The sequence below is a fragment of the Panicum virgatum genome, chromosome 8N (assembly GCF_016808335.1).
Source record: "Panicum virgatum strain AP13 chromosome 8N, P.virgatum_v5, whole genome shotgun sequence".
Classification (NCBI taxonomy): domain Eukaryota; kingdom Viridiplantae; phylum Streptophyta; class Magnoliopsida; order Poales; family Poaceae; genus Panicum; species Panicum virgatum.
The window spans coordinates 196,588-256,756 of record NC_053152.1 but is presented as its reverse complement, the minus strand read 5'-3'; the positions used below and the strand labels follow the sequence as shown (position 1 = coordinate 256,756).

General features: G+C 46.5%; 3 protein-coding genes and 1 long non-coding RNA gene across 6 annotated transcripts; all 4 read right to left on the bottom strand.

Moving 5' to 3' along the window:
- Positions 1 to 4,008: 4,008 nt before the first annotated feature.
- Positions 4,009 to 7,630, bottom strand: LOC120685662 (protein TONNEAU 1b-like). The gene is made up of 8 exons (XM_039967711.1): positions 7,383 to 7,630; positions 6,503 to 6,635; positions 5,908 to 5,996; positions 5,698 to 5,820; positions 4,777 to 4,907; positions 4,652 to 4,677; positions 4,406 to 4,562; positions 4,009 to 4,250 (listed from the first exon to the last, which is right to left on the bottom strand). The coding sequence occupies exons 1-8, from the start codon at positions 7,467 to 7,469 to the stop codon at positions 4,226 to 4,228; spliced, it is 771 nt and encodes a 256-aa protein (XP_039823645.1). The 5' UTR covers positions 7,470 to 7,630; the 3' UTR covers positions 4,009 to 4,225.
- Positions 7,631 to 16,068: 8,438 nt separating this feature from the next.
- On the bottom strand, positions 16,069 to 25,765 carry LOC120686343 (phototropin-1A-like). Of its 3 annotated transcripts, none has more exons than XM_039968543.1 (20): positions 25,214 to 25,765; positions 23,022 to 23,771; positions 22,662 to 22,914; positions 22,328 to 22,541; positions 22,139 to 22,209; positions 21,662 to 21,768; positions 21,410 to 21,459; positions 21,234 to 21,317; positions 19,107 to 19,166; positions 18,937 to 19,026; positions 18,635 to 18,711; positions 18,455 to 18,539; positions 18,288 to 18,368; positions 18,040 to 18,143; positions 17,721 to 17,770; positions 17,265 to 17,371; positions 17,016 to 17,141; positions 16,860 to 16,911; positions 16,649 to 16,761; positions 16,069 to 16,564 (listed from the first exon to the last, which is right to left on the bottom strand). In XM_039968543.1, the coding sequence occupies exons 1-20, from the start codon at positions 25,224 to 25,226 to the stop codon at positions 16,358 to 16,360; spliced, it is 2,694 nt and encodes an 897-aa protein (XP_039824477.1). In that variant the 5' UTR covers positions 25,227 to 25,765; the 3' UTR covers positions 16,069 to 16,357. The 3 variants fall into 3 exon arrangements, 2 of the variants coding, with proteins under 2 accessions (XP_039824477.1, XP_039824475.1); XM_039968541.1 differs by having other exon boundaries at positions 16,649 to 16,785; positions 25,214 to 25,678; XR_005680143.1 differs by lacking the exon at positions 17,265 to 17,371 and having other exon boundaries at positions 25,214 to 25,673.
- Positions 25,766 to 31,114: 5,349 nt separating this feature from the next.
- LOC120685433 lies at positions 31,115 to 33,688 on the bottom strand. The gene is made up of 2 exons (XR_005679556.1): positions 32,906 to 33,688; positions 31,115 to 32,645 (listed from the first exon to the last, which is right to left on the bottom strand). It is a non-coding gene; the product is annotated as an uncharacterized LOC120685433 (long non-coding RNA).
- A 23,182-nt stretch (positions 33,689 to 56,870) lies between these two features.
- On the bottom strand, positions 56,871 to 57,647 carry LOC120686487. The gene has a single exon (XM_039968710.1). It carries the CDS (start codon positions 57,645 to 57,647, stop codon positions 56,871 to 56,873), a length of 777 nt encoding a protein of 258 aa, XP_039824644.1.
- Positions 57,648 to 60,169: the final 2,522 nt, after the last annotated feature.

Here is a 60,169-nt window from a genome sequence, read left to right as displayed (position 1 = left end):
AGAAGACTCCCGTTCCGTCAGCCGTGCATGCCCAGGAACCGAAAACGAGGTTTGTGCCTTTCGGCACCTTGTTGGCATCGCTTGATCCGGCCATCGAATTCGCCGATGAACTTGCCGAATCCCCTACCTGGCGCGCCAGCTGTTGGCGTTTACTACCAAGCCTGCTCAGGGATACCCTTAGCAGTAAGGTTTGTAGGTAGGGATCGGCGGCTCTGGAACTCGATGGTGCAAGGAACACAAAGATTTAGACAGGTTCGGGCCGTGAGTTGCGTAATACCCTACGTCCTGTGTGGTGGTTTATATTGCCTTAGGTGTTGATTGTCTGGAGAGGGTCCCTGCCCGCCCTTATATATCCAAGGGAACAAGGTTACATGGAAAGTCCTAGCCGAGTACAGTTGGAGTCCTACTACAACATAATCGGGTAGTTTCCTTTGTACTGCAGCTAGTTCTACGCCTATTCGGGTAGTTACAAAAGAGGTAAGGTACATACATGAGCTATCCCTTACTCTAGAATATTCTATGCCTATAAGCAGTCCCGCTGCCCCGGGTCTGACAGATGCTTGCACCGGCCGGCCTTCATGTTAAAACGACACAACATCAGTCCAACCGCCGGTGCAACAACGACAGCGTCATAAGCATGTCAGAAGTCCAATGGCTACTTGTTGGGTTAGGGTGACCGGTTGAACCAACACCCCTCATGCATAGCCATCGGTTCAACCAACACCTATGCTGTTTTTGCTAGTCGTTGGAGAAAACGCTCTCTTGAGAGTTGGTATGCCTTACCCCAGGTCATTTGAGCTGGCTGGGATCTTAAGAACCCCATACACACCAGCGAACATCTCCAAGCTCCCCTTGAGCTTAGTGATCACATCTATAGGTTTTAGCACAAGCTTGTAAGTGTGTTGCCTTGTGAACTGGTTCTTGAGTGAACCACACTTGTACTTGATGTGCCAGCCCCTTGGAGCTATTGTGGCTCGTCGGCAAGTCTTCGACCCTACGGCTTGGTGTGGGGCCGCGTCGATATCTTTGTGCAGGGGACGTGGAGAACCTTACCCTTCATGGAAAAGCTCCTTACGGGAAAGAGGGGTCAAAGTGACCTGGAAATGGTTCGAGCCTTAGTGTCCTAGCCTTAGTGGCAAGTCAAGGGTTCCCAGAAGAGACTTAGTGGCTAAGAAGTGATACTCTTGATTGAATGCTTCAACAACGTGGACTAGGGGTGGCTTAGTGGCTACCGGTACCACGGGATAAATCTTCGTGTTGAGAGTTTACTCCATCTCATTGCCTCTTAGAATAGCATCAAGTTAGGATTGACTATAGATTGCAAAACTTATTTTGGGATGAGGATTTCACACTATATAAACCATAGTTGCACATTTAGACAGGATATCTTAGTTTAAGTTTTGTGCAAACTAGTTAGTCATAGATTAAGATTTTAAGTTGCCTAGTTTACCCCCTCTCCCTCTTAGGCTACGAGCATCCGATTCCTTTTAAATTATTTGAACTTATCAAAGGTTTGCATGCATAGTGTGGAGCATACATATAAATGACCATGACTAGAGTGCACATATCTTTTTTTAGTCATTCGCTTGCGGGTGATCAAGGTCGGAACTTTTCCATAATTTTAAAAAACTAATTTTATTTACATTACCTTTTTGTTTGGTAGTATCTTTCGTTTAGGCGTCGCACGCCCGCGCCTCAGCCACATATTAGGGAGGCATTGTGAGGGACCGAAACTGGCAACCGGAGGTGGGGGTGAATGGGAGCCGATCAAAATTTCTCTCGAAATCGATCCGTCGGCCTATATCCCGAAAATCACCACAAACCCTCAAACCTAAGATATGAGAGAGTAGCTATGGACTAGCTATCTCTAAGTAAAACGCCCTAGGAAGCGAAACGGAAGCAATAGCGAGAAACCCTCCAAATAGCAGTTTCACTGGATCAGACCGGTCTGACCGCTCGCTCCGACCGGTCGGGCTGGAGTGGACGTTTTCAGACCGGTTTCACCGACCGGTCAGACTGGTTGCACCCAGACAGCCCGCAAACAAAGCTTCAAATGTTGAATCTCGAGCAAACGAAGTCCAAATCCAACGAAACTTGGAGGATACCTTCACATCTGTCCCGTGAACATATCCCCAAGAGATCTCTCCCAAAAGATTAAAGGATCTTGAGAATTCAAGGGAAGATCAAAGTGGATTGTGGTTTTCTCAAGAACGTAAAGAACTCCAATTCGTGAGAACTCGCGATTCCAGGGGATTTGACACTAGGCTAGATGGATTAGAATCGTCACAAAGAGTTCATCAAAACACGAATTCAAAGGATTGTCTCTTCCAAACACAAAACACACCAAAAGAGGAGAATTCAAACCCAAAACGTAAGGAAGGGGAGGACGAGAACTCGGCACACAAAAGTGAATCTCAAACGTATTTCATTCATGAATCTCAGAGGAATTCACCTATACAAGGCTAGAGCCTACAGCACCATCATCCACCCTCTAGATTTGAGAGATTAGCTATAATCTAACCCTCCTTTGCATTGGAGACCTTGGCCGTAACCTGGAGCACGGGGAAGGGGAAGGAGAAAACAGAAAAGGACTCAAGAGACTCAACCCCCACGACCAGGTGAGGGGGGACTTAAATACGCCTGGCTGTGGCCAGACTGGTCAGACCGGTCGGGTCTGCAGCAACCCTGTACACGATCTCAATCGACGGCGGAGTTTATTTCTTCGACTAGTAGTCTTCACTGCAATGCCGCCACGTCGATGAAGATCCGGTCCGCGGTTTTGGAGGGTCCGCGAAACCCGAGTAGTTGGCCGGTTTTGAGAGAACTGCCAAAACTCCACGCGCGGGAAGATTCCGGCCTCCATGCCATGGTCCTAGACGCCGTTCCCGCCTCAGCCTTCTGACGGCCCTAGACGCCGCCCGACGCCCGTCACCTCCTCGCCCGCAGCGAGGCCCTAGACGCCGTCGACGCCCGTTGCCTCCGTCAGTCCCAAGACCGACGCCCGTGCCTCTACGACTTGGCGTCTTCAACCGCCGTCCGCCTCCTTGGTTTTGTGGCGCAAACCAAGAAACCTACCTTCCATCGCCGCTTGCGCCCTCGATTCAGGAATGGACGCCTCAGCTGTCACCCGGCACGAGCTCCGGTCCCGGCTGCCCTTCACCGCCGTCCACCGCACGGTCCATCGGCCACAGCACCTCCACGGCAGCTCTCCGTCGACACTTGACGCCCATGTACCTGCAATCCAAAGACCAAGCGCACGATCACACCGCACGGTTGACAATTCACTCATCACAGGCAGGATAGAGTACTCAACATTCCTCACATTGGGGGGGTGACAGATTGTATTGAGATAACGAATCAACATCGTTATTTTACTTGCGAATACAATAACGAATCAAACAATTATTTTTTAACAATTTGTAATGAATCAAACCATGGACACATAGAAAGAAGTCCATATCACAACCGTACGTGTTGATTTAAAGCTGTTGAATGGAACCATAGAATTATTGAAGTAATTGCATGCTGACTTGATCAAGGTCCTTATCCATAGGTAAAGAAGTGTAAAAGCACGTAAATTGTACTTGAAGGTTCAATTCCGGGTTCGCACGAGTCTAAAAAAGCGGTACAAGAAATGGTAACACCCAAGGATACAAGCTGCAACTCGAAATGGAAACACCCCAGGACACAAGCTGCAACTCCCATCTTGATTACCACAAAGAAAGTTTTCACAGATGTGGCGATACTGTGATGTTAAATGTTGCTGTGTTTGATGTCTCTCATACAGTACGTATAAAGAAAAGTGTGGAAAACTTTGCATGACTGCATTAATTTTGCTGGTGTTTTGAACCGAAGGAGATGCAATCTGTTGTGTGCAGTCAGGCGCGCTAAGATATCTATAACAATCTAGTAGAGATGGCGATGCAAGGTGAGCGCAAGTCTCCTTCACCTATCATATCAAATAACATTGTATTCTTAAAAGTTCAAAGCTTCACCACCATCTCCAAATTAAAGGCAGGCTCAATAAATAATAATATAATCACTTAACCTTAATTACGCAGCAACATCTGTTTTGTTTGTTACAAGAAAATCATAACCAGTCGAGCAATCATCTCTCTAACGGTAGCAATCTCACTCACACTCAAAGCAATATAGCACTGAAAATGAATGGTACAAATTACACGATACAGGGTCAGCCAAACAACTCCGAAGCCTTTGTTGTTTGTTACTCGGCACCATCCCCTGAATGCCTGTGAAAAGCACACAGTACAATCATCACATGGTGTTCTCAATCAAAAGTAATTGGTTAATTGCATTGCCTCCAAGCTGTCGCACCTAAACACTATGCCTACCTCCAAGATGCCGCACCTAAACACACGAGGGATGATCAATCAATTGCACCTACCTCCAAGATGTCGGCAGATTCCTAGATTTTCGGTCTAACTGGATGTTTTCTAGAGCAGTTGATGCCCGCAGCACCTCTTCAGATATATCATCTGTATCATATCTCCAGTTGTACTCATCTTTCCTTGTGTTGGAAGCTGAAGATCCCCCTCTGCGATCTGAACATAGGTAAAGAGGGCACTTGTTTCAGAATTTACAACAGCACAACTACATATGAAAACTGAACGAATTTCATATCAGGACACACCTGATGTATGTGATGATGAGATTGACCTGGCAAAAACCAAAGTAAAATATGTTAGCCTCACACCTAATGCTAAAAACAAATAGCTGACGCACAAGTACAGTGGCAAATAGTAGCATCATGCTTACCTTCCCATAGGAGGCAGGCTCCCAACTGATGATGATGGTGGCCTCCTCATGTTCCGATTTTCAGCATTTAGTGATGGTTCAGATTCTGAACTCATCATCCTCCTACCACCCATCCTTGTTTGAGATAAATTCTGGCCAACACAACATAGTTAAACAACCAAAGCACGCAGTGGAAAACCATAAATTTAAGCTAAAGTTTTGTCGACTATATTTGGAGGTCAATGACAAAAACCTTGGTATTAATACAAGTGAAAGTATGTAAAACAGCTTTAATTGCTAAGGACGGTGAAAACCATGCTGAATTTTTTTCAAAATTCTTATATGCAATGAACTGAAGTTCGTACAAAGAAAGCAGAATAAATGCAGCTCATACCACAAGCAACACAGATCATCAAAAGAAGACCTTGACCACAGATCTTTACATCAAAATGTTGAGATCAACAAATCATATGTAAACAGATCTCAGTATGATGATAATAATAAAGCATTGCAAATATAAACAAATGCCATGCATTTTAAGACAACTGACCAAACTCAAAACCAGTATATCAATTTCCATCAATTCTGATTATGCTAAGAATCATTATCTACATTCCCTCAATGTTTCATCTTTCTAGCAAACTTAAAAACAATGAAGATGTGCTTGACCTTGATTATAACTATCTCATTAAGCTGAGAATCCAGAATTACAGCCCCTCTTTTGTTTAAGGCAACACTTTCATGGGTATCACAACTGTCTCAAAACTTTCCTTGGTACCAAACATAATGCACAAGAGGATCCATAAAGAACCATATGGTTTTCCAGGAAAAAAATACTGGGTAAACTGCCCAAATTTTTTTCGCTTTCTTTTATTTACTGGGAAACTTGAATTAATAAAAAGACGATTCTTTCTTATGTTAATAATCATGCGAGAGATGAACCTCATATTTCAGGTAACCTTCGAGAACATCTAAAAGCATGGGACCACTTTCAGCACTCCTGCTCCCTTCAGCTCCACTTCTGTTAGAAAAGTCCTTCAGTTCATTCTTCCAGAAGTCCTTGGGCTGATTTGCAAATGAAACAGGAAACATTGGTGGATTTTGATTTTCAAAATGCACAAACAAAATATGACAAGAATGACCACCACTTACCAGGTTACACTCTGGCAAGTAAACTTTCATTGTATGACTTAGTTGTGCCCACTCCAGGTATTCGCATACAAGTGCAGTTAATAACCTACCTGAAAGCCACAGAAATTATAGAATGTAAAACCATTCCATCTTATGGGCAGCTTGCAAAACACATGGCTAAACTTTATCCATTAAGTACCGAAGATCATCCTGTGACGAGACTTAAAATAACATAAATATTTACAAAAAAAAAGCATGGACATGCTTCTTTGAACTAACACCAATGCAGGAAAATTTAAACCCAAAGACCCACATGAACCATCAACCAAGAGAAACTAATACGTATCTTTCAGGTGTAGTCCTAACTTTTTAGCTAAAAATATAATATGTAAAAAAGGTCACAACTTCCAGAGGGGAAAAAGATTATCATGCAACAGAATATCAACCTTTATCCTCGTGGAATATTTGAGAACTAGTAGTAAAAATTTCTAGAGGTATGTATATGATAGAAAAAAAAAGGCTGCATAGGCATAGGAGCATCAGAGATAAGATATAGCTTCTAGATAACAGATGATTTTGAAACAACTAGTGTAACCGGCGCATTTGAAGTGCAAACCTGAAGGTGAAGCATGCAGTTGCTTAGCCCTGTCGTTGCAGCTACCAAGCAAAGCAGGATTCCCACCATCTTCATTATCTACCACCCGATCCTCCTCTTCTATGGCCTCAAACACACTAGCTCTCAGCTCAGCCTAGTCATGCAGCGAGGAACACCATGAGGAAACTAGTGAAAAATATGTGAATTGATTGTGCATAACATCTTCAATAGATAACTACAGGAAAAAGACGGCTAGCCACTGTTTTCATCAGGAACTATATTTCTCTATGCATAACACACATTTAACTGAATAAACACCAAATAATAAGTTTCCACGAGAAAACCAGATAAGATTTTTCTTTCCAAACTTCCTGAGAAACTGTTGTTGACTACAGGCCAAACCATGATTTGCTGACACCACACCATTAGGATGAAACCTACCAAGGAGAAATGTAGGCCCAGGAGGCACAACAGAGGACCCAGAAAAAATAAGTTTCCGAGTACCATGGGTGGCACATTTCCTTCTAACTGAGTTTGCCAAGGATGAGCACATCATATCGATTGAAAAGTAGAGCACCAAACTAACGAATTCGCCAAGAATGAGCACACCAGTTCGTGATGGCAACTAGACCAACAAAATCATACAAGGTGTTTTTTTCCCTCTTCAGCAATGTGTGAGCATTCTCATATCCTAAGTAAGGGGCAACCAACGGCGCCAGGGCACTCAAAATGTGCACGTTAAAATTTTTTTTGGGGGGGGGGGGGGGAATGATATGCGGATAGAAATCGCGGAAGCGGAGGCGTAGATCCCCAAAGCTGAGCGACAGGGAAAGATAGATCAGTGGGGCTTCCGGGAGGCAGCGGATCAAGGAAGGGACGGGAGAAATGGGGAAGTACGAACCCTAATCTTGGCGAGGACGCCCTTCTTCTCGAGGGTGCGGGTGACGAGCGTCTTGAGCTCCATCATCTCTCGGGCGTAGTCGTCCATCACTGCGGGGTCTGGGGGTGGGGTGGCGGAGCTGGAGCAGGAGCACCAGAGGTTGGGGATTCAGGCCAACTATGGAAGGAAGGAAAGGGAAGGGGAGATCCAAGATGAACACAGCAGCAGCAGCAACACAGGTTGGGGTGGGGATACAGGCCAAAGGATGACGATGACAGTGGGCCTTCGTTTTTTAAGACAGGTGGGCCATATAGGATTTACAAAAACAAGTAAACGGGACCATTAAGCACATTTTTACCTGATGTATACAGAGAGTATTTAGCGGATTTAGACACCGAAAATTTTTATTTCATATGATTACTATGATGGACAATGGACATCCTTTTCTTGTTTATTGGTTAGAATAGTAGACTGCAAAGTGCAAGGTTTGGTTTTTGTTTCATAAAAAAGCATAAAATACAAACTATAGACTCCGATATACATATGCCCATGCTTATGAAGTATGAACAGCTGCGCTTCTACTTGATTCCTTCAGCAAACAGGGGTACAAACAAGGGTTTTTTTGATTCTTGCCATTACAATTTTCCAGCTTTAGAAGAATGTCATTACTATTCACTTTATTGGAAAATTGCCATTACAATTCTACATACCTCTCACCATGCCCTCATCTACGCTTGCTACCACTTGGGCCCATTGTCAGGGGCCGTATTTGTGTATTGGCCCGTATTGCCCCTCTTCCATCTCTTAAGACAGAGAAGAGAGGCTGCGCCGACCTGACTCGTCTACTCCTTCGTTCTCCCGCACCAAACCCTAACCCCGCATCTGTCTCCACGGCGGCGACGTGATTGGCGGCGGCGATTGCAGACCTCGTCGACAAGGAGTGGCGAGAACTCTGGCGAACCCTAACCTCGCGTCTACCAGCGCAGATGGAGGCACCCTGATGGTGGGAAGCGTAGCCTTCATGCCTCAGTGCGCATTTTCTATGGTGGCCACAGGGGATAGCGGTACCAGGTACCCAAACTCCATCCTTTGTGTCATTGTTGACCACATAGTTGGCGATTAGGCGTCAGATTTGATTTGTGCATACATACATTTTGATTTGGGGATGATTTTTACTATTGTTAGGGATGTGATGTTTGCGCTAGAGCTTAAATTTGAAGGTTTCATGCGTAAAGACTCGAGTGGTAGGAAATCATACACAAAAGGTCAAGTGTTCAAGTGGGATGTGGAGTATGGGTCACGGACACTAGACTTGGTATTGATACATCTGGCAACTGAATTGAATATATGCACTAACCAGAGAGCTACTGTTTGATTCTTTGACAAAAGAATGAATGAGGATGACAGACTACACTACTACAAAAATGATTTGTAGGAACACCTCGATTTTTTTCCAGAGACGGACCAAAATTCCACCCGTTGCTACAAATAGTGGAGAGTTACTGTAGCAACCAACCCGCCCCTAAAAATATATTTTTAGGGGCGGGTCACCCCCTCACCTGCCCTTAAAAATGAACCATTTTTAGGGGCGGGTGAGGAGATGACCCGCCCCTACAAAGGTATTTGTAGGGGCGGGTCATCCCCTCACCCGCCCCTAAAAAAATTTAAATCCAGTGAGTGGGGCATCCAAATGTTCACATGCGTGCTGTGCCCATCCTTATCTTTGCGGAAGTCTCTTGACCACACATTCCTATCTCTCTCACTTCCTCACTCATCTCTCTCCCCCTTCCTCTTCTTCCTGGTGCCCCCTTCCTTGCTTCTCCTTGGTGCCCCTCCATGGTTTCTCTGTCCCTTGGGCGCGGGGCTGGCAGCAGCCACGCGCGCGGCCAGGCCCACGGCGAGGCCTGATGGCGGCGCAGGTAGCGGCCTGCGCACAGGGGCGCGCGTGGCCAGGCGGCCACCGGCACGTAGCCAAGAGCTGCGCAGGCCGACGGCTGGAGGGCGGCCATCGGCGCACACGGCCCGTCATCCAGGGGCGCTCGGCGCGCGCGGCCACCGACACACGGCAGGCCGGCTTCCTCCTCTCCTTGGCGCAGGGCGACGATGCCGCGGCGGCAATGGCCTCCAAGATGCAGCAGCACGCGCGGCCTCCAAGATCCAACGGGCAGCGGCTTCCAAGATGCAGCGGCGCGTGCGGCCTCCAAGATCCAGCAGGCGGCGGAGCGTGCGGCAGGCCGACGGCGGCCTCCAACGGCGGGCTGAGGCACGCGGGCGAGGGCGCGGCAGCAGCCGCAGCGGCCCCGGCGGCGCGGGCCATGGCGGTGTGGGGCAGCGGCCACAGGTGCGGTCCGGGCGGCGCGGCGAGGGCCACCGGCGGCGGGGGCGGCACAGCGCCGGCGGCGGTGGCGGCACAGCGCCGGCGGCGGTGGCATGGGCGTGGGTGGCGGGGCACCCGAAGCGGCGTCGGCAGGGTAGGGCGGGGGCTTTTTTGTGTTTTTTTATTCGGTTTGTAGGGGCGGGTGACCCCTCACCCGTCCCTATAAATCCATTTCTAGGGACGGGTAGGGGCATCACCCGCCCCTGGAAATGGGTTTGCAGGGGCGGGTGAGGGGGTGACCCGCCCATGTAAATGCATTTTCAGGGGCGGGTATGTCACCCGCCCTTGATTATTTTTAGCTGTGAAAAGCAGGGGCGGGTGCGACATCCGCCCCAAAAAATGCTTTTTTACCCGCCCCTACAAATCGTTTTTTGTAGTAGTGCTAGTTGATGAGATACAGATCCTTGATTTGTTTGAAATTTATAAGGAGGAGATGACTTGCCAGGTTGTAGTGGGGGTATTTGATAGTTCAACGTGTGTGGAGCATGAGTTTGATGAACTGGATCCTATCTGTGTGGTTCCACTAGATGATGTAGCAAAATTAGGCACTCATGATGCTTGTTGGGTTCCTACGCTTCTTTACGACCCAAGCAAAATGCATACACGAAGGTAGAATTAAGCGGGGTGGCAGAGTTTCGCCCTCATATATGCACGTGTCGAGTACAGGTTGGATAGGGGGTATATATACCCCCAACTTTTATTACATAATGACCTCAATGCCCTACCTGCCCAGAATATTCTACGAATATTCCGGGCCGTAGGTCATTTTACAGGTTGGAATGTACAAATTGTCTACTCTGTCCGATTCGTGCTCGGGACGCTATCTCGAAGGTTCTCTGCAACCTTTGGGTTAGTGCCGGACCTTCGGGAGCCTTCTTGATTCTTTGGAGAGTCTCTAAGGCTTCGGGTCCTCAGGGTGACCTTCAGGCTCTGAGAATCTTCGGTTTCATCCGAAGACTTTCGGCCGCATCACTTAACCTTCGGCCGGAAGGGTGACCTCCGAGCTATGGCGACCTTCGGTACCTTCGGCTTCGGGTCCTGCAGTCTAGGGCAACCTCCGGTATGTGCGGTGGTGATCCCCAACAATGCTAACATTCCGAGAGAACCCACTAGTGTTGGTACTCAGCCAAGAACTAAGCCAAGTGCTGCTCTTGAGAATCCAAAGGCAGCTGATGAGCTAGAGCTTGATAGAGAGCCAGATTTGTTTGATAACGAAGAAGAATATGTGGTAGTTGATGATGAGGCCATGTACGATGAAGTTCCACACCCATCTGAGTTTGCACAATCACAACCATTTGAAAATGCTAACTCTAATACCACTGCTGATCGAAGTAGATGATGCTGATCCTCTAGAAGTCAATGTCTTGCATGACCCTGAGAATCCAAAAGGGAGTTGTTTAATAATATCATTGCATTCAAGAAAGAAACAAAACATTTTGAAGGTTAAAGTTAGTGATGATGACTTTGCAGAGGTGACACTGCTAGATGACTAGAATAACCAGAGAAGGCACACATTTGATCTGCAAAACAAAAAGTGTGGTTGCAGGGAATGGCAGGTAACTGGCAAGCCATGCAAGCATGCCTTGGCAAGGATACTGTTCAACAGAGGTATGCAAATAGTTAATTTTGTGCATGATTATTACTCAGTTGCAAGGTTCAGAGCTGCTTATGAAGGTAGAATTGAGGCAATGCCAGACAGATCCCAATGGCCAAAAGTTGATCTTTGCTTCAAGGTTTACCCACTTTTGCTTGGAAGAGCTCCAGGAAGGCTGTTGACGGTCATTATTCCACATTCTGACCATCAACTTCTCGGGAATAATTGAGTTCTTGCACCATGTTCCATGCATATTTTGTTTAATTCTAATAAGAGCCACAAGTTTTGGATTAGTTGTGCTTGCAGGAATTCACTGACCAAAGATCGTCGAAATCGGAGAAGATTCAGGCCGCCCGGCATATTCCGTGCCGGCCGGCCTGACATGTCCACATACATGGGTGCAATATTTTTATAGGAGCAATGTGACACGTTCATAATGCTCCAGAGCGAGGCGAACATCTCAGATTCAGTCGGTGGACTCGGAAGGCACAAGGATCAAGCCAAAGACCCACAAGCCAGTAGGCACGTCAAATGGGGAAACCACCCATCTCAGAGGCATTGTGGAGTGTTGATCTGCAACGCCGGCGAAACGGAAGGCCACTGGGCTCCGGTGGCAGGCCGCCCGGCCTAGGTGTCCACGTGTCAGAGTTAAGCAACCGTTAAACTGACCTCCAAGAGCAATTAGGGACGTCCAAAAGAAGGCGGTGGCCAGATGGCCACACTCCTAGGCCGGCCGGCCTAGGATGGGCCGCCCGGCCCCACCTTGCAGCCTCTCAGCTCCCGGCTTCATGTGGAAGTTAAGCACCGCCTCTACAGTTGTGTGTACCCAGCGCTACCTGAATTACCGGCCATCTACCGACCTTGGAAGGCTATAAATAGGATCCTCTCCATCACTTGTAAACACACACTTAAAGGAGCAATTCTCTCCTCTCATTTCTAGAGTAGGTTAGTAGTTGGGAGTTAGAGTCGAGTCGAGCTTGTCTCGGGGATCCGGAGTCCTCATCGGAGCTCGGTATAAGCTCTTGAATCTTTTCCTTTGACTATTTTAATATAAGTAATCTTCTTTATTTACTTGAGTCAGCTTTACTTCCCGCAAGTTATTTATTTTCTCAAGTACTAGTACTTATCTGCGGGAGTAGTTTACCTTTAGTTCAGTTTAAGTTATCTTTCTTTCTTGTCGGAGCTTGTCTTACGAGTTTTCTCGCCTGGACTAGTGTAACTCAAGTTAGTTCACTAGGTTGAGGGGGATTTCTCTTGAAGGCCTCAAGAGAAATCCCAGTATCTAGAGCAGACGTGGTGTCTGACTTAGTACTAGCTAGAAAGTGTATTCCACCCCACGACACCGCAGTGGTAGGCGACAAGTGGTGACAGCCTTGTCCGTCCCTCGTAGTCCACCATGTTCGGGTGTTTTCATAGCAGTAGTTGCCGAAGGACGTCAGACTCCCTTCTCACCTCTTTCTGAGTCTTTCTCTTAGGCCGCCGAAGTAAGCTCCTGGTATCGACATCAAGACGAAAGCTTAGATTAGTTCTAGTGAGGCTAGATCAGTAGTTCTAGTGAGGCTAGCTCCGTAGTTTAGAAGAAAAAAAACACCTGTGAAGAAGAAGCTAAAAAAGGATGCTTCTGCTCCCCAACCAAAGGTATTGAGAAGCTTGAAGTACCTAATTACTGGTGAAGGACAGTGAACAGGTGAAGTACCTTTTGTCAATCTGAACTGTGAACTGGACCTAGGGTGACTATCATGGCCTGTAATGCTTGAAAAATTGAACAAGCTTGTGAAGCTATTGTGTGTGCCTATAATGGGCTTGTGCTGCTTGTAAACTTGAGCAAGCTATTTTCATGAATTTTTGGATGCTTTTATACTTGAATTTTAGTGTCAATTTGAATTCTGGTATTGTCAATTTCAATTTCAATGTCAGTTTGAATTATGGTATTGTCAGTGTCCATTTAATTGCAAGTCAAACTCAAACTTGTCTGGACAACGTCTATGGACAAATTCAAAAACTGACCAGCGGACCGTCCACACCCTAGTGGCAGACCGTCTGCCGTTCAACCTTGCTGCGCACACATAACCAACCTTGGTTGTGTCCAAAACTCAAAGTTAGCTGACGGATAAACAAGATGTTCGGACATCCGAACCAATCGGTGACTGTGGCTCAAACCAGTTCCTATAAGGTGGCGGACTGTCCGCGCAGCCTGGGCGGACCGTCCACCTGTGAAAATGTTCGGACATTAGAACCTTCTGCAGGTTCGGACATCCGATCTCGCGGACCATCCGCCCCTCTAGGCCAGACCGTCCGCTCTTCCATTTCTAGCAAACTGATCATCGGTAAAAACTCTCGTAACTTTCAACTCCGTCAACCAAATTAGGTGATCTTGGACTTTATGGAATGTTTATTCAAAGGACTCTATGAAAATTGCAGAAACATTGCTTGCATGAACTAAGGCAGTTTACTATTAGCATTAAAAAATTTAAGATGGCATAACGGTACTATATAGTACAAAACTGGGAAGCACAATTTCACAAGCACGGTCTGGTGCACAGACCTTAAAAATGAAATATGACAGGTCGGCTTGGACATTCCACCATATGTCACCATGGTGCCTTCTTGCCTAAAGAACAAGGGAACATATCAGGTGCAAACAAATCTCTCCGTGCAAATCGTGCAAACTTCGATTTGGGCCACCGGATCAACATCCAAGGGGTATGGGGAGTGGGTAATTTTACAATTAACCGCCCGCCTGTAATCACACTTTTGCAAATCCCCCTACCACCTTCCCTGCACACCCCCTTAGATTTTGATCCGGTGGCCCAGATTGAAGTTTGCACGGTTTGCACGGAGAGGTTGGTTTGCACTTGATATATTCCCAAAGAACAAAGGTTATGGTTATGCATGAAATTAACATTCTAACTTTGTCACATTCAACACGCGATCTCAGAAACTTGAGTAGCAGAGAAGCAGCATTTCCTCCAACGCAGTTAAATCCCAATGCAGGTTCCAGTAAAGTACCCTAACATCACACAAAATAAAATGTTGAATAGATAATGGATTGGTTCACTTGAAACAAGCCTACTTCTTATACATAAACAAACTGTAAGTTGTATGCCAGTATAAGGCAGTAAAAGCACAAGTAGAAAAAAAAAGACACACACACACACAAAAATTGAGTTCATTGTTCATTACTGCATTATTAGTAAAACTAGTCTAAACTGTGTTTGCCAACCTCAGATAGTAACCTTCCTAAGTTGGGCAAAAGGTCCATTATATTTTCAGTTGTCTCAACCAAAGAATTTCAATTTTTACCAGACAACACATGGATTTTGTGAAGAATTGGCAAGCTAACAAAATATTAGTTGACAAGGTCAAGGATGATCAGTAATTTGATAAAGCTGGTAGTGAAGCAGTACTAGCAAGCTCTTGGCATTCTTCATGTTTAGCTGAGATTCCATGAGCACCTCATCTGCACCAAGTTGTTTGAGTTTATCTTTTGCTTCCTCTGAGCCCGGCCTAAATCAATTCAGGTACAGAGTACTTAATAAACAAAGTAACAAGGTGAGCCCCGAAGATAGGTAAATTATTTCAGAGGGAAACATAAGAAACCTTCCACAATCGTGTAGAAAGCCAAGACAGCAACAGGATCCCTGATATCTATTGTTTTGAGAAAGAGGAGTTACATGTCCCTTATAATGTTAATTGTGCAAATTCCCACCTTGGCGAGCTGAATGACGCACTGACCGACAATGCTGGTAGCGCCATTCTGGACAATGGCATCACCTGAGAGTGGAGATTGAAGGCCATGAGTATTCTGGGGAGTGGCAGGGGGAGGGGAGAACTAGTAGCTAGCTACTACTCCCTCGGGGGGAGTAGCAAGCATGGATGAAGCAAGTGAAAAGAGCTTAGCACCAGGACTGAGTTTTAAAAAGTCTTGGAGCATCCTGAGCGCGGTCAAGGGGTTAACGGTGACGGTGGCGGCGTATTCCATGGGCACATCGTTATGGACCTTGTGCCACACACTCTCATGCTTGACGATGTAGGACTCCCATGTCCCTGCAGGCGGCCAAAATCAGTGGCCTCGTCCCTGATTGGAACTCCAGCTTCCACAAGAGGGGTTACTGAAAGAGGGCGGGGATGGTATGCCCCAATCGCCGGGGGAGAGTGGGGCGCGGTGACGGCGGGGCCGAGGGCGTGGATCTAGCCCACCCCCTCGTACCCCTCAACGGTTGATGTCGGAGGGGTCGATGGGGGTGGCTAGCATCCGGACGCAGACATCATGGTCCCCGAGATGGATGGGTGGCACATCCACCACCCGGAGCACCTGGTCGGGGGCACCGTGCTCATCGAAGAGCACGTCCTTGGACAGCGGCGAGACAGGGGACGGGGCGGTGGAGAAGTGGCAGCCGGAGGTGTGGCGGTGGCTGAGAATCTGCAACGTCAGCGGCAACAACTGGGACTGTGGCGCCATTATTGCTCGGAGTCGCTTGGCTTCGCGTTGCGTCGCTTCTCTCCTGTCCTCTTCCTTCCTCCTCTCCAGAAGAGAAAAGAAAACGATGGAGGAAGCCCAGCCCAAGATAATATGCAAATATGACCCATAAAGATTATGCAGTTGTGTTTTGCTTTGTGGATCTTAATTAACTTAGAGAAAATCAAAATCCTACGTGCTAGGATATATAGGGTTAGAGTATGTATTAGCATTATATTACATTGGCACCACACATTCTGACCAGGTATCCCAACACTTTTGGCCACCAATTATATTGATTTCTTTTATTTCCAACTTTATCAAGTTCTTAATATGCAGTGTTACCCTAAATGTTTAAATGGATTAAACAATCACCTACTGGCTCAACGGCCATTTAAATGGACTAAATGATGATTAAAGGGGATAAACACATAACTAAACGGACACAGTAAGCCACTATAGTGTGTACACGGCGTGTACACGAGCTAAACGACCGTGTACACGAACAATGCTTATATGACATAATACTAACACACTACTATATATTTCAACATTATATATCTACTTTAGAACATATCCATGTGACTAACAGTAGCCGCAGTTGCATCCTCCACCTCTAGCTTGGGCGGCACGACAGTTCGAACAAGAGCCCAATTGATGCCACGGAAGAAGGTGTGTTGCTTGATCTCCGAAGCACCCTCGTAGGACCCCAGCCTGTTTGCAGGGTCACGATGCAGCAGCCGATACATCAGCTGCCTTGCCGCCAAGCTGACCTGCATTCCGTGCATCCCATCCTCACACCATGCATATCCATAAAAAAAATAAGGGAATCAAATGCTTACTGAATATATACTCACCTCTATACTCGTAGGAAATCTGATGTCCTTGTGCAGAATATTTGCAAAGGTCCTTTGTCTTGTTTTTCCTCTAAATGGTGTGTAACCATACAACATTTCATATAGAAGAATTCCTAATCCAACAAATTTACATGAATCTTCAATCATTATTATATAGAATGTACTGTATATTTATTTTTTGTTTTGTTTTGTTTAGAGCAACATTAGGTACCTAGAGCCCACCAATCTACAGCACTTGTATGCCCAGCACCAGTAATGATCTCCTACAACATGTATGACAGGATCCATGAAACAACACATCATGACTGACTTGAACACATGAAAAATATAGACAAGAAATTATTTTAAATTAAGAAAATACACATACAGGCGCAATGTACTCCTCTGTACCAACAAATGAATTTGATGCTCGCATTGGTTCAGCAAAGAATATGGGAGAACCCCTACTCTTCCTCCTTCCGTTCTTCTTATCATTGTCTTCTGGAAGAAACACCTATCATATCAAATGATAAGACTAATTATCAATTTCTACTAAGAACGAAAAATGAGATTAAGAAGTTGAAATAATAGCCATCAACTATCAAGTTAGATATATTAATTAATCAAGTTATATTACCTGTGGTACACAAGATGTCAAGCAAGACAAATCAAAGTCTGTTAGGGAAATGTGCCCATCTCTATGAAGTAAAATGTTTTCTGGCTTCAAGTCTCGGTAGATTATACCTGATGGGAGGAACGAATAAGAAGAGGGAGCCATAGACACTGGTAAATATCTCAACCTTGTCTAGTACAGGTGATGAACGATTGCAAGGAGCTTCCTTTTTCCCCTTTTGTCGACTAAGGAAGATTATCGCTTTAGTTAATGGTTTAATCTTTACTGAAAACATGCATTTGAGGTGGCCAAATGATTATTATTAGTCAAGCAAGACACAAGTGGATGCAAGTATGTCACCGAATATTGACACAAGTGGATACAAGTGGATATCCATGCTCATGGACATGCATGCTATTATCCACCACCACTCCAAGAGAATTTCATGTATACAACAAGTAATGCAGTGTGCATGGCTACCTTGGCAATGCAAGTATTCAAGCGCTGTGACCACTTCTGCAGCATAAAACCTGTAACAAACATGAAGCAATATATCAAAGAATGTTTCTTGTCTCCTAATATAACCAGCACCAAATTAAGGACCAGTGTAACATGTCTATGACAATTAAGAATATATTTATTAAATATTTTATTCTTATAAGTTCTAAAAATCATGTCTCCAAACAGCTTATATTGCTAACAGCTTCTTGAGCCATATAAAACAATGGAGTATGGAGCATAATGCAAATATTTCTATAACATCTAACCAAAAGAAAAGAGCTTCAAAGTCAATGTACACCTTACTGCATCTTCCTTTAGAACCTTCATAGGTTGCCTATCGAGGAGCATAAAAAGTTCCCCACCAGAGCAGTAGTCCGTAATAAGACATATATGGGTCTTGGTCTGTGACATGTATGGAAATACTGAGATGCTAGAAATTAAATCAGAATATCATTAACAAAGGAAGAATAAAAATAAGGAGAATAAATATTAACCAGTCAAGTATCATCATAGCATGTTAGAATAATATTTATTTATGCAGCAAACCTGAAATGATGCATATAACGTGGGAAGGAATGGGTGGTCCAACATATCAAGGATTTGTCGTTCAACCGTCACTCTATGGACCTAGAGGTATTAGAAAGATATATAAAGAAACAATTAAAGACGGTAATGTCTAAAATTTCATATGTGACAAAGTTTGTAACTCCTACCTTGTTTCGGTTAAGCATGACGCTTTTATCCATAGCTTTCATTGCAAAGTATTCACCTGTACCAAGCAACTCGACCAAATGGACACTGTGATTCAACAATAATGCACATGTTTATTGTCTAAAACTGCAATTGGTAAATTAATCTAATACTACTTCCAACCAAAATAAAGAAGTACTTACCTGCCAGTGTCACCAGATCCTAAAGGTTTTACTGGCTTGAAATGTTTTAAATCAATGCTTTCACCATTCTCAAGAACCTAAAAAAACTTGCATGATCAATCTGGGAGATTTCAAAATGTTATATGTAGCTTTCTATCTCCTGATTAGGTATATTTACTGCAAAAACTACTAAATTCTACATAAGAGTGTATGTGAATCGCTCTCTCAAGTGGGTCCATGATTGTTCCCTTCATCCAGTAGCTTCACAAATGGCATGCTAGTAGTAGATATTTGGTGAAATTTCATATAGACGTATAACATACTTTTTGGATGGCTCTCCATGATGCAGTATCCTTCATATGTGGCTTTGGTAGGACTGGTTTTGAGTGATTAGCCCATAGATCCTCCAGACTCTAATATGACCAAAAATTTCTGTTAGAAGTACCCAACCATACTTAGTTGTATTAGCAAAATGAGTATTTATTTATCTGACCAAATTAGCATCTGGTAGTTCCTTTGCAGCCTCATCAATGTTGTCTGCAGTTTTCTTAACCTGGTAAAAGAACAATTAAAGGTTGATGTATGACATTTTCTGGAAATAAAATTTAGAAATTAAGGTACCTAAAATTTAGTGGTGAAAATTATTTTATACAAACTAAGACAAAAGTCAAACCAATTAAGGATGGAAGCCACCAGAACATGAATTAAGCTAAAGGATGCCAACTATGGAGATTTTATATTAGGATCTCATAATACCAACAAGTCTACTAGTATCAGTGTTGACCACCAGGGTTTAAGAGAGCTAAATATTCAATAAAATCTTGATGTTGCTAAATGCTAATAAATATTGCAAGCACCCACAACAGAAGGCTTCCTTTGATAACATATTAGCTGCCAAACATATATCTGGCATTTTAATTTGTTCTTCTTCGACAAGTTGTTTAATGGGGAGAGTGAGGGCCCTACCCTTGAGTTAGATGACTCTTTTGATGATACCAACAGACATTTTGTGAGGAGAATTCAGGAGGTAGAGATCGGGGAGGCTTTGAAGAGGATGAAGGGAGGTAAATCGATGGGCCCTGATGGTATCCCCATTGAGGTGTGGAGATGCCTAGGAGATAGAGCAATAGTATGGTTAACTAAGCTTTTTAATCTCATTTTTCGGTCAAACAAGATGCCGGAAGAATGGAGGAGAAGTATATTAGTACCTATCTTCAAAAACAAGGGTGATGTTCAAAGTTGTACTAACTACCGTGGGATTAAGCTGATGAGCCATACGATGAAGCTTTGGGAGAGGGTTATCGAGCATCGCCTAAGAAGAGTGACAAGTGTGACCCAAAACCAATTTAGGTTCATGCCTGGAAGGTCAACCATGGAGGCGATTTTCTTAATACGACAATTGATGGAGAGATATAGGGAACAGAAGGACTTGCACATGGTCTTCATTGACCTTGAGAAGGCATATGACAAAGTACAGAGAAATGTCATGTGGTGGGCCTTGAAGAAGCACAAAGTCCCAACTAAGTACATTACCCTCATTAAGGATATGTACAAGGATGCGACGACGTTTGTCCGGACATGTGATGGCAACACCACTGACTTTCCTAACATAGGCCTACACCAGGGGTCAGCATTGAGCCCTTATTTATTTGCTTTAGTGATGGATGAGGTCACAAGAGATATACAAGGTGAGATTCCTTGGTGTATGCTCTTTGTTGATGATGTGGTGCTAGTTGACGAGAGTAGGGCAGTGGTTAATAGGAAGTTAGAGCTGTGGAGACGCACATTAGAGTCGAAAGGTTCAGACTTAGTAGGACCAAGACCGAGTACATGATGTGCGATTTCAGTGCGACTAGGCATGAGGGGGGAGACGTTAGTCTAGATGGACAAGTGGTAGTCCAGAAGGATACTTTTCGGTATTTAGGATCGGTGCTACAAAAGGATGGCGATATTGATGAAGATGTTAGGCATAGAATTTCAGCTGGCTGGTTGAAATGGCGGCAAGCTTCTGGCATCCTTTGTGACAAGAGAGTGCCACAAAAGCTAAAAGGCAAATTCTATAGGACAGCAATTCGTCCGGCGATGCTATACGGTGCTGAATGTTGGCCTACAAAAAGGTGATATGTCCAGCAACTGAGTGTAGCAGAGATGCGGATGTTGCGGTGGTTTTGCAGGCACACAAGGAGGGATAGAGTCCGGAACGAAGTTATTCGGGATAGGGTCGGAGTGGCACCAATTGAGGAGAAACTTACCCAGCATCGGCTGAGATGGTTTGGACATGTCCAACGAATGCCTCCTGAGGCGCCGGTGCGTAATGGGATTCTTGAGCGGGTCGATAATGTAAAGAGGGGTAGAGGTAGACCTAAACTGACGTGGGATGAGTCGGTTAAGAGAGACCTTAAGGATTGGAATATCTCTAAAGAGATAGCTTTGGATAGGAGCGCTTGGAGGCTAGCTATCAATGTGCCTGAACCTTGAACTTATTTCTTTCGGGTTTCATCTCTAGCCTACCCCAACTGCTTGGGAAAAAAAGGCTATGTTGTTGTTGTTGTTTACTTTCCTGGTACTTGATGAGATAGCGAGCACAGACATGCAAGTTTTTAGTAAAGTAGGCACAAACCAGCATGGCACCATCTTTTGCAGCAGCATTTTGAACACGTTCAGTTCCATCTAACTGAACCCCAATGAAGTATTGAACATCACCCTGATCAACAACAAGTAAGATACATCTCAAATCACATGCAAAACATTGCAAACCAAATATATGGAGTAAAATATAATTACCATGACCCATACCTTTTGATCACGCATTGGTTGCAGGTGAAAGAGGTTCCAGAATTTTTTACCTAGTCAAGTGATAAACAACCATATGCAACTTTATTGAGCTCATAATCATAGAAAAAAGATATTTACACGTTATCATCCTCGATATGCCAGAAATTTGTAGTTTACTACTCATGTATTAGTAAAACCGTGGATCTCACTACGTTCAGGATATTTGGGGCATAATTAAATAATGAAAAGAAATTGCATCATGATCTTACATACCACTTTTTGTGTAATTTATCAGCTGAACAGTGACCTCTATTTGGTTATCTATGGCATCTCTTATTTTCTTTACTGTCCCACGGTCAGTTTCAGGTCCTTGAAGAAACCTGCAAGAGAAGTAAAGGCCAGTGTTCATTAGCCACTACAACATAAAGAACAAATAGGTTCTGTTTTAAGATTTTGCCACTGTACCTAACTATGATTAAACAGTGCATGAAAATTACATGGGGTAGGCAGGTTACATACATGCCTCCATTTTCTTTTCTAATATCTTGTTTATGATTGGGGTGTCAATTGGTGATCCTTAGGTGCCCCTCTCAAAACTCTTTTTAGTTCAAAATTTTGTACTAATTCTTCAAAACCAGATCTCATTTTGGAAAATTAGTACAAAATTTTAAACTAAAGAGGGTTGGAGGTGCACCGGTCACCAATTTGCACCCCTATTTATGATCGAGCAATTAAAAGGTTATCATTTACCTGCAGTTTCTTCCCAATATTTTTTCACGGCTATACTCTGTCAGTCGCAGAAAGCTATCCGATGCAAATATCTGTAACAACGACCAAGCAATGGATGGGTGCAGTTCGATGGAAATTTGGTATCCATGTCAATAGAAAGAATTAATATGATGTCAGAGGCTGAAGAGATCTGAGTTATTGGTGTCTTACAATCGGATTATCAGGTAACCTCGGATCGGTGATGACAAAATTCTTTTCAATACGTTCAAGTGTGGTAGCCAAGTCTATACCCCTTCTCATTTCTTTCCTCCTGAAATCATCATCAAAACTTTCGGGTCTTTCATCATCACTGTCAATTAGCGGTTCTTCTCTTGGTTTCAGCATGTTCTTCTCTACATTATTTCCATGGCCCATACCAAGAAAACTGCAAAGAGGAATTAATTAAATGTGGCAGCAAATGCAAGGAATAGGGGCTCAGCAAGGAAATTATGAAAGCAAATGCTGTGAACCTTGTATCATACATATGATTTATTTGTTACCGTACCCTATAAGTGAACGCAAGCCGGATTTTCTACTAATTCTATTCCCTCCTTGGGGTACTTCACTGATTTTCTGCAGAGAGCTTCTCATTCGACTTTCGGAGGTTCTCTTGCCAGGAACTTGAGTCGAAAACACACAGTCCGCTTCCTGTGATTTTCTTTTGAAGGTGCAGTTTCTTGATTCAGATAGTGATCTAGGATTCTTGAGGGCAAGCAGAAGCTCAGAGACTGAGCTACGGGCCTGATCCTTCTGTCTTGCTGCATTCAGTTTCATATATAGCAACATTGTATTACTGTACTGCTGGTAGTAAATTAAAAGAAGTTGGATTTGGAAAATAAATGTCAACCAAATTAACTATTAGTACCATCGTATTTGATAAGTGATTCTGGCAATCCATTCGGGCGCACGGCCGTATCCTTGCTCCCTTCCGTGTACTTGCTGACTTCTACCTGCATCCCAATGAACTTGAGGACCCTGCCATCCTCATCCTTGATGGGGGCAACCGTCAAGAGATTCCAGAATGGTGTGCCGTCCTTCTTGTAGTTGAGAAGACGGCCGCAGTAGTTTGAGCCAGCTGAGAGCGCCTGCCTGATCTTGGCGATCTCGGCAGGGTCCGTCCCGGAGCCCTGGAGGAAGCGGCAGTTCCTTCCGATGACCTCATTGGAGGAGTAGCCGGTCATATTGAAGAATCCAGCGCTAGCGTAGAGGATGGGGTGATCGGGGCGGGTGGCGTCGGACACCACGAAGGTCTGCTGGAACGCGGAGAGCGCGGCGCGGAGCTCCTCCGACACCCGAGGTAGCACCCTGGCGGTCTCGTCGAGGGAGTTTCCACTCTCGCTAGCGTGGCCGGAGCCAGAGGGGCGGGCGGTGACCCCCTGCGGCCGGCCGGTGTGCTCGTCGGTCTGGAGGATGAGGCCCCACTCCGCGGCCCTTTGCGCGGCGCGGCCCACGGCAGCATCCTTGTCTTCCTCCGCCTGCACCTCATCGTCATCCGTGGTGATGGTGAAGCTCGGGAGGAACGGGGAGGTGGGCTGATCCCGCCTCGGTGGGCGGATCAAGGTGGGCGCGTCTGGATTGAAGACTTCCAAAGATCCACGGGAGTCGCGTGGAAGTCCTGCATGCACGCACTCAGCCACGTCATCACTCATTTCACTCCACTCACAGGTCACAGCATAACTAACTTAGCTTCCTATATGTAATATCAAGTTGTACGAACAATACACACACAATAAAGCATTTAAGAAAAGCGGCATCTGTTACGTGTATTGTTCATAAACTAAGGATGAGAGGATCATAAACTTTTAGAAATGAAGCTGACAGAAAAAAAATACAAAAATCATTTCTCTGACAATGTGAACCCACTGGACTAGAGTGTGACAGAGAAAATAGAACAAAGTAAAGGTGAATGATAGTAGGTATATTTGTAAAGATTGAAAAAGGATGCATGCATGTGAGACGATGACGATAAAGGATCATGTGTATACATCAATATCAGAAAAAAAAAACTAAATATGCATGGAATTGGATTCGGCCAGCTTTTATTAGTAGTACATGTCTATCTGCTTTAATTTGTCATAGCTATGCTTTTACTTTAGGCCTCATTTATTTAGAACATAAAATGGAATAGGAAGAAAGTAGAGTGGAACCCCAGTTTGCATCGTAAATGACTAGAACATGCAGAAAATTTGTGTAGATCATATTATTTTTCTCCTAAATTTCTTTACAATAGCTGCAGGTTTCCTAGGAATTTCAAAGGAATTGTTGGTAAATATATATTCGTTTGATCCAAAGGGTCTAGCTCATTGGAATCCTTTTTATATATAGAAAAGGCTTAGGCATTTATACCTGGTTATTTGTATTGAAAAACGAAGCTTAATTAATTATTAGAACATGAGAAACTTTCCTTCACGAGTTAAATTCTCTAATATGTTTATATTATTTTGTCCATCTCATAGGAGCACTAACTAACTTGTTGATTTGGAGGAGACATATGGGCCATGAAATTAAGTACATGAGGTTGACGGCCTGCGATATATATCAAATAAATGTTTGTTTAAAGGATTTCAGATAGATAGATTTTTATTCTGGATGACTATTGGTATTTATTTAATGCGATATATATATATATAGGTAATTAGCTGGCAAAAAAGGACAAGAGATGAGATGCAAAGCGAGCAAGCGCTGAGATGGGGATGCGTGCATGGGACCGCTGTCCACATCGATCACACATATCGGATAAGGAAGAATTTGCTGGACTAATCAGAATAAAGTGTTCATGCACTTATTTTTATTTACTTAATAATTACTAACTCTGGGAAAAGAAATTAAAGCCGCAAATTAAATGATTGTTTGAGCTAATAGTAAGGCAGCAGGCATCGGGACTATAACTAGCTTAGGCAAATAAAAACTATATTATATATAGCTGATATCCATTCTATCTGATCTGATCTCCATTGCATATGCTTGCATGCTGCGCAGCAAGATCTATCGAACAAGCAAGCTAGCAATTAATCAATAATCCATGGATGGATCGGAGAAATATATACAGATACATACCTTTGAAAGCCATCGATCCAACTGACTGACGAGATGGTGTGTGTCTAATATATATAATTAATTATCCAAGCAAGCAAAGATAGCTAGCTAGCTATAGGTAGCTGCTCGATCGATCTGATGCAACAATCCAACAATACAATTATTGCTAGGAGCGGCTTTCTTCAGTGGCAACTGAGAGGCGGCTTGCTGCTGCTACTGGGATATATAGTGGTGGTGAGGTATATATAGCGGATCAGATCCACACCCATCCATGCATCCTCCGATCCATGGAGATGGAGATGGAGATGCAGCTAGCTAGTATGGCTATGGCATGGTGGCCGGCTAGGCTAGCAAGCAGCTTATTGAGGACCATGGAGATGGAGAAAATTCGGACGCATCGAACACGACAGATGCAAGTGGCCGGCTAGGTAGGCACCGTCGTCCATGCCCATGACCACGACGGGCCAGCAGATCTCCATCAGCTTCGCTTAGATCCGAGTGCAGATGCATATCTATCCGTGAATAGTACCCTCCATGCAAGCATGTCCACACTTTCATCTATAATATATTCTCTCTTTCTTTCTTCTTTTAGAGGATCTATATATGTGTATGATCTATATTCTTTGAATATTACTAGCAGCTATCTAGTATATAAAGTAGTACATCACCACGTGTTTCAACCCACTTCACTTGTTCACTCCATCTCAAATATGCACAATGTTCATGCATGATGATTTCTTTTTAAAAGAAACAGAGCGCTGAAGGGAGGGGACAGCTGCAAAGACAAGCAAATTAAACAGCATGGGGGCTTTTGATTCTCGGAGGGGCATCAGGGCCTGGTGGTACTATACATGCGTGAGTCTGTATATGCAAGTGCTTGTGTATGTCATTAGTCTATTTCGCAAAAACAATGACATAAAGATACAGTAGCCGTACGTGACGGAGCCGTGGCATCCTATACCCAAGTACCATAGTTTATTTATGGACGCGGCTAACTTACGGCCGCCTCTGTCAGTGGTGTCACTAAAAAAATCTGTTGATACATGACGATTAAAGTTCGTCACAGATTACTAAAAAAATTGTCATAAAACAATATCTATGACGATCTCAAATTACGTCATGTATTGAGCGTCATAGATCACACCTCTTGACGTTCCTTGAAATTTCGTCATGGATTGCTTGATCCATGACATTTTAAAATCATCATAGAATGCCCTCGGGCCCCCAAAGCTCAACCCAAACCCGTTTTCTATGACGAAAATATCATAAACAATATAATTTTCGTCGCAGATTAAATTGCCATGTCACACATTGATGACACGGAGAATGACGTGGCTGTTGACTTGGGGATGACGTGGATAGCAATGATGACATGTAAATTGATGTGGTCAATAACATGGCTGCTGGCATAGCAATGACATGGAAAGTAATGCTGACATGTCAATCAACATGGCGAGTGACATCAGCAACACAACACATGAGAGGGCCACCAAAATGGGCCTGATTTTCAACCCTTTTATTAGAATAGTCATTACAGCCCAGAATACATAATAAAATTGCCAAACCATTTACCACAACATCAAATCAAATACAATATCTCGTATTTACATTGAGAAGCACCTCAAAATTTACATGCAAGTCTTGCATCAAAAGCAACACTAGAAACAAAAATGGCAAAAATTCCAGTACTTGCCTTCAAATTTCCAATCTCTTCTCACTATTTGTTTCCATTTCATCCTAACATGAAAAGAGCACATTGCCAAATATTAATCAAAGGACAATATTTGTGATGAAAACTACTTAAACTAGCAGAAATTCATATTGACAAATATTAGAGGGATATTTGTGATGGAAATTACTGATACTAGCACAAACTGGTTCAACTATAACAGTGGAGTTGGGAGGACTACTGGGGGATGGAGCACCAACGCTCTCTAGCCACGCCGCCGCCGCCGCCGCCACCACCACCACCGCAAACGCCACTCGGTGACCCACCGGCGGCGAAACTCACCCCTGCCCACACCCCTTCACCCCGTTCGCTGACGGAGGACGCGCTGGATCTCCAGTACTGCTCTGGCTCGGAGGCGGAGGAGAGCCCGGAGAGGGCATTGAAGGCCGAGGGATTCCCGGAGGAAGGAAAGCAGGCGAGGCAAAAGGAGGAAAGGAGAGTTATTGCACCGCTTCGCTCAGTGGTCGTCAAGTCGGCGTCGCATCGGGTGTCCTACAAGGATGCTCTCACCGGTGTCAGGACTTTCAAGCCACGCTTCAATGCTGATGCGGAAGAGACAGGTGATGGAGGATGGAGTGTTGAGCGGAGAACGACGAGGGGGCGCCGTCACACGGTATGGGCAAGACTAGGAGCTACGACGGGAAGCATTCATGACCGAGGGGGTGGGAGGGCGAGCATTCATGGCGGACCGGGCGGGAGAGTGCCTGTCAAAGACCGCTTAGGTCCTTGCTCCCCCCTGCGGGTGCTCTAGCACAGCTGCTTCGGGCGAAGGCAGCGAACCGCTACTTTAACTGCTTCGCTAGAGATCACCGGATTGCCCAATGCCGAGACCCTCCACGGTGTGTTTTGTGCTCCAAGTCGGGGCACATGGCTCGCTACTGCAATTCGGCCTCAGGAGTTCGACCCGTGGGGCGGGAAGACACTTTTGCAAGCGGAAGCCAGCGGAGGACGGAGCACCCGTCGGAGAAGCCAATGGAATTCATGGTCGGTGAACCAGATCGTCGGCTGGTGCGGGTGACTGCCTGTGCGGGGCGCACGGTGGCCATTCGGGATGCGAAGCGCGACGCCTCGCTCCATGCGCTCATCGGAGTGCAGCTTGACGCGCGGGTGCCGATGACCAGTGCGCCGGGATGCTCTATAGCAACTTCGCATCCCGGAACACCTGATGTTGGCGACGAAGATGAAGGACGCCACCTTTCTCCTTCGTTTCGAGCAGCCTGCTATGCGGAGCGCATCGTTGGCTCGGGGAATGCTGGCAGCTGGGCCTACTCAGCTGCATCTCCTGCCATGGACGCGGCAGTTCGGTGCGACGGCGGCGAGCAAGCTCCTGTACCGGGTACGTCTTTGCATCGAGGGGATTCCCGACCATGCTGCGCACATTGAGGTTATCAACAAGCTGCTCCCACCAACCGCCATAGTTGATGAGATTGACACTGAGAAGAAGTCTGAGGATGAGATAGCTTGTGTGTGCGTTTGGATTTTCATTGATGATCCTGATAGCATAGCAGTAGAAGGAACACTTAAGTTAGAAGAACCAGTTGAGTCCACAGAGGTGCAGCACAACGAGTTCTTCACAAGGCTTGGGAACATGGAGTTGCCGGAGGTGCCCTCTGGCCCTGCGGCGATGATAGACTATGCCATCATTCTACATGTTGATCAGGTGGTGGGTTTCACTCCGCCACCAAGTCCGCTATCGTCGGAAAGTTTTCACAATGACACCTGTGGCCTCCCAGTTGTTTCTGTGGAGGAGGAATGGCCGGTCAAGCACTGTTTCTCCTGGCGACTTGGGGTCCCTGACAGGCAGCGTTCTCCTCGGCGAGTTCCAATACATGAGAGGTTGGGGGATAGGCGCAGGGATAGATCCCCACCGCCGAGCGATGGTGCCGGAGGACAGAGCCAGTTGCAGTTCCCGCCTTCGAGCTCCGGGGCGTGGAATGCACAGGCTCGGAACAGGGGAGGAGGAGGCAGGGATGCAAGTGCAAGTCAGCACATTAGTGGAGGTGGTGGTCATCACAGTGGCCGCACCACCGCCAGAGAAGGCAAGGAGGAGGTGCTGGAGATGACCGGCGCCGAGGAAGGAGGTAACCTCACCGGGCAGCATGGGTGCATGGGCAGCCAGGAAAGGAAGGAAGCAGAGCTCAGTCCGAGGAGGCAGAGCCTTTTTGCCATTCTCATGAAAGAACCGGCTCAGAGGGCTCAGGGTGGGACCTAATGCTTGACGAAGCCAATGCAAAGAGCTGTTCGGCTTCAGCGGGCAGCACACAGACAACACGGTGGGCAGAGAAGGACCTGTTAGGCCAGGGTGAGCAGGTGTCCGGCTTTTTGCTGGTGGGTGACCCGATGAGAGATGAAGCCAGTGGAAGACCAGGGCGACAGTGGTCAACTGACGCTGTTGTGGTGGGACCGGTGCAGCTGCCAGATGCGCGCAGCACTGCGCCGGTTGCATTAGACACTGATTTGCTGTTTGAAGCTATGGAGCTGACCACCCAATTTTCTTCGGGAGCTGATGGGCCGGGCCTCCGTGGTACCCCGGACCCCAGGGAACTTTTCCCGCCTGAGGAGGTTTCTGATGGTCTGGACCAGGCTGCTGTAGGGCCGAGGGATGCTGCTGCTGGGCCGAGGGAGGCCTCGGAGCAGCAGGGGGACGTTGTTTATACTGATGGAGATGAGCAGCAGGGGAAACTCATCTATACGAAGAAGATAAGCTAGTCCCTCCTGGAAACGCCGGTACAGAAGGTGAAGGAGACACAGGAGAGCACGCAGAAAGAACGAAGCACTCGTCTGGCCAACAAGCCCAAGTCTGCCTTGAACATGGAACAGCAAGCCACGGCATTGCTCATGAAGAAATGTGGGCTCTTGCAAGAAAAGGAGGCACTAAACCAAGCTGAGGAGGAGTTCAAAGCAAAGTTTGTTCAGCCGATGGAAGACAACATGGTCACCAACTACAGGGAAACCTTTGGACTTCAGGTGGTTGAGGGCACCGATTGCCTCGGTGCCATGGCTATCCATGCGGAGGCTTAGGCGGGGGATGCCCGCGGTGCGTGCGGGCGAGCGGGCGCGCGCGTGTGTGTGTGTCCCTATGTGGAGTGCGTGTGTGTGTTTGTGTTGGCGTTCATGTCCCCGGTGGACATGTCCTGTACGCGTGCCTTGGTCAATCATCTTGTTTTGGGATCGTCTTCCATGGGGCCTCCTCCGCTGTGCTAGGAGGTCACGGGGTGTGTGTGTTCACTTGTTTCTTTAATGAGTGAACAGAAGTGTCTGTTGTTTGACTGGAACGTCCGAGGTTTGAACAGTAAAGCCAGGAGGAAGGTTGTGAGGGACCTGGTGCAGGATTACTGTTGCACTATTGTAACTTCTGGTTTAATCACCAACAATGCAAAAAGCATAGTGTATCCAATTTGTTGTGACGGTTTGGACTTGCAACATGTAATGGAAGCTTTTCAGTGCGCACAGAGCTCCTTTCCTTGCAAATATTTGGGACTACCGCTGCATGTGCGGGCAATCAGAAGAGTCGACATACAGCCACTCATAGACAAAATGGGGGGTAAACTAGCTGCTTGGAAAGGAAGATTGTTGAACAAGGCCGGTATACTGAGGCTCGTCAACTCGTTCTATCCTCACTACCTACCTACTTCTTGACTGTGTTCAAGCTGGCGAAATGGGCAATTAAGAAAATTGACAGAATAAGGAGGAGCTTCCTCTGGAAAGGGGCTGCAGAGGCAAATGGTGGTCATTGCTTGGTACAGTGGAGTAAAACCTTGAGGCCAAAAAAGTTTGGAGGTTTAGGCATTCTTGACCTCGCCCTCTTTAGCAAGGCCTTGCGTTTACGTTGGCTGTGGTTTCAGTGGACAGAACCGGAACGGCCTTGGGTAGGCACTGAACCACCGGTTGATGCAGTCTGATGCAGTCGACAAGCAATTATTCCGAGCAAGTACTGTTGTAACTTTAGGCAATGGAGAGAAAGCTAGCTTTTGGCAATCCACTTGGCTGTGTGGGCAAGCACCGATGGATCGGTCCCCCGATCTTTACAAGTTGGCGTGGAGAAAGAACAAAACCGTCAAGGAAGAATTGCTAAATCAAAACTAGACAAGGGGTTTATGGAGGATGCAGTCAGTTGATCAAATGGCCAGCTTCGTGGAGCTCCGGGATCTTGTGCAGGCGGTGCAACTATCTGATGGACAAGATACAATCTCTTGGAGATGGACATCGGATGGGGCCTATACGGCCAAGTCAGCTTACAATGCACAGTTCTTGGGATCTTATAGTAACTTTCGAGGGCTTAGTGTTTGGCAAGCAGAAGCGGAAGGAAAGCATAAGTTTTTTGCTTGACTTCTACTTCAGTGCAAGATTCACACAGCAGATAAATTGTTGGCAAGACGGTGGCCTTGTAGTCCAACCAGCACCCTTTGCACTCAAGAACCCGAGACAGCACCTCACCTCATCCTACACTGCGCATTCGCCAGACAAGTGTGGGCGAAGCTGGAAACTTGGTCGCAAAATCTGATTACGATTCCGGCTCAGGGGATTGACATCATGGAGTGGTGGGAGAAGGAATTGGCAAACCTACCCAAGAAGATTCGACGACTCAAAGCAACGTTGCTGATCTACGGTGCTTGGAACATCTGGAAGGCACGAAACAAATGGGTGTTCGAGCATCAGATCTTGACACCAACGGAGGTACTGCAGGAAATCAAAGCTGAGCTGAATTGTAGGGTTCTGGCCTGCGGGAAACCAGAGTTGTCTTTGTTCAATGTTTAGTTCAGTACTTTTAGAGCTTGAGTTCCTCCCTTTTATGTAATAGCACTTCTATGTAAACTTGAACTACTTCTTTCTCCTTAAATAACAAAGCGGAGCTCCCGCAATCTTTTCAAAAAAAAATAACAGTTCAGTTAATGTTGTAGACTCAATTAAAATACTATGCTCGACAATTGACAATAGTGATAAAAAATAATCCATTAGGACATGCAAACCAAATGTTCTAGCACCAAATGAGACCTGCTACACACTAGAGTACTGCTAAATCATAAATAATCAGAGCTCTGTTCAATCAAGAAGCATGCGTGACAGGATGAGCATCACAATTAAATTAACCAAAATCAGTAGCAGTGTAATCTTTTCTTTGTGGAACTAGGAAATAAGTATTCGCTCTAGAGTTCTAGAGTTGCAGTTCCGACGAGCTCATGAAAAAATATAGTGTTTCACACTTGGATCCACTAATGCCTTACTGTATTTGTTGAGAAAAAAATTATTAGCACTAGAGAAAAACAAGATAAGAAAAGAGCTACAGAGAAATACTAGGAAATAAGACCTTAGTTGTTGTCCCTACACAAATAGACTAAAAGTGTATCATTGCTTGTGATGAAACACAATCAGAACTAATGATGCTACTTGTGCACAGAAAAACACCAACGAAGCCAAGTTCTCGCTACATTACTGACCAATAGAAACTGAGCTCCTACTGCACAGGAAGCACAGGAGAAAAGCATGCTGCCTGCTAAATTACATGCATAGAAGGGCATATGCTCCTACAAGCATTGAACTAATTGCCCAAAACATGACCTATATAGTTATCTGAAGCTATATCCCATGCATAAGCTCCAATACTACAAGCATTGGACTGAATCCAATAACTGCAACATGGATTTTTTTTCTGTAATTATCTGAAATTACGCTCCAGGCATTTATATATGCCTCCTACAAGCAGTAGAACATTGTAGACATGTACTGCATTTCAGAATACTACCAGTGTCAGAATACTGCATTTTAGATCCATATATAATTCAAAAAAATAGAGCAGTGTAGCATATAGACACACTGACGCATATAGGCAAATAGGGATAATATTGGAAACCAGATTGAACTAGGCATATAGACACACTCACGCATATAGGCAAATAGATGCATATATAGAAAATCAAAACTCTTATTGTAAAGCAGGAGCAAGCAACTGTTTCTCCTTCAGAGACATCCATCGAACAGATTACCTGCATGGCCATGACAGCCTGGAGAACGGACGTCGTTGCCTTGCTTCACCACGGGGCTCCAACTCGATGTCGTTGCCATGCTTCACGCGAGGGCGCGTGCAGCCGCACCGCCACCGGCTGCCAGCCCACGGAGAGAGAGCTCGAGTGGCCCACGCACCGCCACACCTTGCGGCCTCCTGCAGGAGCCGGTGGCCACAACCTCGGAGCCTAGGCACCTCAAGGATGGCCATGGCGCGGCGTCATATGGACAACCTTGCCTCCCTACGGTCAGAGTCCCACCTCGGAGGGAGACCTCGACGCGCCGCCGCCGCCAGCTCACCGAGCCCGGAGCTGGGTGCCCCACGACCGTCGCCTCACCAGAGTTTAGGGGGGGCGGCGCTCAGATCTGAGGATGGGGTGGGAGACGGAGAAGTGGAGGCGAGAGGGATGCGCAGGCAAGAACTTTGGTGGCCATAGTGCCGGGGAGAGGAGCCACGGGTGAATCTGAGGAGGAGGATTTGTAGTTAGGGGAAGCAGATAGAGTTGAAGGGAATGAGAGGGTGCCTCGCCGCTCGCATCTGGGCCATGGGGTCGCGGCGGCTGCTCGGCGCTCGGCATCTTGGCTCCCTTCTCTCCAGATGCGGCGACCGGGAGACAGAGGAGCAAGACACGGGGAGGGAAGACGGAGACGAGCTCTTGCCTGGCCAGTGCGGAGCTCGCGCTGCACTCACCTGGCGGGCGGAGTTCGCCCCGAGCAGATCTGAGGGCAGACGCGAGTAACCGACAGTCTGAGGAGAGGACTGAGTGACAGAGGATAATCAGGGTTTCAACTCATTTTATACTATGGAGATGTGATGCTAACTGTCGGATTGGCGATGGATAGTCAGGAGTAATTGGACCGAGTGGGCCGAGCTAAAAACAGCCCATATTTATCTCAAATTGATATTTTTCATTTTTTTTTCTTTCAATTTAAAATACACTTGTGAAATAACTTGTAAAAAACTATCTTAAATAGGCAATACACTTTTAAAATGTACTGGACAACGTCGAAATTGTCATGTAGAAGTTTCAAATTTTTTTGAATATATTTGATATTTTCCATCAATTAAATAAATTTCTACATGCTTATAGTAAGTAATTCCAAGTTGAACTATATGTACCTCTAGTAAAATTAAAATAATTAAAGAGAATTATATTTAGGCTCACATGTTTTATTCTACCCCATGTCTTGGAGATAGATGAAATATTCAAAAGTTTACTAGGGATAATTCAAACTCCTTTCTCCGAATTACGACATAATAATTACAGTAACATCTTAATTTGGCCAAAAAAATTCTACAAATTGGTATGGAAACATATTTTGGATCCATAATCTTTCCATAAAAAAATCAAATTGTTTTAGTAAAGTGGGAGCATGCATTGTTCAAAAAAGGATATGTCTCGCACATAGTTTCTAATAACTCAAGTCAAACTTTGAGATCTGAATACCTCATAATATTTTTGAACTTGTATGAACTTCAAATTTAGATATGACCTTACTCTAATCATAACATTATAAAATATGAAGTCACATTACCAGTTGTTATGCAAAAATATATGTTTCTATTCTCTTCGTAAATGGGAGAAATGAAGTCATATCAATCCGATTCATAAATTCGCAATAAACACATAATACAATAATATTAAATATAAGATCATGATTTTACAAAATGTTAGAAAAAAGAATCGGCAAATTTGAAGTTAATATGACCAAGAAATACAAGTTTCAACTATATACTACGAATTAAAAAAGAAAATATGAAGCATGCAGCAACATCGCCGCGCGGCACGTCTTAAGTTCATCACGCGACCATCCCGGTGCTGCCGCGTGGTCGGGTTGCCCATCAGGCACACTATCAATATAAAAAAATCAAACATTCCTATCGCGCAACGACTGTATAAGGAGTCTACTGGTAAAGCATACGCATGGTGTATTGTGAGGTCGCCGGTTCGATTCCTACTGCCCCTTATTTTTGTCGGCGACGTGGACTTGAGTGCTCGGTCTTAGGCTCAAAGCCCCGCATAGACAGCCCATTTTTTTTGGTAAATACCGGTGGCTGATGACCTGGTTGTAAAGTGGCCTTGGCAACCGTGACTCAGGTTGGAAGTCCCGTTTCTCCATCGTTTTTCCTCCAAATTAATACCGTGTACATGTCTATAAAAATATTAGTACCAGACTTTAAAAAATTATGTTCGAGCAGTGCGGTGGCAATTGGCAAGTGTTGGCGCACTTTAAGTACTCATTTTATCCCTTGTTTATCCTTGATGATGGCATGAATTTAATATCAAAATCACTAACCGTCCTAACCCCGGCCTAATTATTGGTCATTTTCACATTTGCATATATATTTTGGAGGAACTTCGTTTTTGCAGATTTTTGGCCTATTTTAGAGCATGAAATGACGAGGCCCGTGATCGAGCGCTAACACGGAGAAAGACGAAGGCCAAAGCCCAAAGGAAGTACCAAAGCCCATGTTGATTCGAAGCCCATTCATGCACATCCATCCTCCAAGAGAGCCCAAAGGACCAAGCCCACAAAGATGAGATCAAGATACTTCGGGATTAAGTAAAGCAAATAAAGATTTAAGGAAGGATTCCCTATCTTATCATTTCCTCGAAGATATCTCCAAGATAACGACGTCCAAAGGGGTGCAATCGTGAAGGACATAAACTCTAGAAGATGCGAGGAGTCTACACGCGAAAGAGGAGACCGAGGCGGTCCCGAAAGAGGGTAGGCCGGCCGGGCTAGGCCCATGAGCCGGCCGGCCTAGCCCGTTTCCGAGGTGGTTCGGCCTCCCCTTCGACCGGTGGCTTCCTCGGCTTATAAATAGCTCGCACCTTATTCAACTCGGGGGATCAATCCACCCAGAACTCGATGAAAACCTAGGGCCAAGGCCGGAGGGAGACGACGGCCGCCGCAAGTCTTCGAAGGTACCTAGGAGATGGCTTAGGACACCCCTAGCCGCCATGGCCTCCCTGCGAGGTTGTGCCATGGTGGAGTTCAGGAGTCATCCCCAACATTCGTCGGGGTATATACACACACGATGGTGATATCAATCTACTCTTTATTCTAGTTGTCTCGACTTTGGTCTACTTCAATGCATGCTTTCTTTCTCATATGTGATGCATCCATATGTTCATAGTGAAATTAGATCTATTCGTGGTGATTAGTCTATATCTTGCGGATATGTTGACGTAGCGTGTTTTAGCTAGTTGGTTGATTACCCCGGTGTGGTGACAGTATGGCAGAGGGAAAAGCTCTAGCGACGACATGATGTGGAATAGGATCGATGGCGAGTACCATGGGAGTCGTTGCGCGGTGTAAGGATCGATGGACCAAGAGGGGGGTGAATTGGGCTTTTTTCAAATTTCTAAAACAATTAAAACAACCTTAACCTATGCAATGCTAGTACGGCTCAATTCACCAACCGGCTAACTAAGCAAACTACACAAGCTACTAAAGAAAAGAAACTAAGCAAGGTAGAGCTAAGCTATGATCTCTAAGGTCAAGCACATGAAAAGTTGCATGAAAGTAAATGCTTGAAATGGAAGAGTGGGCAAGAAACAACCGGATTTTTTCCCGTGGTGTCGATGTGTTGGCACACACCCCTAATCCACGTTGTGACACTCACTAAGAGTCTTGTCACCTCCCATGTCACCGAGATTTGGGCGCTCACTAAGAGTCTCCGTTCACCATCCCGGCGTGGTGGAGCTCAAGCCACGTACAAACTTCTTCGGGCTCCCACAATCCTTGGCAAGGTCCGAAAGAAACACCTTCAATCACCAAGATCGTCTAGGTGCTGCCAATCACCAAGAGTAACAAGCTCCTAAGCCTTCACTTGACCTACACTTAGTTGGCCCTAGCTCAAGCACACTTGCTACACTTGCAAAGGATGAAATCTTCAAGGTTGAAGCACAAACAAGGCACTAGATCTTCTCTCTTTTGCTCAAAGCTCTTTCTCTTCTTCTCAAGGGTGGCCTCAGGTTTTCAAGGTGTCAAAGGCAACTGAAATGAGCCAGGGGATACCCTTATATAGAGTGGAGGAGGTCACATAGCCGTTGGAAGTTTTCTGCAGAAAAACCGTGACCACCGGAAGAACCGACGGGATAGAAAGTATAGGCATCGGTTCAACCGGTCTCTCTGTGTCCAATTAGTAACCGTTGGAGTTCTGACACAGTATCCACGCTTGCGTCATTGCACCGGTGCATGCTCCGTAGAGGCATCGGTTCAACCGGTGCTGAAGAGGTTCACTGATCAACTCAAACAAGCGTTCTGGAACAAAGTACATCCAATGCACCGGTGCTTTGATTCTGAAGCGTCGGTTCAACCAGTGCTGAAGAGAAGTTGAAGTCCACCAAAACATGCTCTCTGGAACAAAGTACTTCTAATGCACCGGTGCTTTTCTTGGGACCATCGGTTCAACCGGTGCTATAGAGTTTTTGACTTGATTCCTGCCTGCTTCCAAAGAAGATAGACCGACAGGGCATCGGTCCTTCCGCCATGCATCGGATGTTCCGATGCTAGGGCACCGGTTCAACCGGTGCTGCTGTTTTTCTTTGTTTTCAGCTGTTTTGACTTCAATTCGAATGTGACTTTGATTGTTTCTTCTTCCAAGAGTTGTGTTGACTTCTATTGACCATCTTTTGCTGTTTTTGAGTGAGTGTGCAATATTTCTAAGGCCAACTTAATTTTGATCAAGCTACTAACTCATGAACCCCTCTTAATAGTACGATCAAGAACTAGAAACTATAAAACCTAGCTAAATCAAGTGTCCTTCGTCTCCTTGTGACACTTGAGACTAGAAAGGTCCTTAATCTTTAAAATGGAGTCCTTGGTTCGCATGATTGTTTCGAATTGAGGGGTCTCCTTTCATATTTCATATGAGACTAATCCAGTCAATGAGTTTTCCTTTAAAACACACGTTAGTCGCATACGGTTGTCATTAATCACCGAAACTTACCATTAACATCTATCGGCCTAGATGCGCTACAATCTCCCCCTTTTTGGTGATTGATGACAACACAAAGTAGAGATACACAAGATATGTAAATGAAAGCGATAAACAGGCATGCATTACTCGAAATAAAGCACATGTAGGCACATGTCAACACAGAGCATACACAATATCCAAATAACATGTCCATACACAAAATCCATGAAGATCCAATCACGCCACAAACCACCAAGCTCCCCCTATCTCTACTCCCCCTATCTATCTCCCCCTTTGGCAACAAAGCACCAAAAAGGAAGGCAAACTAATCCTGAGCTGGAGAAGGCGGGGTCTTCCGGCTGGGTCCGGTGGAAAATTGAGCGGCGGAGTCGTCGACGTCGTCGTCCTTCCAGTCGTCGTCGACCGAGGAGGACTTCTGCTCGACCGGAGTCGTCGGAACAGCAGAAGTAGCTAGTGTAACGGTAGAAGCTGGCTCGGCGACGATCGTGGAGTCTGTCGGAGGAGCAGACGTGACGGGAGTCAGGTCTGGCTGAGTGGGGCGCACGACGGACGGACGGAGCACCTCAGGCTGTGAAGGTGACTCGAAAGTGAGAGACTGAGCCGAGGGGTGCTGGAGCTGGTGTAGGATCTGCTACTGCCTCAGAAACTCTGCACGCTGCTCGGCAGTCCAAACACTAGGCTGTGGAGTAGGAGCCGGAGCAGCAGTAGGAACAGGACTGGCAAACAACCCGGTCTGAAGAAATGGTGACAACGGGAAGGATGACAAGGGTGTCTGCACAAAACCGCCAACAGTAGGAGCGGGAGCAGTGGGGTCGAACTGGAGCTGCTGGGGTGTAGGGAGCTGAGGCTCAGGCAGTCCAGTGTGACGGTACAGCTGACCGAAGCATCCCGAGAAGAAAGTGAACATCTGCTGCTGGATCTGGGACTGCTGCTGAAGCTGTAACCTCATGGCCTCCTGCTACTGCCGAATGCCCTCAAGGACAAGTGTCTAGGCCTCCTGCTGGTGAGCCTGCTCGGCTTGCATGCTCAGCTGAGCTGCAGCAAACCGGTCCTGCTGGTCAGAGAGCCGAGTAAGTATCGCTGCAAGAGAGTCTGGCTGTGTGACCTGTGCAGTGGTAACTGGAGGAGCAGGGGCTCGTACTGCACCGGAGGATCCTGCCTCATCGTCATGAGCACCTCGAGGAACAGTAACAGTGGGAATGAAATCCTCGTCATCCTCCGAGTCCTCTGAGTCAGTGATCAGGTAGTGTGGGAGCTGCGCCTCTGTTGCTGCTAGTGAGGCGTCCTCGGCTGCTGTCGGATCGTCTGCAACTCTGCCCTCAGCCAAGAAACGCTCATCCAGAACCCGCTGTGCTCGGCGCTGGCCTCTCGAGCCACGACGACCATCTCGAGGAGTAGCAGGTGAGTAAAAACTGAAGTGTGTCCTCGAGTGCTCCAGCTCATCCATATGCTCATTCTGACTTAGCTGAGCCAGAATCCAGCAGATCCAATGAGCAAACGGATGACGACGGTGAACTGTCATCCCATCCAGAATCACGTCCTCTAGCTCGCAGATAAAGAAGTCGACTAGGTCAAAGTCACGACCTGTCATGATATATAGTAGGAGCCACTGCTGCAGAGCTGTAATCCCCTCGTTGTATCCAATCCAGAACAGCAGACTCTTCCTCAGAGCTAGGTGGATAGAGTGTGCCACGTGAGTCAGCCTGTCCGGAGTACTCGGTGTGCCAGGCAGGAAGGGCTGCTGAAAGAGAACACTGATCTCCTCGTCAGATGGTACGTGAGACTCATGAGGACGACGAGGAGGCACCGTGCTGCCATAAGCCTGATAGTGCACGAAGTGTGGCTCCTCGGCAATCTGAACTCCAAGGAGGGTAGCCAGACGAGCTCGGGTCAAACGATAGTGCTTCTCCTGTAACATGAAGTCAATAAACTGTCGGTCCTCCTCAATAAACAGAGTGGCGTAGAAGACTCGAACCCACTCCCGAATGTACCTGGACCTCTCACTGAGTAGAGCAGGCAATCCAACATATCTCTCGAAAAGAGGAAGCACTGGAGTCCCACCTGCTGCTACACGCATAGCCACCCAGTGGAGCATCTTGTGCTCACTGATCTTGATATCCAACTCGCAGTAGGCATGGTAAAAAGACTCCTGGAGCAGAGTGTGAAAGCGACGATCAACTCCAACATCCCTCTGCTCGGGAAACCACTGCTCCGGGGTCACATATCGCAGTCTCTTGACCCTAGGTCCTAGAATACCCCTGAGATCGAATAGCTCGACCTCGGGCAGTGCCTCACCACTGTCCTGACCTCCTATCTGAGTGCCACTGCCGGTGTGCTGCTGCTGTGCATGGCCTGCTCCTCTCTGAGTAGCACCACCTCGAGTCCGTGGACGAGAGCGGGACTCAGGTGAGGTCTGAGCTGTCTGAGTACGTCCTGAGCGACGTAACTGCTGCTGTGGCTCCCCCTGAACCTGAGGATCCCTGATCCTGAGCGATCCCTACCTATCTGCTGCATCTGCAACTGCCTCTGCTTGCTCTCGCTCGCGGTCCTCACGGGCGCGCTTCTTCTTCTTCTGCGCTACCATCTTACCCTTACCCTTCTTGTCACCAGCCATCTGACATAGAGAGGCAAAACAAGGATTCGATTTGAGCCTATGACATGAATTCTAGTGGATAACCTCTGAAAGAACACACTAATAGAGATCTTATCTAGACAAGTGTAAGTGTGTGAAAGATAAGTGTTATGTGAGGTGCAAGGGGCATACTAGTGCATAAGTACAAAGGATGTGAGATTGAGGGTGCATCAAATGCATAGAATGGTCAGGAAAGTACCCTTGTAGATCAGAGACGAAGCTGAGTCAAACTATGACGAAAATTGTCCTTGAGACAATTCGTCGAACACCTTGAGGGCGCCTGATCAAAGGGTGAAGGGAATGAATCAGAGCCCTTGCTGCGGCGCGAGTAGGGCAAAAGAGCGCGCGTGCGAAGGTGGGAAGGTGCTGCGAAGCGGCGGCGCTGGTCGTGGAAGGCGGCGGCGCGCGGTGCGGGCGGCGCAGGGCGACACAGTAGTGGCGCGGGCGCAGGCGCGGCGGGTGCGCGGCGCTGGCGTGGCGCGTGACGCGGCGGCGTAGTGGAGTAGGAGCGGCGCACGTGCGGCAGCGGAGGGGCGGCGCAGGAGTGGCGGCGGCGGAGCGGCGTACGGGCGAAGGTGCGGGTGCAGGGCGGCGGTTTCGCGAGGAGGAAGAAAAGGAACTGCTGAGACTGACGTGCGGGGCCCGCGGACAGGTTAGTAAAACAGGACGAGCGGGCCCGCCAACCCTTAAGGCATCGGAAGTTCCGATGGTTCAGGGAAAAGAGCATCGGTGTAATCACCGGTTTGAATTTGACCAGATCTGATTTGGTTGAAAACGTGGTCAAAAGGGGCACCGGAAGATCCGCCACTGAGGCACCGGAACATCCGACGGGCGTCGGTGCATTGGCAGGAGTAAGGTCCAGAGACATTGCAAGGGCCAAAACTCCATGCAGTAGCACCGGTTGAACCGATGCAAAGGCGCCGGTTCATCCGTCAACCATCGGATGCACCGGTGGCCATCGGTGTAACAGTCGGAGTTTGTTCTAGAGACGATGCATAAACCAAGCCACGAAGACTTTAAGCACCGGTTGAACCGATGCAGCGCAAAACCAGGCGTCGGTTTAACCGGTGGTTAAGGAAATTTTCTGCTGAACTACACACTCTACTTCTGATCCAAAATTGCAAAACCAAAGCCATAAACACTCAATTTGGATCATTTTCGAGAGACAACCTCACCCCTCAAACACTCATACTAAGTGCTCGCAAGCTTTTACATAAACATAGGCAAATTAAGATCCAAGCGAGGTTTAAACACAAAAACCAAATGTATGAGCCACATTGCCTATGAACTTAGAGATTGAAACTTTAAGTTCGATAGGACGTGACTCAATAGGCATGAAAGCGCAACATTGATCTTATCACCCTTGTAGAGATGATATTTCATATTTAGCATGAATATCTTTCTCGAAGTGTGATTTGCTCCCTTGTGATGCTACTTAACGTGATGCAATGCCAGTGCACAGCTAGAATTAAACATGGATGCATTCTATATGACAAGCACATGCATTGCACAAAATTAAATCTATCTTGTCAAGTTTGAACCCTTGGCAAGCTTCTTCATGATGAACCATTCTTCATGCCATGAGCGAAACGAAGACCACCGGCTCATGCAAGACCCACGTTCATCACTATCTTGACAAGGTTAGACAAGTGTCCTATATGTATGCATTTTTCTATATGACAAAGCAACTTACATGACGTTTGCCGCATCTAATACATTAAGCTCATTCCTTAGCCTAACAAAAGTACTCTCGTTTAAAGGTTTTGTGAAAATATCTGCCAATTGCTCCTCGGATCTCACACCTTGAAGAGATATGTCTCCTTTAGCTTCGTGATCATGCAAGAAGTGATGGCGAATATCAATGTGCTTTGTGCGAGAGTGTTGAACCGGATTTTTGGCAATTTTTACGGCACTTTCATTGTCACAAAGGAGTGGGATCCTATCTAGTTTCACACCAAAGTCCAAAAGGGTTTGCTTCATATATAGGATTTGGGCACAACATGCACCGGCCGCTATATATTCCGCTTCCGCGGTGGACAAAGCCACGGAATTTTGCTTCTTACTCGACCAAGAAACTAGAGAACGCCCAAGCAAGTGGCAACCCCCGGAGGTACTCTTGCGATCCACCCGGCTTCCGGCAAAATCCGAATCCGAGTATCCCAAGAGATCTAAGCTAGCGCCTTTGGGTACCACAAGCCTATGCTTGGGGTATGCTTGAGATACCGAAGGATCCTATTCACAGCCGAGAGGTGTGATTCCGTTGGGTTTGCTTGAAAGCGGGCACACAAGCACACACTAAACATTATATCGGGCCTAGATGCGGTAAGGTAAAGCAAAGACCCTATCATAGAACGATAGAGGGATTGATCAACCGATTTACCGTCCACATCCAAGTCGAGATGCCCATTAGTTGCCATGGGTGTCTTGATTGGCTTGCACTCATCCATCTTGAACTTCTTCAAGATATCTTTAGTATACTTTTCTTGATGGATGAATGTCCCTTCCTTCATTTGTTTGACTTGAAAACCAAGGAAGAAGGTCAATTCGCCAATCATGGACATCTCGAATTCCCTAGACATCATGGTAGCAAACTCATGGCTTAGTGAATCGTTAGTTGAGCCAAAGATAATATCGTCAACATAAATTTGACAAATGAAAAGATCCCCATTGACGTCTTTTGTGAACAATGTGGTGTCCACCCTCCCGATCTTAAAGCCTTGCATGATTAGGAAGCCACGAAGCCTCTCATACCAAGCCCTTGGAGCTTGTTTGAGCCCATAGAGTGCCTTGTGCAACCTATAAACATGATTAGGATTCCTCGGATCTTCAAACCCGGGAGGTTGCTCAACATAAACAAGTTCATTAATTACGCCATTTAAGAAAGCACTTTTCACATCCATTTGATACAACTTAATGTTATGATGTGAAGAGTAAGCAAGAAGGATGCGGATAGCTTCAAGTCTTGCGACCGGAGCAAAAGTTTCACCAAAATCCAAACCTTCGACTTGAGAAAACCCTTTTGCCACAAGTCTTGCTTTGTTGCGTATTACCACCCCATGTTCATCTTGCTTGTTTCGAAAGACCCACTTGGTGCCGATTATGTTCTTGTCTTTCGGAGGAGCTTCGAGGACCCAAACTTCATTGCGGGTGAAGTTGTTCAATTCTTCTTGCATGGCCATTACCCAATCCGAGTCCTCAAGTGCTTCCTCTATGCTAGTGGGTTCAATACAAGAAACAAACGAGTAATATTCTCAAAATGAAGCATGCTTGGAGCGAGTTCTTACTCCCTTGGAAGGACTACCAATGATTTGACCAATTGGATGATCCTTGGAGATACGACCATGCTTCACTAGCGGTGCTTGCGTGGATGCTTGTTGGGGTGGATCATGGGTGACTTGTGCTTGTGGTGGAACACTTTGCTCTTCTTGTTCTTGGACTTGGGGTGTTGGTGTTGGCACATCTTCTTGAGGCAGTGGATCATCTTTTTCTTGATCTTCATCCACTTGGGGTGCCGTAGAGGTGCTTGGTGTAGATGAGGAAGGTCCTCCCCCTTGATCATTGCCTTCATGCACCTCTTCCGGCTTGATATCCCCAATGGACATATTCTTCAAAGCTTCATCAATCTCGTCATCACCTACAATGTCATAGCCAACAACCTCCTCTTGGGAGCCATTAGATTCATCAAACTCCACATCACATGTTTCTTCAACTAACCCAGAGGTTTGATTGAATACTCTATATGCTTTGGAGTTTGATGCATAACCAAGAAAGAATCCTTCATCACATCTACTTTCAAATTTATCGAGCCTTTTCTTCTTATAGATGAAGCATTTGCAACCAAAGACTCAAAAGTAGGAGATGTTTGGCTTCTTCCCGGTGAGGAGTTCATATGGCGTCTTCTTGAGGAGTCGGTGGAGATACACCCGGTTGGACGCATGGCACACCGTGTTGATTGCTTCCGCCCAAAATTTCTCGGACGTGCCATAGTCATCCAACATTGCTCTTGCTAGAGTGATCAATGTCTTGTTCTTTCTCTCCACCACTCCATTTTGTTGAGGCGTGTAGGTGGCGGAGAACTCATGCTTGACACCCTCTTCATCGCACCATTATTCAATTCTCATATTCCTAAACTCGGTGCCGTTGTCACTCCGGATCTTCACAATTGGGGAGTTGTACTCCCTTTGAGCCCTTCTTGCAAATGTCTTGAAGAGTTCCGGAGTTTCACCCTTATCGCCTAGAAACATAACCCAAGTGTAACGTGAAAAATCATCAACAATTACTAGGCAATAGAGGTTACCACCAATGCTCTTGTATGTAGTTGGACCAAAGAGATCCATGTGAAGTAGCTCGAGCGGCTTGGAGGTAGACAACATCGTCTTGATGGGATGATGTGTTGCAACTTGCTTTCCGGCTTGACATGCACTACATAGCTTGTTCTTGTCAAAGGTTACATCCTTCAAGCCGGTGATCATCCCTTTCTTGTGGGCTTTCTTGAGGTTGCTCATGCCGATATGAGCAATTCTTCTATGCCAGAGCCACCCAAGAGAAGACTTGGTGAAGAGGCATGTCATGGTGGTTGTTTGCTTTGAAGAGAAATTCACCAAGTAAATGTTGCCATGCCTAAACCCCGTGAATACCAATGACTTGTCTTTTTCATGAGTTACTACAACACCATTCTTGTCAAAGGCACACGTTAGTCCAAGATCACACAATTGAGCAATAGAAATGAGATTAAAACTAAGTGCTTCTACAAACAAGACATTAGAAATAGATAAATCTTTAGAAATTGCTATTCTACCCAAACCTAAAACTTTTCCCCTTGAGTTATCACCATAGGTGACATGTTCATGATCGCCGGGGTCTTCAAGAGTGGTGAACATGCTATCATTGCCGGTCATGTGTTGAGAGCAACCGCTATCAAGTACCCAATGTTTTCCACCGGCTTTGTAGTTCACCTACACACATGAGAATTCTCTTTTGAGTTTTTGGAACCCAAACAAGCTTTGGGCCTTGCACATGTGTGACAAGAGCTTTTGGGACCCAAAGTTGCTTGGGATGCTTCTTCTTTGACTCCTTAGTGAGTTTGTCAATGAATTTGGCCTTCACCTTGCCCTTCACTTTACTCAAGAGAAAATGGTTATTTTGAAACATTGATGAGTAATTCTTGGGTAAATTAGGAAGAGGACGTGATGGTAAAGTGCACTCCCTAGTGTGGTGCCCGGTGACTTGGCAATGTTGGCAATATGAACCAACTTCCTTGATGAAGCTAATCTTGATCTCCGGAGAAGGAGTAGTAGCTATGTTTGGCTCTGGAAATGAACCAAGAGCTCTCTTGCCATAGTCACGGGCATTGTTGAAGAGAATCTCCTTGTGGATGTATTCTCCTCTTGAGAGCTTCTCCACACTACTCTTGAGGCTTGCCACTTGATCCATCAATTCCTTTTCCTTAGAAGGTACAAGCTTGGGCAAAGCATTAGTAGCATTTGCATTAATGAGTAGGTCATCACATGAAGTAGAAGCATTGACCTTCTCAATAGTTTCATGAGCAAAGTTCTCAAGACTTGGGTCAATTGCTTCATAGGCAAATTTAAGTTCTTGATATTTGTGAGCCAACTCCCTATGCTCTTGTTTAAGTTTTTTGTGGCTCTCTTCAACTTGCTTAGCAAGTACAAGTGACTCATTGTGCTCTTTGAGCAAGTCATTGTACTTGCCAAGCAAGTCGGAGTGGGCAAGCTCTAACTTGGCATGAGTGCTCTCAAGAATCTTGACTTTGCCCTTTTCCCTCTTGATAACGGATGTATACTCATTAATGAGGTTAGTAAACTCAAAAGGGTCAAGCTCATCATCACTATTATTATCACTATCACTATCCTCCTCACATACCTTTGTTTTACCTTTTGCCATGAGACACATGGGAGGTGGAGGTAGCGATGATTCTTCATTGGTGAGGGCGATGGTGACGATATCTTCTTCCTCATCACTTGACTCTTCGCTTGATGAGACATCGGTCACCCACTCTTGTTTTTCTACCAAGAAGGTTCTCTTGGTGTTGCCCTTCTTCTTCGGGAAGAGCTTGGTCTTCTTGTCATGGCTCTTCTTCTTTCCAAATTTCTTGTTTTTATTCTTCTTCTCATCTTCATCATCATCGCTTGATTCATGGCGATGTTTGCTTTTGTTGTCCTTCTTTCTCTTGTCCGGCTTGGGGCAATCGGGAGAGATGTGGCCTTTTTCTCCACAATTGTAACAAGTTTTGTTCTTGACATCTCCCCATGGCCGGAACATTCTTCTTTTGGGGTCAAAATTGAAACCCTTCTTGTTGATCTTGTCATTTAAGCGTGCGAACTTTCTCATCATGAGAGCAAGTTCTCCATCATCTTCTTCATCGGATGAGCTCTCATGATGATCTTCTTCTTCATTGCTTGAGCTTGATTCTTGCTTGACCATCTTGAGCTTGCGGTGTTTGTTGGCCTTGGTTTTGAGAGCAATTGACTTGCTTGTTGTTGGCTCTTCGGACATACCAAGGATACTCATTTCATGAGCGCGAATTTCGCCCACAAGCTCTCCCACTTCCATTGTATCAAGATTCTCCTTTTGAAGCATAGCATTGATGATGTTGTACTTTGGCTTCGGAAGGAGCATGAGAATCTTGCGGTTGATGGAGCCACTGTCAATTTTAGAAACTTCAAGAGCATTAATGTCCTTGACAATAATATTCAAGCGAGAATACATATCATTGCAATTTTCATGAGCAAGCATCTTAAAAGAATCATACTTTGCTCTAAACAAGTGATATTTTTGTTCACAGACTTTTGTGGAGCCTTCATGAATTTCAATTAGCTCTTTCCATATATCACTTGCTAAGTCCATGCCATTTACTCTAGCAAAGACTTCCTCACTAATGGCTTCGAAAATTGCATTTCTAGCCTTTGCATTCCACTTTAGTTGTTCCGTGATGGGAGTTCCGGTGAACCCGGTCTTTGTTGCCAACCACACTTCGGGGGCAATCGCATCAAGGTATGCGGCCATGCGAACTTTCCAATAGGCAAAGTTCTTGCCCTCGAATTGAGGCGGTGAACCACCCATCTTGGCCATGGCTCTAGGCGGTGAAGCCTAATGATCCAAATGAGCAACGAGGCTCTGATGCCAATTGTAAGGATCGATGGACCAAGAGGGGGGGTGAATTGGGCCTTTTTCAAATTTCTAAAACAATTAAAACAACCTTAACCTATGCAATGCTAGTACGGCTCAATTCACCAACCGGCTAACTAAGCAAACTACACAAGCTACTAAAGAAAAGAAACTAAGCAAGGTAGAGCTAAGCTATGATCTCTAAGGTCAAGCACATGAAAAGTTGTATGAAAGTAAATGCTTGAAATGGAAGAGTGGGCAAGAGACAACCGGATTTTTTTCCCATGGTGTCGATGTGTTGGCACACACCCCTAATCCACGTTGTGACACTCACTAAGAGTCTTGTCACCTCCCATGTCACCGAGACTTGGGCGCTCACTAAGAGTCTCCGTTCACCATCCCGGCGTGGTGGAGCTCAAGCCACGTACAAACTTCTTCGGGCTCCCACAATCCTTGGCAAGCTCCGAAAGAAACACCTTCAATCACCAAGATCGTCTAGGTGCTGCCAATCACCAAGAGTAACAAGCTCCTAAGCCTTCACTTGACCTACACTTAGTTGGCCCTAGCTCAAGCACACTTGCTACACTTGCAAAGGATGAAATCTTCAAGGTTGAAGCACAAACAAGGCACTAGATCTTCTCTCTTTTGCTCAAAGCTCTTTCTCTTCTTCTCAAGGGTGGCCTCAGGTTTTCAAGGTGTCAAAGGCAACTGAAATGAGCCAGGGGATACCCTTATATAGAGTGGAGGAGGTCACATAGCTGTTGGAAGTTTTCTGCAGAAAAACCGTGACCACCGGAAGAACCGACGGGATAGAAAGTATAGGCATCGGTTCAACCGGTCTCTCTGTGTCCAATTAGTAACCATTGGAGTTCTGACACAGTATCCACGCTTGCGTCATTGCACCGGTGCATGCTCCGTAGAGGCATCGGTTCAACCGGTGCTGAAGAGGTTCACTGATCAACTCAAACAAGCGTTCTGGAACAAAGTACATCCAATGCACCGGTGCTTTGATTCTGAAGCGTCGGTTCAACCGGTGCTGAAGAGAAGTTGAAGTCCACCAAAACATGCTCTCTGGAACAAAGTACTTCTAATGCACCGGTGCTTTTCTTGGGACCATCGGTTCAACCGGTGCTATAGAGTTTTTGACTTGATTCCTGCCTGCTTCCAAAGAAGATAGACTGACAGGGCATCGGTCCTTCCGCCATGCATCGGATGTTCCGATGCTAGGGCACCGGTTCAACCGGTGCTGCTGTTTTTCTTTGTTTTCAGCTGTTTTGACTTGGATTCGAATGTGACTTTGATTGTTTCTTCTTCCAAGAGTTGTGTTGACTTCTATTGACCATCTTTTGCTGTTTTTGAGTGAGTGTGCAAGATTTCTAAGGCCAACTTAATTTTGATCAAGCTACTAACTCATGAACCCCTCTTAATAGTACGATCAAGAACTAGAAACTATAAAACCTAGTTAAATCAAGTGTCCTTCATCTCCTTGTGACACTTGAGACTAGAAAGGTCCTTAATCTTTAAAATGGAGTCCTTGGTTCGCATGATTGTTTCGAATTGAGGGGTCTCCTTTCATATTTCATATGAGACTAATCCAGTCAATGAGTTTTCCTTTAAAACACACGTTAGTCGCATACGGTTGTCATTAATCACCGAAACTTACCATTAACATCTATCGGCCTAGATACGCTACACGCGGCCACCAAGAGGAGGAGCTTCGAGTAAGAGCACTTGGTGGGCGTTTGGGGTAAAGCTTTGGGAAACCTTAGGCATTAACACGCACCTCGCACCGGCGACCTTGGGAAAGTAGGCCGCTTGCGAGCCGCCTTTCTGAGAGTTGATTTCGTGTACCTTTAGTTGAGATGTAATCTATGTTTTGATCACCTTTTTTACTAGAACTGTACCTAGAGACGATAGGCCCTAGCTCCTTGGTTGTGTTATCTCATCTACAGTTGTGGGTGCGATGAACTCTTATGCTTCATTCATATCTATCAAGTGTTCAGTTTATATGCAATCTTCGCTTCATGTTTAGGATAGGTTCGATAGATTAGATGGTAAACCCTAGTCGGTTCACTTCCGATCCACGGATTGATAAACCTTGGGGGAGTACTCTAAGGGAAAAGCTACCACGATCCGTGCATTGGCGGCACATAAATTGGGGCTCTAAGGAGTGTCAACAGCAAGGAAGTCGCCTCTTGATCTCGAAAGAACCAGGGTTCGAGGCCAACTCCTCTCCATTTTTTTGTTTTTCCATCTGCTACGTGGCCAAATGGGTTTGTCCTATTTTTTTTCTGGTGTGGGCCGAGTCAAGGAAGATCACAAAACTGGACCTGGTCTGCCTTGGGACAATGGGTGGTAGCAAAACCTGATCTGCCTTGGGACAATGGGCTGTAGCAAAATAATGAGGAGAGAAAATTGATGGTTTGAGCGGGATAAAAGAAAAGAGAAAACAGTTTGGTCCAAATTATGGTTTGAGCATGATATTAAATTTATTACGATTTCTATTTTCATTTTGTGAGGAGAGAAAATTGATGGTTTGAGCTAAAAGGGGTTATGACGATTTTTGTGACATATATGTTGAAACGTCATTGTTTTGTGGGCCAGATTATGATGAAATCAATAAAACGTCTCTAAGTTTTGGGCCTAGGATCCATAACTTCGAATCCATGAAAAAAATTAGAAAATCATCATGAATTATGTTTGATTGTGACGCTATCTAAAAATGTCATGGAAAAATCGTCATAGATCACCACATTTGTTGTAGTGTGTGTGCATGCACGTGTGGGCAAACAGATAAAGAAAAGGCACAATCCGTGGGAATGATTTCAAAATAAAAAAGATCATAATTTCAAAACTGAGAATCGAAATCAAAATCCAATTGCACTGGTGTGTTTGGTTCAATAAAAGCTTCAAAACAAGATCTCACACCACTATGTTTTGATGACATTTTTTTGAGAGAAAGTACTTTTTTGCGCATTCTAATTTGACTATGATGTTTGCAAAAATTGCTTATGGGTTTACATCATGTTGCTTTTGCAAGCCCGAGTTCAGTTAAGTGGATATTGGTGTTCATATTGTGAAGATAAAATACCTAGTGTCAATAGTGGATAAGAGTAAACAACTTTATTAGGTAGGTGAATGTTGATCGAATGATCAATAATAGGTAACTTTAGCATATCGACTGAGCATTTTGACTAATTAATCTTGGCATTTTTTCATAGTACATAAAGCAATTTATGTGTTTTGAAAAGTATAGTCGAAATATATTCAAGTGGGGCCTTGTTTTGAAGATCTCCTCGAAAGAGATATAGTTGTGCAATTGGATTTTGATTTTGATGGGTGATTTAAGAACTACAACTTTTTTAAGTTCTAAAATTGCTTGCACGTGTCACCGTCCCCCAGTGGTGGAGAGTCAATTTAGACTGCCATATAATAGCGCAAAGGTACGGCCGTCCGTAATAAAGTCATTAGCTTTATGTATTCTTCAAGTTCAATCATAATATGAGAGTCCAAGCAAGCCGCTCCTGACCATGAGTACGACGGATATATCAGTTTTACACTCTACGGAGGTTGTACACTTTCACGATAAATTGTGTTCCCCTATATCGCCCGAGTTTACAAGGCTCTTAAATACTTCCTTTGCTGAGTGGCGAGGGGTTCACTATGAAGCCTTTACAAAGACACGCAAAAAACTAACAGCCCGCTGGAGTTTCACTAGCGGTGTGAACCAGAACCCTTTCGGATGGTCAGTATCTTAGCAAAGGCTACTACTCCAAGAGGACTGGGCTATACCCTAACACCGACCCCCTCCTTGCACTTTCAGTAAGGCTATCAGTCAACTACGCGCCAAATTAATCGGCTAAGGTTAGAGCCATGTGATAATGTGGTTGTACGACTTTCTTGTTGGGTGGTTCTCCATGTTCCATTTAAACAAACTTATCTTATACATTAACCAAAAATATAATAGTACATAAAGCCATGTTTAGTGTTACAAAGATTATAACATAACCATTGTTGATGGTCATTATTTCACATTTTAACCATCAACTTCTCAAGAATAAATTGAGATTTGCACCATGTTTCATACATATTTTTCTTATTTCTAACAAGTTCCAAAATTTTTGGATGAGTTATGTTTGTAGGAGTTCATGTACCAAAAATGAGGCAAATTAGGCAAAATTCTTAGGCTGGCTGGCCTAGCACCTCTACACAACATGCCATGCCAGTGATCTAGGGCAAAGTGACACACCCACATTGCCTCTGAGCCGTGGATTTCAAGTTAGTTTGATCGAATGAACCGAAAGACATCAACCATAGATCAAAGGGCCCACTTGCATGCAAGAACTCGAGCAAACACCAGTGATCCATCACCCTGGATGGATTACAACCCTTGATGTGCAACATAGGTGAAACGGAGAGCCAAACAGCACTGAAACCAAGCCGACCAGCCTATTAACAATCAAGCTTCGGACGGACACAACTGAAAACCGACTTCAAGAAGCAATCTAGAGCATTCCCCAGGAGGTCAGTGCCAAGTGGCACCACCCCTAGGCCGACCGGCCTAGGGGAGGCCTGTCGGCCCCACCTGTCAGCCTTTGAAGACCATCTTCATGTGGAAGCTAAGCCAGCCGACCGAGTTGCTTACAAGTGACGCACCGGCCACATTACCGACTTGTAACACACACCAAAAGGAGCTCTTCTCTCTTCACTTTCTAGAGTAGGTTTGGTTGTTTGGGAGTTAGAGTCAAGTTGAGCTTGTCTCGGGATTCTGGAGTCGTCATCAAAAGTCTGGTATAAGCTCCTGTATCTTTTCCTTTGACTTTATTAATATAAATTATCTTCATTATATTTTCGAGTCAGCTTTATTTTTCATGTTTATTTATCTTTTCTAAGTACTAGTACTTGTGTGCGGAAGTAAGTCCTCTAGCTTGGGCTAAGTTTACTTTCTTGTTTGTCGGGATCTTACCTTACGGGTTTTCTCACCCAGACTACGGAGCTCAAATTAGTCCTCTTGATTGAGGGGCATTTCTTCTCTTCAAGACCTCAAAGAAATCCCATCACCGAGTCCAGACGTGGTGTCTAGCTTAGTATTAGCTAGAAAGTGTGTTCCACCCCACGGTACCGCAGTGGTAGGCAGCAAGTGGTGACAGCCCTATCCGTCCTTCGTAGTTCACCACGTTCGGGTGTTTTCATAGCAGTAGTAGCTGGTTGCCGTTGGACTCCCCTCTCATCCCTTTCTAAAGTCCTTCCTCCTCCAGCCGCCAAAGTAAGCTCTATGTTCCCGATATCTAGTTAGAAGCTAAGTCTAGTCTAGCGAGGCTAGCTCAATAGTTTAGAAGTGTTTCAGGTGTCTTACCTCACTCGTTGTCCTCCCAACTACTTACCTCTCTAAGGTGTAGGGTCTCCTGTGTCAGACGGTCATTGCTTGGCCATTTATCCTATCTATTTATCTTTTTTACCCTCACAAAATTATTTGGTTGATATAGATAGTAAAGTTTGTTATTCGATTCTCGATACTCTTTAACCATAATGCTTTCCTGAGTATATTTACGATACCCTGGAATACTCCAAGGTGAAGGGCTACAATGGTGATTCCATGACTTGTAGAATCTCTATTTCTCTTGAGCATAAAAAACAACAACAACCATCCCAAGATAAAGCATCTAAGCATTTCTACCCGATAAAAGATTAAAACAGGTGTTTCAAGGTTTGGGTAAAAAGACTAGGTAAATCCTTAATAGGTATCCAATCAAGTTTATGCAATATAATAATAAAGTAAATTGAATTATATGCTTTTATTGGGACAAAACTGATATTCAGGGGAGAAGTTCAATTGCCTTCCTCATCAAAATGTTGCTGCTCTTCCTCGTACTGTTGCTCTTATTCTCCTTCGAACGATATATCGTCTATACGATCACACAAGAAAGACATATACAAAATAAGTAATAGAATACTAAATAGTATACACAGAACTAAATAAGCTGAAAAAGATGCTGAGCATGATGTAAGGATCGCATGAGCATGATGATCGATGAAATTAGAGTTAAAATGAAGAAGTTATGGCTAAAACAAGGTTCTAGGGACTTATTTGTGAGATATCTGAACTTCTAGGCACTAAGTTTGAAGAAACCAGGGGCTAAATCCTAATTAAGCCTTAGACAAGGTCTACTTTGTAAAATAGGGGTCCAAGGGCGGTGGGTTCAAAAGCTAGAAAAGATAGGGGCGCCAACAAAAGAAAAAAAGACTTAAGTCTAATTACTTTTGAACTACTCAAGATGACGGGTTGATTTCTATAAAATAGAGGGCTCTTTTGCAAAAACACCAAGGGTTGACCGGTATTGACTCGGGTCAACAGGGGCTGATCCGTTGGATCTTCTGCAAAAATACCAAGGGTTGACTGGTATTGACTCGGCTGGATGGCTAGCAGCTGAGCAGGCGGCTCGTCTCGGTCAGGGCAGATGGATGGCTCAGGTGGATGCCTAGCTCTAGCAAGCGGGTTAGCAGCAACTCGGTGGTGGTGCTAGCACCAGCGACGAGCAAGGGCGACGGCGGGGTTCGCTGGAAAACACTGAACCAGTGCTCTAGTCCCCGGCTTGGCATGTGAAAAGGCCTGGGAGTGAGAGCGGGCAAAGGGGAAGGTGATGGGGAGGTCGGCTAAAGTGCACGGGGCCGGGAAGATGGCGTGCCATGGCGAGGGGTGGACGGTGTGGCTCTGGCAAGGAATTGTCGGCACATGTAATTGTCCTGCAACTTGTCCCTTTGCGATTTTGTGGTTTTTTTGCTCACGTCCTTCCGCTCGCAGCGGCTGAAGCAGATGTCGTGCGACAAAAGCGATGAGTTGGCCCACCAGTTCACCAGGGTGTACTGGCTTGAGGAAGACAACGCCCGCCTGCTTACTCAGATAGGCGAAGTCAACGCCCTGGTGGACGACTTGGAGGAGCGGGGCCACATGTGGGAGGAGGAGCTTGCCCAAGCCCGCCGCGAGCGTGACGTGTAGAGAGCCGCAGCGGAGCATAAGGCCCAGGAGGTCGAGGCGCAAGCGGCCGAGCTGCGGCAGAATGTGGCGGCGCTAGAGCAGAGAGATAAGGCGCTCGAGGCGAAGGAGGCCGAGCTCCAGTGCAAGGAGGCTGAGCTCCAGGGCAAGGAGGCAGCCATCACGATGCTCACCGAGACCCTCGTGCAGAAGGACATCGTCCTCGCAGCGCGGGAGGTGGCCGTTCGGGATGCAGAGGCCGCCCTCAAAGAGAAGGAAGCCTCCTTGTCCGTGCTCCAAGAGCTGGCGGATGCCGCGCGGGCTCAGCTGGAGAGTACCGAGGGTAAGTAACCGAAGTTTATTTGAATTGCTTTCGGTTTTGCCGAAAGTTATCTCTGTTTTCTTGTTTAGTGCTGAGGAAGACGGTGGCGGACGAGACCGCAGCGAAATAAGCCCTCCAGGTCACGTATTCATCGGAGCAGAAAGACCTTGTCGACCTGGAGGGCGCCACCGTGGCCGCGTGCCAAGAACTCGAGGGGGAAGGGGGCTCATTTGGGAGCTCGGTGGCCAGTCGCTTGCGATCGCTGGGCAGTCAGGTGGCTGAGCATGTCAAGAGTGCCTTACGCCTCGGCGTTCAGAGGACCCTTGGCGTGATGTCGACACACTACGTCATGGACCTCGAGTGGGTGGCAACGGGATACATCGTCGCGCTTGGCGTCGAGGGAGATGACGCGATGGCTGCTATGGAGCAGGCCGCCGCCGCCATTGAGGGTGCCGCCTCCGCCTTGTCTGTGCTGCTCGAGGGCGACCTCCTCCCCATTGCTGAAGACGACGACGCCGAGGGTCCGCATGAAGGAGGAGGTGATCTGTAGATGTCTTGGGCCGTGGAACTGTGTAAATGAGTTAGTACTTTATCTTAACCATGTCTCTGTGCGAGAAGACTGATTGGTGTAAATCGACAGTGTGGCCGCTCGAGGCCTTGTGAATTTCGTGCCAGCATTTTCTTTACTCCATTTCCGTGTTCTTGTATGCGTCTTAGATAAGTCTCTGCGAGGAAAATTGCGTTCGCAAGCGACTTAGGCGTAGGGAGGTGAGTGGGGATGCCGTATCCCGGAGGCGTAGGCGGTCCCGCGGTTCGGCCGATCCCGTTCCATAGTTACTTACGACTTGCGTCCACCTTTCTAAGTATACGTGAAACTTAGATACGAAAATTTTTCGAATAATGTTGGTGTTTTTGGGGACGTTCGGGGGTTCCCCCCCCCCGTAGTAGCCCTCGAGGGAGGCTTGGCTTTGCCGAGGGCAAAACCAAGCTTACCTCAGTGTTCATGGGTGTTCAAGCCCCCGAGGGTTAGGTCGATTCCCAAAAAATAAACAAGTAAAGCATACTCTTTATTACTTCGGGAAACTTGAAATACAAGTACAAACTATGTACAAATAGCTTGGAATTTCAAGGATAGAAGTGATGTAGCTGCTGAATATTCCAAGCATTAGTGAAGACTTCACCCTTCTCGTTAGCTAGCTTGTACGTGCCAGGCTTGAATACTTCTGTAACGATGTATGGGCCTTCCCACGGCAGCGTGAGCTTGTGGCGTCCTCTGTTGTCCTGCCGAAGCCTCAGTACCAAGTCCCCTTTGTTGAGGTCTCGGCGCCGAATCCTTTGTGCTTGATATCATCACAGGGATTGCTGGTAGCGTGTTGAGTGTAGGAGCGCCACGTCTCTAGCCTCGTCCACTTGGTCTAGCGAGTCCTCGCGGGCTTGCTGATTCTGCTACTCTTGGTAAGCCTTGAGCCTCGGCGACCCGTACTCTAAGTCCGTGGGGAGGATAGCCTCAGTTCCGTAGATGATGAAGAATGGGGTGAAACCCGTGGCTTTGCTCGGGGTCATTCTCAGGCTCCAAATAACTGAGGGTAGCTCCGTGAGCCACCTCCGACCGAACTTGTTCAGTTTGTTGAAGATTCTCAGCTTGAGGCCTTGTAGTATCATGCCATTGGCATGCTCTACTTGGCCGTTGGTCTATGGGTGTGCCACGGCCGACCAGTCCATGTGTATATGGTAGTCATTGCAAAACGCCAAGAATTTCTTGCCTGTGAACTGAGTGTCGTTATCGGTGATGATTGAGTTCAGAACCCCGAACCTGAAGACTATGTCGGTGAAGAACAACACAGCATGCTCAGACTTGATCTTGCCGATGGGTCGAGCCTCAATCCACATGGAGAACTTGTCGATCGCTACCAGCAATGAGTGAAGCCCCCGGGCGCTTTCTACAGGGGCCCGACGAGGTCCAGTCCCCACACGGCGAAAGGCCATGTAATGGGGATGGTTTGCAGAGCGTGAGCCAGGAGATGCGTCTTTTGAGCGTAAAACTGGCAGCCCTCGCAGGTCCGTACGACTTCGGTGGCATCGGCGACTGCGGTGGGCCAGTAGAAGCCCTGCCTGAATGCGTTTCCCACGAGGGTGCGTGGCGCAGCGTGGTGGCCACAGAAGCCGGCGTGAATGTCCCGTATCAGCTCCCTACCCTCGGGGATGGGTATGCAGCATTGCAGAACGCCCGAGGGGCTGCGTTTGTACAGCTCATTGTCATTCAAGACGAAGGACTTGGCCCGCCTGGTGATGCGCCGCCCCTGAGCGTGGTCCGAGGGTAGAACCCCTCGGATCATCCAGTCAAGATACTGGGCACGCCAGTCTCGCGAGGGTGGGTCCTCGTCAATCTCCATTGCTTCCGCCTCATCCGCCGAGGAGATCTTAGCTTCAGTGTCCATGGCCTTGGACTCCTCCACCGAGGGGCCTTTGGCCGAGGGCTCGGCGGTCGCAGCCCCCGAGCGTTCGGGTGCTGCTCCAATGGCTTCTGCAAGGTTCTTGAAGTCGACGGATGGATTGGTCAGGTTGCGGGCGAAGACGTTCGGGGGAACGGTGGTCCGCCCAGACGCAATCTTGGCCAGTTCGTCCACTTCCTCATTGTACCTGCGCGCGATGTGGTTGACCTCAAGCCCGTCGAACTTGTCTTCGAGGCGACGCACTGCGTTGTAGTACACCTCCATTTTCTAGTTGTGGTAGTTGGCCTCCTTCATCACTTGGTCGATGATGAGTTGAGAGTCTCCCCGGACATCGAGGCGCTTGATGCCAAGCTCGATGGCGATGTGGAGGCCACTGAGGAGGGCCTCATACTCTGCCATGTTGTTGCACGCCAGGAAGTGCAAGCGTACCATGTAGCGCATGTGTTCTCCGAGGGGTGAGACAAAAAGCAGGCATGCGCCTACGCCGGTTTTCATCACAGACCCGTCGAAGTACATGAGCCAACATTCTGCTTGAATCTGGGGTGGCGGCAGCCGAGTGTCGGTCCACTCGGCGATGAAATTTGCCAAGACTTGGGACTTGACCGCCTTGCGAGGTGCATAGGTGAGAGTCTCTCCCATCAGCTCCATGGACCACTTGGCTATCCTACCCGTGACCTCCTGGTTGTGGACTATCTCTCCGAGGGGGAAAGACGAGACCACGGTGATGGGGTGAGCCTCGAAGTAGTGGCACAGCTTGTGCCGAGCCAGGATCACTGCGTAGAGCAGCTTCTAGATCTGTGGATACTGTGTCTTGGTTTCAGACAACACCTCACTGATGAAGTACATCGGCCTCTGGACGGGCAAAGCATGTCCCTCCTCTTGTCGTTCCACAACGATGGCTGCACTGACGACCTGGGTCGTGGCTGCCATGTATAGGTAGAGGGGCTCGCCGTCCATTAGTGGTGTTAGAACTGGTGCGCTGGTGAGCGATGCCTTGAGCTTGTCAAGGGCCTCCTGGGCCTCGGGGGTCCATGAAAAGCGTTCGTATTTCCTCAAGAGTCGATACAGAGGCAAGCCTTTCTCACTGAGGCATGAGATGAAGCGGCTGAGGGCTGCCAAGCAACCCATGACCTTCTATACCCCCTTTAGGTCTCGGATCGGTCCCATCCGAATGATGGCCAAGATTTTTTCAGGGTTGGGTTCAATGCCTCGTTGGGAGACAATGAAACCCAAGAGCATGCCTCGAGGGACTCTGAACACGCACTTCTTAGGGTTAAGCTTTACCCCTTTGGCCCTAAGGCAATCGAATGCGATCCTGAGATCGGCTACCAGGTCATCCGCCTTCCTGGATTTCACGACAATGTTGTCAACATATGCCTCTACGGTTTGCCCGATATGATCCTTAAACACGTGGAGTATACACCGCTGGTATGTGGCTCCGGCAATTCTAAGGCCAAAGGGCATCGTAACGTAACAGTACATGCCGAAAGGGGTGATAAAAGATTCCATCATCTTGATTTGGTGGTAACCAAAATACGCATCAAGAAAGGATAAAAGCTCGCATCCCGCGGTTGAATCAACGATTTGATCAATATGTGGCAAAGAAAAGGGAACTTTAGGACATGCTTTATTTAAACCAGTATAATCTACACACATCCTCCACTTCCCTTTCTTTTTCTAAACTAGTACAGGATTAGCTAGCCACTCGGGATGGAATACCTCCTTGATGAATCCGGCCTCCAAAAGCTTGTGCACCTCCTCGCCGATCGCCCATCGCTTGAGCTCATCGAAGCACCGCAGGCGTTGCTTGACCGGCTTGGAGTTCGGCAGGATATCAAGGGAGTGCTTGGCGACCTCCCTCGGTATGCCAGGCATGTCCGAGGGGCTCCACGCGAAGATGTCAGCGTTGGCGTGGAGGAAGTCGACGAGCACCACTTCCTATTTGTTGCTGAGGACAGCGCTGATCTTCAGCGTTTTGCAGTCGGTGGTCTTTGGGTCGAGGGAGATGTCCTTGGCACCCTCGGCAGGCTCGAAACTGCCCCTGTGTTGTTGCGTGGAGTCCATGGCCTCATTGGCCATCCGCTGCAGGTCTGCGGCGAGGGCCTTGTCCACCGCCAAAGCCTCGGCGTGCTCGACGCACTCGATGTCGCACTCATAGGCGTGCTCGAATGAGGAGCCGACAGTGATCACACCCTTCGGGCCCGGCATCTTCAGCTTGAGGTAGGTGTAGTTGGGGATCGCCTTGAACTTGGCATAGCATGGCCACCAAAGAATGGCGTGGTATGCTCCCCGGAACCCCACCACCTCGAAGGTGAGCTCTTCCTTACGGAAGTTGGCTGTCGTGCCGAAGCAGATGGGCAGGTCGATCTGACCGAGGGGTTGGACTCGCTTTCCCGGCGCAATGCCGTGGAACGGCGACTTGCTGGGGTGGAGCTTGTCTAAGACGATCCCCATGAGCTCCAAGGTGTGGGCGTACATGATGTTGAGGCTGCTGCCTCCGTCATGAACACCTTGGAGAAGCGAGTGTTGCCGATGATGGGGTCCACGACGCGTGGATACTGTCTCGGGTTCGGGATGTAGTCGGGGTAGTCCTCGTGAGGAAAACTTGCCGTCTCCACCCTTGTCGCCCGCATCCTTCTTCTTGTCCTCGTCGTGATGTGCGATGCGGTTGTAGTATTTGCGGAGCATCTCGCATTGCTTGAGGGTATGGTTGACCGAGCCCTTGTGGTAAGGGCATGGCTTCTTGAGCATGTCGTCAAAAAGGACGCCACCGCCCCTCGGGGGGC

What these genes read in the sequence shown, in the direction of transcription:
- LOC120685662 (XM_039967711.1), bottom strand. Translation starts at nt 7,469, where the DNA reads ATGGACGACTACGCCCGAGAGATGATGGAGCTCAAGACGCTCGTCACC. An exon ending in GCGTCCTCGCCAAGATTAGG is followed by an intron (nt 6,636 to 7,382) that starts GTTCGTACTTCC and finishes CTGCATGACTAG; the next exon opens with GCTGAGCTGAGAGCTAGTGT. An exon ending in ACTGCATGCTTCACCTTCAG is followed by an intron (nt 5,997 to 6,502) that starts GTTTGCACTTCA and finishes TGTGGCTTTCAG; the next exon opens with GTAGGTTATTAACTGCACTT.
- LOC120686343 (XM_039968541.1), bottom strand. An exon ending in GATAAATTACACAAAAAGTG is followed by an intron (nt 21,460 to 21,661) that starts GTATGTAAGATC and finishes TCACTTGACTAG; the next exon opens with GTAAAAAATTCTGGAACCTC. An exon ending in AACCAATGCGTGATCAAAAG is followed by an intron (nt 21,318 to 21,409) that starts GTATGGGTCATG and finishes GTTGTTGATCAG; the next exon opens with GGTGATGTTCAATACTTCAT.
- LOC120686487 (XM_039968710.1), bottom strand. Translation starts at nt 57,647, where the DNA reads ATGGAGGTGTACTACAACGCAGTGCGTCGCCTCGAAGACAAGTTCGAC.